Source organism: Rosa chinensis, chromosome 1 (assembly GCF_002994745.2).
Source record: "Rosa chinensis cultivar Old Blush chromosome 1, RchiOBHm-V2, whole genome shotgun sequence".
NCBI lineage: Eukaryota > Viridiplantae > Streptophyta > Magnoliopsida > Rosales > Rosaceae > Rosa > Rosa chinensis.
The window spans coordinates 41,827,866-41,890,726 of record NC_037088.1 but is presented as its reverse complement, the minus strand read 5'-3'; the positions used below and the strand labels follow the sequence as shown (position 1 = coordinate 41,890,726).

At 39.9% G+C, this 62,861-nt stretch overlaps 2 protein-coding genes and 2 long non-coding RNA genes across 18 annotated transcripts; all 4 read right to left on the bottom strand.

The window, feature by feature from the left end:
• Positions 1-6,276: 6,276 nt before the first annotated feature.
• LOC112187689 lies at positions 6,277-8,684 on the bottom strand. The gene is made up of 5 exons (XR_002931164.2): positions 8,442-8,684; positions 8,290-8,321; positions 8,169-8,219; positions 7,283-7,354; positions 6,277-6,593 (listed from the first exon to the last, which is right to left on the bottom strand). It is a non-coding gene; the product is annotated as an uncharacterized LOC112187689 (long non-coding RNA).
• A 15,361-nt stretch (positions 8,685-24,045) lies between these two features.
• Positions 24,046-25,119, bottom strand: LOC112177879 (cyclin-U2-1). Its single transcript, XM_024316120.2, has 2 exons — positions 24,540-25,119; positions 24,046-24,426 (listed from the first exon to the last, which is right to left on the bottom strand). Exons 1-2 carry the CDS (start codon positions 24,953-24,955, stop codon positions 24,159-24,161), a joined length of 684 nt encoding a protein of 227 aa, XP_024171888.1. The 5' UTR covers positions 24,956-25,119; the 3' UTR covers positions 24,046-24,158.
• Positions 25,120-32,559: 7,440 nt separating this feature from the next.
• On the bottom strand, positions 32,560-40,566 carry LOC112186539. 10 transcript variants are annotated; one of them, XR_005809143.1, is made up of 10 exons: positions 40,113-40,566; positions 39,862-39,992; positions 39,551-39,607; positions 39,280-39,434; positions 38,335-38,414; positions 38,015-38,123; positions 33,334-37,580; positions 33,178-33,219; positions 32,971-33,053; positions 32,560-32,802 (listed from the first exon to the last, which is right to left on the bottom strand). It is a non-coding gene; the product is annotated as an uncharacterized LOC112186539 (long non-coding RNA). The 10 variants fall into 10 exon arrangements; XR_005809154.1 differs by having other exon boundaries at positions 38,015-38,097; XR_005809127.1 differs by lacking the exon at positions 39,280-39,434.
• Positions 40,567-51,850: 11,284 nt separating this feature from the next.
• On the bottom strand, positions 51,851-55,679 carry LOC112180157 (probable polyribonucleotide nucleotidyltransferase 1, chloroplastic). Of its 6 annotated transcripts, XR_005806883.1 has the most exons (6): positions 55,442-55,679; positions 55,011-55,117; positions 54,875-54,917; positions 52,574-52,741; positions 52,279-52,345; positions 51,851-52,057 (listed from the first exon to the last, which is right to left on the bottom strand). XR_005806883.1 is itself a non-coding variant. In XM_024318684.2 (5 exons), exons 1-4 carry the CDS (start codon positions 55,544-55,546, stop codon positions 52,613-52,615), a joined length of 384 nt encoding a protein of 127 aa, XP_024174452.1. In that variant the 5' UTR covers positions 55,547-55,679; the 3' UTR covers positions 52,283-52,386; positions 52,574-52,612. The 6 variants fall into 6 exon arrangements, 3 of the variants coding, with proteins under 3 accessions (XP_024174434.1, XP_024174452.1, XP_024174447.1); XR_002928135.2 differs by lacking the exon at positions 51,851-52,057 and having other exon boundaries at positions 52,540-52,741; XM_024318684.2 differs by lacking the exon at positions 51,851-52,057 and having other exon boundaries at positions 52,283-52,386.
• Between the last annotated feature and the right edge of the window lie 7,182 nt (positions 55,680-62,861).

The following is a 62,861-nucleotide window of genomic DNA, read 5'->3' as shown; positions in this document are numbered from 1 at the left end:
TGGATATGAGTAATATGTGTGACAAGAGGGGTAACCAATCACGCCACTGAACTTGGAAAATAAGAAAAATTGTGTTAAGTGGAGAGTGGCAATAGAAGTCTCCAACTCTCCAAGAAAAAAAAAATTAGTAATCTATTGAATATTGTAGAAATGTTCTTCCATAATGAGATGCGAGTATATGATGCCATATATAAACTTAGGCCGAGTGTAAAACAAACCATTTTAAAGAGAAAATAAAGAAGCAAGATTACTTTGACTTAATTTGTTTTTACCATCACATCTTGAAGTACTTGACTTTTAGTCTAGCACAAGATACATACACAATTATATACTAACCTTCAACGGACAAGATCTCCAATTTCAGTTTTTCTTAGGTGAAAGCGAAGGGCATGAGTTCGTTAATGGGAGAGGATCCTCTCCTAACCTCCTTATCTGCCTAACTTTTAAATGACAAAAAGACATGTGTATGAAGGCTAATCTAACGGCTGATATTGATTTTCGTAAATATTTACTTATTTATCTTTTTTTAATCACTTTTGTTGAGGCAAAATACAAGTCACGGGCCTGCCCTCCCTCCCTCCCTCCCACTCCTATTTCTTCTTTGCCATTTTCCAGATCTTGTTTCTCATGGAATGCAATTTTTTATTGCTTGAAGTCTTCAATTCCATCAACCTTTGGTTTCCAAGATGGGTTCATGCTGATTGATTAAGAGGAGAAGAAATGAATGATATATAAGAGAGAGATAAGCAGAGGGCTAGTTAATCGGTGGAGGTTTTCAGAGCAAGGAAATAGCTAGAGAGAAAGCTCTCACTCTCAGATCTGCAACTGCTACCACTGAAGCTTTTGGTTGCGCTAAGCCCAGTCTGCTCTCTCTCTCTCTCTCTCTCTCTCTCTCTCTCTCTCTCTCTTTCTCTCTCTCTTTCTCTCTGGCTCTGTTAAATTCTCCTTCTCTCACTAAATTTCAGACCAATCTCTCTCTCTCTCTCTCTCTCTCTCTCTCTCTCTCTCTTTCTCTCTGGCTCTGTTAAATTCTCCTTCTCTCACTAAATTTCAGACCAATGGAGGCTATATTAAATTCTCGTTCAATCAAAATAAACAATGATTAAAAACATTAAATAATAAGAAGAAAGAAAAGCAAAGACAAGAATGACCATGATTTTAGATGAAGATGATTCATTTGTGTGGAGGGGTTAAAAAAGCTTGGGTTTTCAACTGGATGAAGAACACCAAGCAGGAATATATATTAATGTTTTAGTCTGATCGAACTCTGAAAACTCTGAAGCTTCAGTACTTGGTCGCGAATAGAGAAGTGGGAAAATTAATATCAGCCGTTAGATTTGCCTTTATACACGTGTTGCTTTGTCACTCAAAGCTTAGGCAGGTTAGGCAGATAAGGAGGTTAGGAGAGGATCCTCTCCCGTTCATTAATATTGACGTTAATGGTGGTTGTCCATTGTTGAGTGTTGAATATCAATTATAATTTGGTATATAAATACTTCATAGCTCGCTGAAATACTGTGATAATAATGTAAATTACCTCATTTTCACGACGCTAAGTTTTCTTAATAGGATAATCATATGATTGGATCTATCTTATTAAATGTATTAGATGGCACCCCCATTCCAGGGAAGGTAATATTTTCAACAAGATTCTAACATATTTTCCATCCCGGCATCACTCTAATGTGTTTTTACACTACGCGTCTACGCATCGTACATGTCCATGAACGACTGAGAATTGTTGACACCCTATATACGCAAACAGTTGAAGCTAACCATTTTTTTTTTCTGGGAATATAGAAAGCTTTTCATGATCTCTTTTAGTCTATATAAAACTAGTCGTACCAACTGAAAACGCAACCATTCCTCTTTGGAGCATAGTCTTTTTTTTGAATAATTCCTTTCCAAAGTTTGTCCAGTTGATCTGCAATTAGTCCTCAATTTTTGCTTGTTGAGGGAACCGTCACATGGTCAACATCATTATGTTGAGAGAAGGGGAGATGTACCTGCCTAATATATTGTAAATTTGTAACCGAGCAATATGCACATGGTTATCGATCACTTTCAGAGGGAGAAACTAAAAATGTAATGGTTCATGGTCAGAAGGAAAACCCACAAAGGATAAAAGTGCAGTTGGTGACACAGATACAAATTCTGGTAGGAATCTTGATTCTTTGACCAAATTCTGATAGCCAATGGCGGAACTAGAAAGTTATGTGTGTGTGTGTGTGTGTTGGGGGGGGGGGGAGGGGGGGCGAAAAATGATGAAGTATTTTTGACAAAAAAATCTATTATAAAAATTAATTTAACATATGATATATTTTATCAGTTGTAAATCAAGTTTTAATATTTTAAGTTACATATTAATGTTTTCTTTTACAGTATTCATTTAGGTCTTCTTTTTATTTTTTCACAAGCATTTATTAATAGATTAGATAAATAAATTGTGTGAAATATATTATTATTTCTTATTGCTTTCATCAGTTCATGCATAGCTGAGTAATTGAGGGGGCCAATCATGATGATTATGGTCTCAATCTCATTAAATCCACAACCAATTACAGATGCACACGTGTACATTTTTAGAAGTTTGAGGGGGCCAAATCCATCTCCCGCCCCCATATGTAGTTCCGCCTCTGCTGATAGCTAGTATTTGACAAATAGCAATGCGCTTAGAGCATTTTTAACAATGCTAGTTATTTTTTAGTCAAATTTTAGTCAAAGTAGATAAAAGTCATTTTTGCTAGCCACTTTAGAAATTTGTCTACATCTGTGTTCTCCATTTTAACTAGTTTTGAACTTACATTATTTTTAATGAAAATTAAATAGTGTAAATATATTTATAAATTACATAACAGAACTTAAAAATAATGTTTTAAATTATAGAGAGTCGCATCTCGCTCTCTATATTTACGAGTGAGATAGTTAAAAGTTATAATGGAGAGCCACTTAGGAGTCTGGTGCAGTTGCTAAAATAGATAAAAAGCTAAATGTGCTATCCAAAATAGCTAAGGAGCCAAAATAGAGAATTTGTTAAAAATGCTTTTATGATTTACGATTAACGTCAATAATGACCGATCAAGACGTCCTACAATTACAAAGCTTCATTATGTTGGAACAGACATTTGCGCCCTTGAACACGTTACTTGTTAGAAAATTTTTTGCTTTTTGTTCTGGGCCTTTTTAGAATTTTAGGCCTCCATTTAAACCAAAAAAACAGAAGAAGTCTTGAACGCGTTAGGAGCTGAAAGCCCTTTTGCTGGCTTTCTATTGGTCTTCTAACTTGGGTGGTTCTTAACCCAAAGGAATTGGGCTTTCTTAGTAAAGTTTGGAGTTTAATTGAATAAGACAAATCCAAGAACAGAGTCTGCCAACCAGTGGCGGATCCAACTGCAGCCCAACTCAATATTCTAATAGCCCACCAGGGAAGAATTACTTTTGTGTATATACATCTGTGCGTTGCATCTTGACTATAAAGTGACTTTATCTTTTAACGAATTTAAGTGAAAAGATAAAAAGAAAAAAAGAAATTTTGTCGTACTCAGTAGAAATCACTATTTCTTTCTCCCCTCAAGATAAACTAATTCCTCAATTTAACAGTCATTTTCAAATCCTAAATCAATCCCCTATTTTTCTCAATTAAAAGCCAATTATCGGAAGTTTTACTCGTCCAACTTATTTTACCACAGCTTTCATAAAAAGAAATGGCTTTCGGAAATAATTTACACATCAAGTTTAGCCATCCATACAACTGGCAATTCATACAACTCATTCACCACTCACACACCATGATGTTAGCAAGACCCAACAACACTAGACTGGCGAAAAATGATGAAGTATTTTTGACAAAAAAATCTATTATAAAAATTAATTTAACATATGATATATTTTATCAGTTGTAAATCAAGTTTTAATATTTTAAGTTACATATTAATGTTTTCTTTTACAGTATTCATTTAGGTCTTCTTTTTATTTTTTCACAAGCATTTATTAATAGATTAGATAAATAAATTGTGTGAAATATATTATTATTTCTTATTGCTTTCATCAGTTCATGCATAGCTGAGTAATTGAGGGGGCCAATCATGATGATTATGGTCTCAATCTCATTAAATCCACAACCAATTACAGATGCACACGTGTACATTTTTAGAAGTTTGAGGGGGCCAAATCCATCTCCCGCCCCCATATGTAGTTCCGCCTCTGCTGATAGCTAGTATTTGACAAATAGCAATGCGCTTAGAGCATTTTTAACAATGCTAGTTATTTTTTAGTCAAATTTTAGTCAAAGTAGATAAAAGTCATTTTTGCTAGCCACTTTAGAAATTTGTCTACATCTGTGTTCTCCATTTTAACTAGTTTTGAACTTACATTATTTTTAATGAAAATTAAATAGTGTAAATATATTTATAAATTACATAACAGAACTTAAAAATAATGTTTTAAATTATAGAGAGTCGCATCTCGCTCTCTATATTTACGAGTGAGATAGTTAAAAGTTATAATGGAGAGCCACTTAGGAGTCTGGTGCAGTTGCTAAAATAGATAAAAAGCTAAATGTGCTATCCAAAATAGCTAAGGAGCCAAAATAGAGAATTTGTTAAAAATGCTTTTATGATTTACGATTAACGTCAATAATGACCGATCAAGACGTCCTACAATTACAAAGCTTCATTATGTTGGAACAGACATTTGCGCCCTTGAACACGTTACTTGTTAGAAAATTTTTTGCTTTTTGTTCTGGGCCTTTTTAGAATTTTAGGCCTCCATTTAAACCAAAAAAACAGAAGAAGTCTTGAACGCGTTAGGAGCTGAAAGCCCTTTTGCTGGCTTTCTATTGGTCTTCTAACTTGGGTGGTTCTTAACCCAAAGGAATTGGGCTTTCTTAGTAAAGTTTGGAGTTTAATTGAATAAGACAAATCCAAGAACAGAGTCTGCCAACCAGTGGCGGATCCAACTGCAGCCCAACTCAATATTCTAATAGCCCACCAGGGAAGAATTACTTTTGTGTATATACATCTGTGCGTTGCATCTTGACTATAAAGTGACTTTATCTTTTAACGAATTTAAGTGAAAAGATAAAAAGAAAAAAAGAAATTTTGTCGTACTCAGTAGAAATCACTATTTCTTTCTCCCCTCAAGATAAACTAATTCCTCAATTTAACAGTCATTTTCAAATCCTAAATCAATCCCCTATTTTTCTCAATTAAAAGCCAATTATCGGAAGTTTTACTCGTCCAACTTATTTTACCACAGCTTTCATAAAAAGAAATGGCTTTCGGAAATAATTTACACATCAAGTTTAGCCATCCATACAACTGGCAATTCATACAACTCATTCACCACTCACACACCATGATGTTAGCAAGACCCAACAACACTAGACAAATGTTATTGCCAACATGCACAAGTGCTAGATAGTAATACAAAGAATTGATTGAATCTAAGCCTCACCAGTAGGCATGACTACAAAATGAGAAATTACTAGGGCTGCACACAGATTGTATTTGATTGGTTTTGACTCCAAACCATCTCTATGCTAAAGTGCGCGGTTTAGGTATTTTGGACAACCGGCCATCAAAAAAAAAAAATTAATCCAGTCCAATCCAATTAAACATGGTTTAGTTCAGTCGGTTAGGCGGTTTATTTAACCTATATAATATTAACATGCTATTTATGAAAAAATTCATAGTAATATTCAATCTCAATAATAAAAATTCTGTTAAATACACAATACCTAAATTTAAAATTCAATAATCAAAATTCAAAACCAATATTCAAAAATCGAAATCTAGACAAAGTTATTCACTTATTCGATGGCTTAGCCATCAGTACTATGACTATTATTTTAATATAGTACTATTAAAGGTTAGAGAATGAGAAATTGAGGGATGTGATATGAGACGATCAAAGGAATTGTAGCAATTATATACTAGGGTTCTATGTCTTTGGGCTTATAATTGGAGATTTGGAACTTCCTTATGAACAAACTGGACAAATGAATATATATTTATTATATATATGTTCAAGTATATCTGAATTATGTGTCTAGCCCAAACTCCAGTTGCTTGTTTGAGTAGTAATGGGGTTAGTCTTACAGATATCTTTGTAGATGTGGTGACTCGAAGGGGTATACCACAGCGCCGTAATATTAAGCCAATAGGAGCTCGATACGTAGCAGACGTACCGTAGACCTACCAACTTAATACTATAAGGCCTTTTGAAAATGCAAAATTTTAGAAAATAGGAGACTAAGAAAAACTTTTAAGGAAGGACTTTAAATCAACAACCCAACTTCAAATTAACAAGTCTGAAAATGCTTAAAAAATATAAAATAAAGTGGGCAAGTGCACTGTGACGCTTTAGGGCTTACATCATAACCGAAATGAAAGGAGTTCAACTATAACAATAATACAAAGGGGTGAGGCGCGCTCCCAGGTAGGCGGACCTCACAGAGTTCAACATTGAAAGAAAATTGAGTAAATCGATAGAATACCAAAAGGGAAGAACTTCAACCGACAGGGACAGCAACACAAGGACTCGGCCAATGACCCATTTCTAATCCAAATCTTCCGGAATGACCTCGTTGTAACCTGAAATGTAGGGGTGAGCATTTCGTCCTCGCTAGCCCAATAGGGGCCGACCCAACCTTAGTTAGGTTTAAAAACTAATAGGTAAAACATAGCTACTAGAATATAGATTGCGCGCATTTGTAAAATCGAGTAAAACAAATACAAACAAAAACAATCACAGTTGTTTCTTTTCAGGAAATCATATGCAACATGCTTCACACAACTTGGAGCTCTAAGATACTTACCTGCCGGCTAAACTAAAATAAATTGGTGACCAACCTGGTTTGTCATCCTTCGAGAACCAGCCAACTACTCTGTAGTCCTTGTGACTACAAGTAGCGAAAGTATCCATTTCCTGGCTCTGAGTCTCCTATGACTGGTTCACTGTTTGTACTCACCTTTCCTTGACAAACATAGGAGCACAGCCCCCTCCGGAGGTTTACGGTTATCGACACCGTGGGTCCCTAAGAATCAACGCGTCTAGGTCCCATTCACTTTCATGTCACAAGCACAAACATACAAAGGGTACAGTATCTCAACATGCAAGTCTAGCCTCGATTTTCGCAATCAACAATTATTAGTTTTGAAAACACAGGTATCACGAGGCATCGACTAATGAACAACCAAAAACGTACTTGTAGGCAACATAATATTATACTAGAGCATTCCACATATATTGAAAAGCCTTTAACAAGGAAGGGACAACTCACCCTACTTGGAAAATGCTGGCGTATTCCACACTCTGATGCTTTCCGCTTAAGCTTCCATAACAATCGTGTTTCCTGAACCATTACTTAGTTTGTGAGTAATTATCCAGGTAAACATCATGATCAACTTTAATAATCACGCACACTAAATCCTTTTTATTTCAATGAGACCATTAATTATTTCTTTCAACCGTTACCAATTTGGGAAACTACCTTCTTTCTTAAAAAGGAAAAACGTCCTTATCGCTCCGCTAAACTATCGCCAACCCGAGCGACTAAAGTCAAGTCGATCATCTCGTTTTATGATGTCGGTCAACCTTGGTCAACTCTCGGAGTTGACTTTTGACATTTGACTTTGACTTCTGACTTTTGACTAAATACTCCTTTATTTACCATTATTTCTTATTTATTAAACATAAATAAGTAAATAATTATAAATAAAGTTTTACTTTTACTTTTATCTATTTACTTCTCCTTTTTAACATTTTCACTTTTACTGTGATTTTTATCTCCACACTTTCACTTTTACCTTTTACCTCCTTTTTACTGAATTTACCTTTACTTTCACATTCTTCACCTTTTTACCACTTTACCATGGTAAAAACTCATTTAATCCAACTTTTACCATTTTCTTCATTTTCTTTCTCTTCCAAAATAAAACACCTTTCTTTTCTTTTTCTTTTGGCCAAAATTACACAACAAAATCACCAAAATCTTCAACACCAATTTCCATTCCTTTGAAAACTAAACCAATAAAATCCTACTAATTAAACCATCCTTAAATCTCTATTTTTCACAATTTTTCCAACAACAACAATAGCTCAACAAAATCAAAATCAACCAAATAAATTCTAAAAATTCTAGGGTTTGTCCAAAACCCATTCCTTACCCTTTCTTCTTCAAAACTCACGGCCTAATCCTTCTCCTTGGCCTTCTTCACCTACAAATCCGTCCAACATCAATATCACAACCAAAAACTAGAAAATAAGGTTGCATGGATAGATCCTTACCACAAATCCTTGCCAAACCTGTAGCCTAGCCTCTTGGTTTAGGGAAAATTGGGTTCATGCAAACAAAATCACAAATCAAAATCAAAAACTTGGATTTAGGAAGAAATAGGTGTAGATTGGATGAATAGAGGCTAGATTAGGATGAAGATTACCTTGATTTGAACTTGGGATGAAGAAATCACGAAAACCCCCAATTTTAGCTTCCGGTTCTAGGGTGTTTGGAGGATTAAATGGCTAAATTTCATGATTTTGGTTGGAGAAATGGAAAGAGGGGATGGAGAGAAGAAAATCTGGAAATTTTGGTGAAGGATGGGTTCCGGCGGCCGGCGACGATTTCTGGAGAGAATGAAGAGAGAGAAGGTCTCGGGTAGAGAGAGAGAGAGAGCTGAAGGAAAATGAGGCTAGGGTTTGGTTTGGGTGTGGTTTTGTTCCTTTATATACTCATAATGAGAAAAGACTAAATTAATCTTCCTTATGGGCTTTGGGCCTTAATCTGATCTCTCACCACAATCCCAGCCTACTTTTCCCAATGCACAAATATCTAACTTAACTTCCAACTCTCCTTTTAATTTCCCTAAAGCCCACTTCGAAAATACATCTTTAAACATCCTTATTTCTCCGACACTTCACTGAATCATTTCGGAAAAATTTTCCGGGCTTCACCTAAGCCTCGATACTTTAAAAATTATTTTTTAGACCCAAATTGGATTTTCTCTAAATTCTTAATCCTTTTATAATGGCCTCAAAGTCTTAAGCAAATACTTGTGTACCTTATGAATACGTAGTTTCATACGTTATACGACAAATGAAATAAATAAGAAAAAGTACGAGGGTCTACAGTAGATATCCAAATCATTATACGATTATGTTTCCTTTTAAGACTCTGATTCTATGCTTGTAATCCTCTATATAAAGAAGCCCCTGTTATCAATGAAAGACACAACTTATTCTCTCCCAATTTCGATTCCCTAAAACACGTTATCAGCACGAAGCCCTAACTCTGAAACCCTAAAATCGTAGCCTTCAAACCCTAGCCACCCCCGCCGCACACCACAAAGCTCTCAACCCTAGGATTCCAGAACTGGCAGCGAAACCACCAGAACTGGCCGGAAAACCCCCAAACCGGCTACCTGAAGTTTCTAAACAGGCTCCGTTAGCCTCGCCGCGCTCGCCTCGCTTGCGCATCCCTGTGCTTTCTTTTAGCCTCGCCATGCCCTTGTTAGCCTTGCTACCCCTCCGCCTCCGCTAGCCTCGCCTGCCGCGCACCCCTGTGCCTACAGGTTAGCCTCGCTATCGATAGTCCTCACACTCCCCTGTATCAGTTAGCCTCGCTTGCCCTAGCCCCTGCGCACCCCTGTGCCTAGGGTTAGCCTCGCCTCGCAATAGCCTCGCAGAAGCCCCTGCGCCCCAACGCATCAGTTAGACTCACCAGCGACAAGTTAGCCTCGCCAACAAGAGCCCTTCATGCACCCCTGTAACACCCTAGGCCCCTCTGCACTCACCACATCAGTAGAACCCACGCAGCCCCTGCCTGCGCGGTTAGCCTCGCTATCAGCCATGACTCAACCACCTCCGGCCACTGGCGACTAGACCTATTTCCAGCCACCTCCGGCAACCAAATTCCAACCAACTTTTTTGACGACCCATTTCAAGGTAATTTTTATTAAATGTTCTCGCTTTCAGTACTTTCAATTCTTTTTTTTTTTTCTCGGAGACTTGCAACCTCCCTTATTCTACCCCCTTTCTTCTTCATAGGGGAGACCTAAGCAGAACTATGGGGGTTTGTGCTATCTCCAAGTTTGGAGCTTGTTGAGACCTCAAAACTTAGAGTTTGTTGAGAAGATACGATCGACCACCAACAGGTCATTATTTCGATCTAATCCAATACCTCTTGGAATCGAATTTTTTGGGAGCGACAACGATCATAAATTCCTAATTTATTGGGAGAGACTACGCTCAGGAACTCCCAATTGGGAGCGACTACACTCAGAATTTTTTATTATTTTCGTGGTAGCCTTTTTTCTCTCCTTAACTAACCCTCTTTCTTGTTGTTTTTCAAGATGAGTAAACTGAACAAGTTGGACCTTGCTCCGCTGGAGACAACAGGCTCTGGTTATCACAAGTGGGTTCGTGATGTCTGCCAGCATCTTAAGGCTCAAGGAATCCTGGATACAATTTTTGAGCCCAGTCATAACGTGCCTACTCCTAGAGAAGCTGCTGCTTTGGAAGTAAATAGAGCTAATATGGAGGAAAGAAGGCAAAAGCCATTATTCTCATGACACGCCATATGAATGACTCACTCCAAAATGAGTACGTAAATGAAAAGGATCCCAAAAAGTTATGGGTTCAACTGGAAGAGCGATTTGGTAACGTTTGTGACTCCCTGGTTCCTGATTTAGAAGTGAGATGGAACAATCTCTGTTTCTGTGATTTCAAGTTTGTGCTTGACTACAACTCGGAAGCCCATCGCATCAAGTGCTTGATGAAATTCTGTGGAAAGAAAATCACGGATGCAATGATGATCAAGAGGACTCTCTCTACCTTCCCCATCTCTACAATGATGGTTGCCAAGAACTATCAGAGAAATGTCAATGCAAAACGCATCACAAGGTTTTATGAGCTAATTGGAGCCATGAATGTAGCTGAGAAGCACGACAACATTCTTGTGAAGAACTATAATTCTAGACCCCTTGGAACCAAGTTTATTCAGGAGTCAAATTATAGTTGTGTCCCTAATAAGGGCGCAAGGAGCGAAACCCTAAAGCTAGGGATAATTATGGACGTTCTGGTCTATATTCTCACCCCAAAGAGGAAGTTAACTGCAAAGATAGACGAGCACGAACCGTGGAGGTCAACGTGTGAAGAAAGAGGGAGGCAGAGCCTCCAACTATATATGGTGGTGATGCCACCAAGAACAATAGCTGTTCAAAACTCGGCCCAAAGGCTCCTCGATCAAGGGAGCCAGACCATAACGATGCTTGTCTTCGATGTGGAACGACCGTACATTGGGCAAAAGCTTGTAATGCATCCCAGAATGTTGCAAACATTTATAGAATGTATCGTGAAGCAAGAGAAGCAAATTACATGGAGCAAGAAGATCACAATAGCGATCTTGATCTGAGGTAGAAGACTTCAAAGGCCAAGATCAAGAGACTGGCTATTTTGTTTAAGTCTTTTAATTTTTTCCAAGAGATGTAATAGGCACTTGCCATATAATTTTTGTAGTAAATGCCAATGGTTTAGTTTCTCTTTAACTAGGCTCATCCAAAGTAAGTGTGATGTCTAGGAAGGTTTTGAGATTAGTGGTACTTAAGCGAGCCTTGCTCCACCAACATCTCTCTACTCACCTAGTCACATTTATTTTGGAGTTACGGAAAGAAGTTAAACGATTACCATTGTTTTACATTAGCTAGTACTTGGATTAGATTTTCTTTGGTTAAAGAGACAATAATGTAATTCCGTTGGCTTATGAATAAAATTTTGAGTTCTTTTTATTATGACTCTATTTTAATTCTGAGCTTTTTCTTTTAGGAATGGGTTCTGGAGAATTAAAAGGTCTTGTGGATAATGCGACTACGTACACCATTCTCCGACATAGGCAATTATTCTTGGAGATGTTGCCTACATATTACTCTGTAACTACGATGGCTGGGCCATTAGGATTGCTTCAAGGACATGGAATGGCCAATTTCCTCTTGCCAAATGGCACCTTGATTGCTGTTGCAGAAGCTCTCTACAGTCCTAAGGTAAATCGAACCTTATTGAGCTTTAAAGATATCAGAGCCAACAGATTCCATGCAGAAACGCATACAGAAAATGAAAAAAGTTCATTTGCATTACCTCTAATGATTACGGACGGAAGCGCATCTTAGAGAAGCTTATGTGTCAATCTAGTGGAACTTATGTCACTACAATTTGACCTATTGAATCCAATAATGTGATAAGAGAAGATCTCTTAGATTTTGACACATATTGGCTTTGACATGACTGACTAGGACATCCTGGTAGTGATATGATGATCCGTACACTAAAGACTTCACACGGACATCCATTCTTTCGAGCAAAACGAAGCAAGAATCAAAAATTGATATCTGGACTAAGTGTGACCGCCGCCACAGTCCACCGCTGGCCTAGGGCAGCCCTTGTCCACTCTAATGACACCATGGTTGGCATCTCCTATGGACATGACGTCATGGATGACATTTCCCATGATCATGACGCCATGGTAGGTGATGTAGTCACCAATTTTGCTTCTAATAGGGCTTCAGATGCTCAAGCCCAACTAAAATCCTCATTGGTTGCTTCTCAATCCCCTCGCTCATTTTGCAAAGCCTGTTTCTCAAGGAAATTAGGACCGAGACCGTCATACACAAAGGATCCAAAAATACTCATTCCTTTTCTGCAGAGAATCCAAGAGGATATTTGTGGACCAATTCAACCACCTTGCGGACCTTTCAAATACTTTATGGTGTTGGTTGATGCGTCGACACGCTGGTAACATGTTGCATTGTTGCCCACTAGAAATACTGCATATGCTAAACTCTTGTCCCAGATTATCTGTCTACGAGCTCACTACCCGGACTACCCTATTAAGTTGATTTGACTCGATAATGCAAGGGAGTTTACATTAAAAATGTTCAATGACTATTGCATGTCACTGAGGATTGATGTTCAGCATCCAGTTCCTTATGTACACACCCATAATAGTCTTGCGGAAGCCGCAATTAAGCTCCTAAAAATGATAGTTCGGATATTGGTTATGCGCACCAATCTCCCTATTTTTTCTTGGGAATATGCAATACTGCATGCAGCTACGCTAATTCGTCTACGACCTACTGCCCCTAACCTTATTCTGCGTTACAACTTGTAACTGGGTACGAGCCTGATATCTCTCAGTTACGCATCTTTGGGTGTGCCATTTATGTGCCTATTATGTTTCCATAGCATATTAACATGGGTCCACTAAGATGAATGAGCATATATGTTGGATATGAAGCTCCAACTATCGTCCGCTTCTTGGAACCTTTGACAGACAATCTCTTTACCGCTAGATTTGCGAATTGTCATTTTGATGAGATAGTCTTCCCATCGTTAGGAGAGACAAGAACACCAATGTCCAGCAGGATCGATAGGAATTGTCATGGTATGTCCCCACTATGTCTCATCTTGATCCCCTTACTGCACAGTCAGAACTTAAAGTGCGAAGAATTATCGAGCTTCAAAGTGTAGCAGATACTCTACCTGATGCATTTTCTGATATTGTCAAAGTGACGAGATCACATATACCTGCTGCAAATGTACCTGCAAGGATTGACACATCCCAAATACTGGACGTAACGTCATTCCTGAGGTACCAGAACATGACTCCACTGCCCAGACTAGTAGTGATGTTGCGTCTATGGCAGTAGGTCCCTCAAGAAAGCACGGTAGACCAATTGGTTTGCAGGATACTCGCCCTAGAAAGAGAGCAAATGAGGCACAAACAAATCCTTTGATCATCAATCCTCAAAATCCATTGCATGAGAATGTTCCAAATTATGGTTATGTCCAAGAGACATCGTTGGGGGACGCCTCAACGTTAAAACATATCCTTGAGAACGTAGAGATCTCTGTGAATTGCATGGGTCGTGGGAAAAAAAACGTCATCATCATCGATAATGTATTCACTTGTTCTGTAGCACATGAGATTATTGAGACCGATGACATTGAACCATGCTCGGTTGATGAGTGTCAGCATAGAACTGATTGGCCAAAATGCAAAGATGCGCTCCCGGCAGAACTTGATTCTCTAGTGAAAAGAAATGTATTTGGGCCAGTTGTGCCAATACCGCCTAACACCAAGCTAGTTGGTCATAAATGGGTATTCGTTAGAAAGCATAATGAGAGAAAGGAGATTGTAAAATACAAAGCTCCCCTTGTGGCACAAGGCTTCTCACAACGCCCTGGAATCGATTATAATAAGACATATTCTCCCGTAATGGACGTTATTATGTTTCACTACCTTGTTAGTTTGGTAGTTTTCTGAAAATATGAACATGCAGCTCATGGATGTGGTTACTGCGTATCTATATAGGGATCTAGATACAAAGGTATACATGAAGGTCCCAGATGGACTTCAAATACCCAAGTCAAGTGGTTCTAAACCACGGAGATCATTTGCAATAAGGCTGAAACGCTTACTATATGGATTGAAGCAATTCGGACGGATGTGGTACAACCCTCTAAGTAAATACTTGATTGGGAAGGGATATGTTAACAATGAACTATGTCCATGTGTTTTCATAAAGAGAATAAGTTCCGGATTCACTATAGTAGTGGTTTATGTTGATGACATGAACATAATTGACACCCTTAAAGAGTTAAAGGAAATTGTTGAGCACTTAAAATCTGAGTTTGAGATGAAAGACCTTGGGAGAACACAGTTTTGTCTCAATTTGGAACTTGAGCACCGTAAAGATGGTATCCTGATTCATCAATCAGCTTATACCCAAAAGATGCTTAGGCTTTTCAATACTGACAAAGTTAAGCCTTCAAGCACCTCAATGGTTGTCCGCAGTCTTGATCCAAAGAATGTTCCATTCTGTCCAAAGGATGATGACTAAGACTGCTAGAGGCAGAAGTGCCCTACTTAAGTGCAGTAGGTGCATTATTGTACTTAGCTTAATGCACAAGATTAGACATCTCACTTGCTGTGAACTTGTTAGCAGGGTATAGCTCTGCGCCAACACGACGTCATTGGACTGGTGTTAAAAATATCTTTCAATACCTAAGTGATACGATTGATATAGGTTTGTTCTATCCCTATAAAGAAATGATGGATTCGGATCCATCGAATGTCAAGGATGCCACCAACAGTGGTCTGCATTCCCTCTCCCCATCCCAAAACGACAATAGTGTTTTGGAAGGTTTTGCTGATGCTAGGTACCTCTCTAATCCACACAAAGGTCGTTCCCAAACTGGTTATGTGTTCACCATGGATAAGACCGCAATATCTTAGATGTCTACAAAACAGACCTTAGTCGCTACTTCTTCGAACCATGCAGAGATTATTGCTCTTCAAGAAGCGGTTTGTGAATGTATATGGCTTAGATCCATAATTACGCATGTTCGAAAGAATTGTGGTTTGAAGTCTACCACAGATGAGCTTACAAGCATTTATGAGGATAATGCTGCTTGTATCGAACAAATGAAACAAGACTACATCAAAGGCGACAACACTAAGCACATATAGCCTAAATTCTTCTACAATCAGCAATAACAGAAGTTCCTCAAGATCAAAGTGAACCAACTTCGATCTGAGGACAATGTGGCAAATTTGTTTCGAGAAACATGTTGCAAGCATCGGTTTACGGAAGTTATCCGAACTCCCATGATCGTAGTCATTAGGGGGAGATGCAGGTCTATCAGGGGGAGATGTCTATATCTTTGGTCTCGAAACGTGAAAGGTGTGTTGTACTCTTTTTCTCCTTCGATCGAGGTTATTTTTGTCGCACAAAGTTTTTGTTACTCGGCAAGATTTTTGACTAGGCAAATAGAGGAGCACCGCGTTTGGGCGACACAAGGGGGAGTGTTCAAGTATATCTGAATTATATTTCTGGCCCAAACTCTAGTTACTTGTTTGAGTTGTAATAGGGTTTGTCTTACAAATATCTTCGTAGATATCCAAATCATTGTACAATTATGTTTCCTTGTAAGACTCTGATTCTATGTGTGTAATACTCTGTATAAAGATGCCTCTGTTATCAATGAAAGACACAACTTATTCTCTTCCAATTTCAATTCCCTAAAATAATATATACATTTAAAAAAAATTTCTATTATATTTTCAAACATATAAGTTGGTTCGGATTCTACGTTTCATGTACAAGAGAAACCAAACCTATCCAGTTCATAAATGATTTGGTTCGGAATTGAACCGATTTTTCAATTTTTTAAGTTAAAGAAATCTTAAGCAAACTATATTTTTATCGATCGGTTTGACCGGCTTGTACCGTATTTTGCACACCCCTAGAAACTACACAACTTTAGTGTGACTTCTTCACATCACACCTGTGCACCCACCAAAAACTAGCTTGAGCGTTTGGGAAGGTTAAGTGACACTTAATTAACAACATATTAAGATTATCGAATAAATTGAAATATAGGTGAAGCAGTTTTCTTTATATCATTGGAACCTAAACTTGAGTTAGTATTACAATGCAAGATGATTTTTTTCTATGTTACTGGTCATATTTAGTCATTTCGAGAGAAAAAAGAAAACAAAAGAAAAACTAAATTAAATTAAAGTAGTTCTAGTAGGTAAGTGCTAATGGACTTGGGGACATAGACTAAATTAAGATCTGATTACTTGTCTGTTCAACCGAACACAATATGTCTATATGAACATAATCCTATCCCATACATGCGTCTCCCTAATCTTATACCTTCCAGGCATTGCGCTGGCCTCATCATTAAATTTAAAATCAACAAACTAGAAGAGATTCCCACATCTTTACCCAAAGTTTGTATATGATTTAATATGCATCCCACAAACCCGGACACATATGTACCCTATATATAGGATTGTATTCATAAATCTTACATCAAGTTTTGATCCAACAGATTGGTATATAAACTAAATAGATTAATAGAGCATCCAGTAAAAATAATACGTTCTAAGACAGATTTGCGAGTTCTGTATAAGTAACTGCACTATGGGAACAATATAACAACACTTTTTACATGACCTTTAGCTGCTCTTTTTACCTTTCGTGATTTAAGAATGAATCGACTTTTCTTTGAAATTCTAGGACCATGCTTTTCAAAAGTACAGAAAACATCACAGACAAATAGGAATTAGAAATTATTAATTTAATTAGCTAGTGACATGAACTAATGATTCGGTTTGGTACCAAGATGATTATATAAACCAAAGTAAAGCTCCCTCATAAGTGACAAAGCTGGGGATAAAGAAACTCTCATGCACTCTCACATCTCCAAGAACTTCCGAGGTTTTACATATTCTAGAGTGGATCTATAAACAATATCCAACTACTAAGCTGTGACTGGGCAGTTTCAAATTACAACAGGCTACACAATAAGACAAAGCAACCACAATAGGGTGTGTATTACTTTTTTCTATTCTCGGGGAGGTGGATCTATAACAATATCATATTTAAAATTACTGTTTAATAGCTTAGACAACTGGTTTTCTCATGTCACTATATAAATTTGATCTTAAGGAACCTAATTAATGTCAAAGCAGAAGTACCGGCAAAGATCCAAGAAAGTTAGAAACTACTAAATCAAGTGAGACGATGAATTAGGAATCAATACTAAAGAATAGAAGGTTGTTCATTTCATTGTATTTAAATGCACCATTACAATTCTCTTTCCTCTTCAATCTTAACAGAAGATGACTTACATTTTTCTTTTCCGAAGTCGAATTTCTATTAAACTTGCATCTCTTAGAAAGAAAAATAGATTATTGCAAGTCACTATGGATTAGTAAGCCTTGTAAATGTAAAATTAGATGAGTACAGGGGGGACAGTCTTTGTTAAATTAGGATAAATTAAATGTAGCGAGGATTTTAAAGTGTGTATTTTTAAAAGAAAACTGTAGTGAGTCTTTATTCACATTTCACAAAAGTGGTGGCAAAGAATGATGCAGCTGCCAAATTATAAACAGAATCCCACCAATTCTGACCCATAATTTATGTAACAACCAGCTTATGTAAGCTTCTTCCTTCTTTCCTCTTATCCTTCATTATATATTATTAGGGTTTCGATGTCATCAAACTAGCTAGCTGGACTTAATTTTATATAGTATGAGTTCGATCAGCTTCTGGGAAAGGGAATATATAAAAGGATCAACACCATGAGTCCATGACTACCCTCAGATTTTTGTAGCACTCACCAGCCAACATCGATCTCTATTCTTTTCTATCCTAAACGTCGCCGTACGTCAACAAAGTTTTGAGACAGGAATGGTCCTTTTAATTAGTACCAACCATATTTCGCTTCTTTAAGTTTTTATATATGGTATTCAATTAGAAAGTGGATCGATCATGCCTCCAAACCTACCAAGAGAAATTATGTTGTTTTTCCTTTCTTTTCCTTTTTGAGCAGTATTTATAAAGAGTAATAGTTGTGTGTGCTTTCCGTGTTAAGTTATGGAGTCAATATTATCTATTAATATTTGTGCAAGCTATAATGTAGACTTGTAAATAGATTAGATTTTAATCCGGATTCAGTCAAGATCGGTGATTATTGGACATGTTGAATTGAAAATTTGATCCGTTAATTTGGTAATGGTCCAGATCCGTTAATCTATTTATTTAATAAATCAAATACGGATTTAGGTTGATCCGATCCGTTAATGATCTGCTTCGTTTTTATAATTTTTTTATTTTTTTTATTTTTTATGAATACAATGTTTTTCTTACCTTAGTGTGGTATTCTAAAAAGTATTTTGGTTATTTAATTGAATATTCGGTGATATGTTTCAATGTTTTATTGAAGTTTTATGAAGTATCACAATAAAATATTTAAATTAGTGTTTAAAATTTAAGAATATTCATTAACGGATCATATTAGTAGATCGAGTATCAATTAATGCGCCGGATACGGATTTGGATTGAGATTTTAATGATCCGCTTGGTTAACGGATCGGATCGGATTGAATTTTGTTGTTATTAAACGAATTCGGATTTAGATCGATCCACTCTAGACCCTGTTAATTTCCATGTCTACTTGTATGACTAGCTAGGGCAGTAAGTACTTTAGAACTCCTATACATGATAACAACATCCAGAGGAAGTAAAAGGGTTTGCTAGAGAAAGATACTTTGTAGGGATCCGGAGCTGTTGTATATGTCTTGGAACTACTTAATTAACAAATCCATTACTTTAATCAATGACTACTAGAAAAATTCGTGTCCGGATGACGAGCAGAATGTCAGCAACTACTCATTTATTTGTCTTACGATATATATTATCTATTACTATTTTAACGGTTTGAATTCAAATCTGCACTTCAAAATATAACTTTATATAGTAGAGAACCTATTTATACTTTACTTTTTACACCTAGCTAGTACAAAATTTCCACCCCAAAATGCACAATTACTACATCAAAAGAATTTTGGTTCAAAAAATGTTAAATTTGATGGAGATGATGCAAACTGATAATTTTTGTCAATTAAGTACAGAGACTTTTCGCAATTGTAAGTATGAGGCATAAATCACAGTTTGTAATCAAGTTAATTTGACATTTAGAACTTTTTTTTTTTAATAGAAGTTGATTGTTATTCAATAACCAACAGCCAAATGGTCATAGCTTACAAAACTTACATAAGAATTCCGGCAAGAAAATCCGGTAAAACCTATCCAAGCTAAACCAAACTAATTAACATCATTGGGAAACTTACAATTAAGCAAGCCTATCCAAGCATGACAAAGCTTCGCCTCCTACCGAAAAAAATCATTCAACTAACCCTCACTTGCCAATCATGCAATTGTGGTACAAGCAAGAAACTAGAAACGTCATAGAAAGGCTCATAGAAACTTGATCACACTCACACAGGCTGAACACCCTCGCCAAAACACCTAATCAATATCATGAGAGGCGAACACCCCAAATGCAGGCCCTTCTAGCCCAGTCTCCACCCCAGCATCAGCTGCAACTTGCCCCACAAACCCCTCAACTTGATCCAACTCCATCCCAGACCCACTATCCTCTGACCCATTAGGGTTTCTCAGAAGAGAGTTTCCCGCCGAGATACACGGAGACAGTAGCGCAGCCCCTGCTGTAATCCTCGCCGCTGCTCCAACCATCACCCTGCTAAGCCCAGCATCCGGCAGCCCCGCCGGCGAATCCATCATAAACCAGGACCCACCCTTCTTCGCCATCGACGGACCATCTCCAGCCGCCGCCGCCAACCTTGACAACGCCGATGAACTCAACCCCGAGCGCACAAATGCCGCCCACAGAGGCAAGGCCGCCACCAATACCAGTTCGATCCCAGCAATGCCCGGCTCTAACTCCGACGCCTCTAGATTCTTATCGACCCACAATCCTCCATGAAGAGAAAAGATCGTTGTCTCCTGCTCCTGGGACTGGGAGACTTCCCCCTCCCCTTCACAGATCAGATCCTGCAATCTCCTCACACCATAGATCGCCGCAGATACCACCAGAAGCCTTGCAGGCCTCTCCAGCAACAGCCGGCCACATAGATAGAAGAAAGGGACTTCGATAATCTCTCCGCCCCCCATCAAGCTCGTCATGGCCTCAACCAACCATGAAGGAGTAGCTGCCTCTCCCTCCTCCACCATCGCAACATAATTCTCGATCAGATTCTCGGCTAGGGAGAAAACCCTAGTAGAGAGAAATGTCGACATAGGGTAGCTAGTTAGGCAGACCGATTCGCATATCTCTTGACATTTAGAACTTGTACTGATTTATTCTTGGCTTATTCCAACTTTCCCATGATTTTGTTCCTGTTATCTAAAACAAAAATTAGGCAAGTGCATCGTTATGGCTCAGGGTTTCAAAATGGAAGATATTTGACATTGAAGCCAAAAAAAACAATTTGAGAATCATCTTTCTGGGTTGGTGGTCTACCCCAATATAGTAAATGAGTGTAATGGGCACATGCACATTGTTTTCCGGAAAATTTATTAACTTCAGGGTTTCTTTAGAAGATTTTCAGAGGTCGCATCAAACTCAAGGTTGACAAGAGCCTTCAATTTGACTTGAGATGTAATTACAAATTACCAATTCCCCTTGATGGTGTCAAGGTTGATGAGGCAAATAATCAAGGGAAAAATGCACGAACAGTGTCTGGAGACTCTGAGGACTGTCAAAATGATACCTAAACTTTCAAACGTATCAATGTGATACCTGGACTTATATTTTCTTGTCAATGTAGTACCTACATCAACTTTCCGTCACGGCACCATTAAATTTACCACGTGTGAGGCACGTGACATACAAAATGGAGGTAAAAAGACTGATTTGCCCTATAACTGACATTTAAAATACACGAACAGTGTCTGGAGACTCTTCGAACTGTCAAAATGATACCTGAACTTTCAAACGTATCAATGTGATACCTGCACTTATATTTTCTTGTCAACGTAGTACCTACATCAAATTTCCGTCACGGCACCGTTAAATTTACCACGTGTAACTGTGTGAGGCACGTGAGGTACAAAATGAAGGTAAAAAGACTGATTTGCCCTATAACTGAAATTTTAAATATCTTTTTTGGTAAAAACATTTTAAATATTTTTTTTTTTGGTAAAAAGACTGATTTACCTTTAATTTTTTCACCCCTCCACCTCTCGTCTTCTTCCTCTCCCCTCGATCAACCACTCTCTAAAAAGAATGGTTGTCCTCGCCAATTCCTCCCGCAACAACACCTCAGTATTCCTCGATTTTTGGCACACAGCGCTGACGCTGTTGACCTCGATGAAAGGATCGGCGGTGCACTTCATCGCCGATTCAGATCTTTGACAAGCGAGGCTTCAAGAAGACTATGTCCTTCATTTTGGAGGACGAAATTGAAATTGAAATTGAGATTGAGATTGGGATTGGGATTGGGATTGGGATTGGGATTGGGATTTGGATTTGGATTTGGATTGGGTTCTCTGGAAACTTCGACGGTACTCAAAGCGGGACTTGAGATTGAGGAAGGAAGAGGGCGGAGAGATCATCCATATCATTACTTGCTGGTGTTTTTGTTGTAGTTAATAACTTGATATTAATGGATTTTGAGTTTGAGTTTTGGTGGAGGTATGGGTGTGGGTGGTGACAAAAATGAAATTCAGGGTTTCTGCAACATCTTCTTGGTTCTTCTTCTTCATTGCCCATTTCACAACAGGTTTGCATTGATTTTGTTGAGGCGATTTCAAAGGAGGAATGAAATTTTGTGTTAATTCGATCTGATACATCTGTGAATGTTTTGGTTATTTTGCAATCCAAGTCTTTGTGCTTTCTCTGTTGGACTCGGAGCTATTGAAGAGGCCATCGACCTCGCGGCGGAAGCTGATAAGGTAGCGGGTCTTCTCCTAGATCCAATGCTCGGCCCGCTTCTTCGGGGCGCGGACCTCGTGGTCCTCACCGCAGCTGCTGGTATTGCCACCAATTAAGGCAGACTTAGGAGTTGAATAGGGTTGAATGATTTTGTAGAAACAAGTTGGACTTGGTTTTGTGTTTTAGAAGTGAATCAAACAAGGGAGAAGCTTTGCTAAAAAAAATTATTTCTCATTCTTTTTTGTTCTTGGAGTTCCCAGATCTTTCATTTCTCTTTCAAAATGGGTTTGTCGGGTTTAAAAAGATGAACAAAAATGGGTTCAACAATATGAACAATTGAGATATTTTTTGTTTTTTTTTTTGCCTTTTTGCTGGGTTTGAGAAGATGAACATGAAGAAATGTTAGGTTCATACTTATCGGATTGGGATTTTTTTTTTTTTTTTTGAGAATATATTGGATTGATCTTGGTTAATAGAAAAAACAAAAAAATTAATCATCTTTTTTTTTCAATATAGTAAATTATTATGTTTTTATTTTCAATTTTAAATTTATTCATTTAGGATTTGATGGAGTGAAAAAGTCGTTTTTGCCCTCATTTTCGGCCTCACATGCATCAGACGTGACTCGAACTAACGGAGTCGTGACGGAAAGTTGATGTAGGTACTACGTTGACAAGAAAATATAAGTCTAGGTATCACATTTGTTAAACAGCGACAAGCGTGGCCCGTGGCCCACCATTGTACCGATACTGTCCCAACTTAACCACCCGTTAGGTGTTGGATTTTAATCACAAAAGGCCTCGGTACAATTGGGTGAGATCCACCCACTTATAAGTTATATTTTATTTGTCACTTTTCCAATGTGGGATCTTTCCTCTCCAACACGCCCCCTCACGTGCAACCTAGCTCTAGGTCTGCACGTGAAATTCATTCATCCAATTCCCATATTGGAAATTGGGACACAAGCCTCATATCAGAGACTTGGTCAATACAATCCAAGGCCCACATTCATTGGACACTTGGTAATTTCAATGGCAATACAGGGAACCCCAATTTGGGACCCGCTTTGATACCATGTTAAACAGCGACAAGCGTGGCCCGTGGCCCACCATTGTACCGATACTGTCCCAACTTAACCACCCGTTAGGTGTTGGATTTTAATCACAAAAGGCCTCGGTACAATTGGGTGAGATCCACCCACTTATAAGTTATATTTTATTTGTCACTTTTCCAATGTGGGATCTTTCCTCTCCAACAACATTGATACGTTTGAAAGTTCAGGTATCATTTTGACAGTCCTCAGAGTCTCTAGACACTGTTCGTGCATTTTTCCCTTTAGGATTTGATGGAGTGGAAAAGTCTTTTTTGCCCTCATTTTCGGCCTCACATGCATCATACGTGACTCGAACTGACGGAGCCGTAACGGAAAGTTGATGTAGGTACTACGTTGACAAGAAAATATAAGTCCAGGTATCACATTGATACGTTTGAAAGTTCAGGTATCATTTTGACAGTTCTCAGAGTCTCCCGACACTGTTCGTGCATTTTTCCCAATAATCAATCCTTGTTAATGTACACTAGTGAAGATGGAGCCCATTTCTAATAATAGTCACCCTCTACAAATTATTAATGTTTTTGCATACCTATCGAAAGAAAAAAATGTTCTTTGCTGCATAAATGAAATAACTGGAAGTATGTAACAGATTATGCCAATCTGGATATGTATATTTCTTACTTCTTCGATGCAACAACTTTATACATTTACACAAATTTACATCGACCTGTACAATTAAATTACTAGGCTAAAATCCAACCAAAAAATAAATAAAAAAAGAGAGAAAAGGACATGATTTGATCTACAACAAAACACCTGCAGCACACTGGTTATATCTTCTATCTTCATCTTGCCTTGTTTTGATTTCTTCTGCACATCTCAATGTGCTCTCAATTTGGTAGCCTCCTCCAATACTGACTTCTCTTTCTAAATGACAACAGTAGCTCTCAAACACACTCACATTCACATGTAACTTGAATCCCATCAAGAACAAAAACTCAAGCTCCAACTTGTTCAGCTCGTTTGTTGTTAATCCCCCGACTCTTGCAAAGTAAGAATTTCTGTAATTCCTGTTCAAGAAAGAAGGACTTCACATTAGGATTTCAGAGACAAACAGATTAAACAAAAAAAAAACAAAAAAACGAACAGAAAGAAACTGAGAAATATAAAGGGAGGAACTTACATGTCTTCTACATATTTCGAAGCCACCATTATAGTTGTGATGAGTAACCTGTGCACATTTGTGACATTGATTCGAAAACCAGGATTGTTCTGGCAAAACCGATCGATATATACATAAGCGACCACATAAACAGACGGCCCGGCTCTTGTGTACCTGAAAATTCTCTCCAAATAGGACTGAATCGTCATGTCCGGAGTCTCGTGGCACTCGAAAATCCGAGTCTTCTTCATGTCTTTGGACAAGTACCAAGGGCTGCAGTTCTTTGAAATCCTTTGGTTCCTGGCCATGTTTCTCTCAATAAGAGAAGCAAGAACATTAACCACCAAGGGGGTGTTTGAATCTGCTTGGTATGGATAGGAGTACAAATCTGATCTGAACTTTCTTGGAGAGATTACAAGGGATGTTGAGGAAACCATTTTTGGCTTTCTGTGTATATCTGTGAAAGAGATAAAGGCTTATTCTCTTGGGGTTGTGGTGAAAGAGGTTTTGGCTAGAGAGGGCATATATACAGAGAGGAAGTGAGAGACTTGGTTAGTGTCAGTGAATAGAAAAAGAGGGGAAACGAGTCAAATGACATTGGTTTTCAGACATTTGGAAGGTGGGTGGAAGCTAAATATGAAATCAAATTACAAGATATGTGCCTCCTCCTTGTAAAGGAAAAGTACAATAATACAGCTCAGCATTCAAATTCTATATAACACAAAATAAAAGAAATACAAAGCTCTGCCTCTCTCATATTATAATTGAAATTCAAAATAGATATTGACGAATCTCGGAAGTTTTCTACCTGGATCGATTGGATGAAAGAAGCCTGCATGCAATTTCGTTTTGCTTCCTCACTTTCGTATTGGCCGGCCTTTTTGATTTGTCGAACACTCTATTCGTATTTATCATAATATTTTAAACACTTGTTAATATTTTAGTAATTCTAAAGTACCAAAAAAAAAAAATTTCGAAAACCCTAATAGATAACCGATTATATATATACATCGATCATTTGGTGAAAAGATTCAATAATTCTAATAGATAATCGATTTTATATATAGGTCATTTGGTAGAAATTTTTTTTATAACTCTAATATTACGGTTATTATTAAAATGCACTCGCCGACAGTGGGTTGAAGGACAGAGAGGACAGGGGAAGGAGCCTGAAAGAAGGAGCATTCATAGCTGGTAGGTCTCAGGGTTGGTGTCCGGGGCCCGAAGAACCAGACGGCATTTAAAGATTGACTTGTTCCTCGAGATTTGTGTCATGAACAAAATCCAAAGTGGGACTTGTACGAGTGAGAAGTTACACGTGCAATCGGGGCTTGACTTATATTGATATCAGGATATCTTGGCTTTCGACTTCCGGTACGGGCAAGCTGCTTCAGGTTTCTTGCATGCAGAATTAGCATTGATTCCAGGTGAACTGGTTATAGAATATCTGAGGAGAAAGGGGTACTTAGTTGACTACAATATGGACAGTTTTACCTATGGGTGGATTCAACTATTTAAAGAAGATGAGCAGAGGCTACTGCTCTGTTTTTGCTCGATCACCTACAATTATCAAAATCTAAGATGTGCATACCTCCAAAGTTGGCATTTGGACCTCCTAACTTAATAGACCTCAAACTTACTTTTATAAATAACCAATTTGCTATCTAAACCTCCCTAATTTTCCCACAACCCCCATCGTCCAATAAGATCAATAAAAACTTCTCCTTTTTTAGGTTCTATTCATATACCTCCAAAATCGATAGTTGAATTTCATTCAATTTTTGAAGATTTCACAATCCTATTTTACCATTGATACAATTAAGCTGCACAAAAAAATAAAATAATAAATAAATAAATCTCCAGCTGGTCGTCAATACAGTTTTTTTTTCATTAAATCAATTGAATATAGAAACACATTAATATACTACTATCTAAGTTGTTTAGATATTACTCCCAATCTCAATTTTTTTTTTTTTCAATAAAGGGCTGGTGCGGCTACCCTCAAGCCTTGATTAATGAAACTGTCGAATACAAAGGGGGGACATTGAGCCTAAACCCCTGATTACAATAAGCATCTAGAGTATTTTCCAAAATAATATCAGAAATCTCTACAGAAGGCTTGTAATCTAACAAGCACCAACTAGCAAAGAGTGCACAAATAGCTACTCCATTTGCTTTAACATAGCAGTGACATAGCGGAAAGATACCTCGATATGTACCCCGAGTACAACATAGTATAAATACCTGCTTTAGCACAGCTTTCCTCCTATGTTGTCGTCGAAAAGTAAATCCGACGACACTTAGTCTCACCCTGCCACTAGGCGGTAGCGCCCATTTGACGAAGCAAATAAGTTGCCGCCGACCTAGAGCAGACAAGGCACACTGAGTGCGCATACCGGGACCAAGCCCACGTCGCCCTACCAAATAGTAGTAGGGACTTATTTCTGGCATAAAGCCACATTTTACTAAACATAAAAAATAAGAAAACAAAACAGTAAAATAAAGACAATATGGGCCTAGAGCCAAGGCCCAGACCCAAAAGTCACCCAGCCAATTTGAAGTGGAAGATGGCCGAGTCCACCACGCCTCCAGCCCGCCTGCAACTCCCTACCCGTCCCACCTGCAGCATCACCGTTGTCCCTGCGCCGGCTGATCGCAGTGCATCCCACAAATCCGCCATGAATCTCTACATGCCGGCTCACCAATCCCATCCCCATCCTCGGATCGGATCTCAGAAACCCAAACCCGATCGGAGACTTCCGATCAGATCTGAGCACCACCGATCCCAATCTCGCAGCCAAACGTACGTCACCGCCAGGCAGCCACCCATCTCGTAGCGACGCCACCAGTCCCTCCCACCTGCAATCGAACCACCGCTGCCTCTCCCCGACAGAGCTTCCAAGCGTTCTGGCCAGCGAAACCACCCCCACACCTCCATTACTTCGATCGGGCTTACTCCATAGCAAACTACCAATGGGCACAAGGCCCCCTCTAGCCCGTCCGACGACGACGCCACTAGGGCTTGCCATCGGACCAGGCATAAATTTTGACGGGAAGACAACTGCCGCCTAGGGTTTTAAGGGATCCTTTTTAATATATGAGAATGTGTTATATTGCTAGTTCGATTCTAAAGGACAAAAGACGAAATGGGAGGGTTGAGTAGGGTATCTCAATTTTTTTAATTTAACTGAGTTTTTGGATACAAAATTTTCATCACTTAATTATGGATTATGTATTGCAGGTACCCATACTGAAAGTGGTCCTGGTGTTCCAAAGCCGGTCCAACATAATGCTCCTTAGCTTGGAGAGAGACACATATTTACTGATTGCTTCGAGTTGGGTAAAAAGCGCAAGCAACAATATAATAGGCAATGCACAGCTTAGAATTTTGCGAATTGCCTCATCTAAACATATTGTTTGTAGAGATAAGAAGAGATTTTTTTGTTTTTTTTTTTGTCAGTGAGCTGTGGCCTGTTGGTTATCTAGGATAAACGATATCGTGGAAGTCACAGATTCAAACCTCACTGACATCATGGAAGGGTAAGGGTGGGGTAGGGTTAAAAAAAATATTTTCAGAAAAAATCTCTCTTTTTCCGCTTTTGTGTCTTTATTGGTAATTTGACATGAGTTGACGAAGGCAACCATAAATTGGAAAAAGAGATGTCCAAATACTAATTTTGGAGTTATGAATAGAAACTCCCAAAAAAAGATTGAAACAAAAAATAAATAAATCAATGCTATTATCATATATGAAAAAATGGAGAAAATAAGGAATGGTGTTATCAAAACATGTGAAGTGAAGGAGAGAATAAATCATAGGGTTTTAGTGAAATGACAAAGTTATAAAGCTCTTAAGTATATATCAAATTTGAATTTCAATCTCAATATTTTACAATAGGAAACAATTTTAAAAACAGTACATGACATATGGGCCCCTCCCAAGTTTGGTACATCAGGTTTCAAAGAATTAAGTTGCATGAAGTTGCAATCCTGACACACTTTTAACACATGATATCAATAATACCGTTAAACATATGAAATTGTTCAATTTTCAAAGGATAATTTTAGGTTTTCATCTCTCTCTTTCTCTGATTCGGACACCCAAATCTGGGTACCCCTCCTCCTCCTTCTTCTTACTCCCTCTCTCTCAGATATCAAGGTTTGATTTGGACACCCAGATCTGGGTATCCAAATATGATTTTCTTCTCCTCCTCCTTATTCTCCTTCCTTCTTCCTTCTTCCTCCTCCCTCCCTCCCTCCCCAATATCAAAGTTTGATTTGGACACCCAAATCTAATTTTCTCCTCCTTCTTCTTCTTCCTCCCTCTCTCCCCGATATCAAGGATTGATTTGGACACCCAAATATGATTTTCTTCTCCTTCTCCTTCTTCTTCTTCTTCTTCTTCTTCTGCAATTTTATTTTTATTTTTCCATCAATCCTTGAAGAGACAGTTTGCCCTTACAAATTTGACCAATCACACTGACTAACAGAGAATGTAACGATATGTACCAATTTTGGATCGGGATTGTAACTTCATGTATCGATATTAATTTTTTGAAACCTGATATACCGAACTTCAAAGGGGCCGATATGTCATGTACCATTCTTGAAATTTTTCCTTTACGATATAAAAACTAAACCTTACTGCTTCACTAAGGAGTATATATATATCTTTCACACATTCGGTAATACTTATACAGTACTTCGGCTCAAAGATTGAGCTTGTTTTACATGAAAAAGTGGTCTCACCTCAAATCCGATTTATACCTACTCAAGAGTTAAAATGATTTGTTGTACCCAAAATAAATAAAAAGAGAATCACAGTTGAGTAGAAGTAGAAGGATGTAACCCATATCGTATAATACATTTCATGTCCCTTTAAGAGGGACAAATGTTGCACGAATCCATGGAGCTATGTTATAGCTAACTGTAATTTACTATTCTGGAACCCCAAATACACTAGTAATAAAAATGTTCGCTGAAATTAGAACTTCAATTTCTTTTTTCTCATCAATAACGATTTCAAGCATGAATATGAGCGAAGCTTTGTTTTGGTACCTGAAAACAAAGCGATGGGTCCTCCTCAGCACAAAACAAATGGGTCTAACAAGATCATCCCAGATTTGAGCAACTTTAAATATCTTTTCGCAATAATTGATGATTTGTTTTTTTGTGATATATATGATGCATATAATTAGGTACCCAAAAGCTGTTTATCATTTAGGAACCGACACTAAATTCAACTCCATTGTTTTTTATCACTGGAAATAATGTTCTAAAAATAAAATCGAAGGCAGATCTCATTATAATGTAGCACTTAAATTGATTGTGCTAGTCTAAATAAAAACTAAAAAAAAACAAACACAAAACAAACAAATGAAAAGGAAAGGACCCCATGCTATAGTTCTGTAGGCTCAAGCAAACAATAGCAACACCGACACACAAAATTCTGCAATTTCTTTCTTAATTCTCTGGATCCAGGAATATTTGATTGTTATGGCCTGCTCGAGTAGATGGAATCCACATGGAACTTGCTCTTCTTTCAACTTTGGTTCCTTTTATTTCAATTTGTTTTTCTTCAATATCCACATGCAACTCCTCTTCTTCCTGTTCCACTCCTGACTTATTTGAAATGTTTGTAACGATAAGGTAAATAATTTAAATACTGTTTTTTTTTTTTTGAATAAATGGCTGGTGCGACTGCCCTCAAATTTTGAATGTCCTCTCTCCCTTTCGAGCCTAAACCTGTGATTACAATAAACATCTAGAAAACTGTCCTAAAATGATTTCAAGAGTTTCTACAAAATATATTTATTCTAACAAGCATCAATTAGCAAATAGTGCACTACCGACTACTTCATTTATTTTAACATAGCGGTGACATACCGGAAAGATAACTTGATTACAATGAAGTATAATTATTAAAATCATAGATTTCCTACTATGTTGCCACCGAAGAATAAATCCGATGACACTTAGTTTCATCCTACCACTTAGAGATTGCGACCATTTAACAATGGATCGTCCCCTTGCTAGGCCACACAAGGCATTTAGAGTGTACACATAGGCATTCAGCCTGACTAGCCATATAAGATACATGAAGGGACTTATTACATGCCAAAAACGAGACAACACTAACCAAATAAAATAAATAAAACTAAAAATAGAAAAAATAAACAAGCGAACCCACTAGTAGACCAAGGTCTGGGTTTGGACCTAGGACTTACGAAGCTTTTTGGGTTTAGGGTTTAGGCCTGAGTCTTACTTGGCCAATCACGCTGCTTTAGCCATATCCAACACCGATCCAGCAACCATGATCAGAACCTCAGACGCTGGTCGGAGCCGCAATCCTGACCTACAACAACTGAATCGCCACCCCCCATCGACCCCTTTCTCTCTCTTGCCACCTGTACCTGTCCCATCGATCTACATAGAAATCACCCATATCAAGGAAATCGTGTTCACCCGCCAACAAATCCTGTCCGACGATAGCGTCCATGAATGTGCAATCACACGGAGAATAACACTTTCTTGAAAAAAGTTTAGCGCGTGTAGGTCTATTCTTTTTCTTGTACGAGAATATAAAATTGATATTTTAATACTATCGTTTCAAAAGTATTTTCAGGAAATCGTACTGCATGCTTGGCTTTTTTATATAAAAGTAACATTGGGAAAGCATAAATTTCTTACTTGCAGTTTTTAAATGCCTTTCCCTGAGTTTTTTAGTTTTCCGTGCCTAGACTGCAGATTAGTTGAGGTCGAGCGTGCATAGGCGTTGAAGTATAGTGTCCACGATCAGCGATCTTCATCTTTATTGTAGGTTACATGTTTAATCTACTTGTACCATATTTTAGTATTTCATCTAGATTGCTCTGATTACCGACACTTCAGTTGTATCTAAAATTTGATACTCGAGATTCGTGTTTAAGATTCCTTGTATATCACTTATGGAAGTTGAATTGTTGAGGAAAGCTTGTAGGCTCATGGAGATGGAGATATTGTTGGTTATTAGAAGTGGTTTAGTTGTTTTTCACAAGGTTGGGTGGTCCATTTTTAGGGGTAATTATGCCAAATTTTTGGTATAGTTACTCCTTAGGTGAGCCTCACAGGGCCACTTCGGATTTCATGGTGGAATCCGAGGAATCCGAAATGGGTCCTGTCAGATTTCGTAATGATTGAACTCATTAAAGTCAAATCGGCTATTTGCAAAATTAAATTATTTATACACAAGTACACAACATCAAAGCTCAGTTTTTTCATGAAAATTCAAAATCTGAATTTAATTGAATCGGTTCAGTTTTGCATTATTTTAGATCCTAAAAACACTAAACAAGAAGTGTCAATTTCGATCTAGGTTCCACAAGTTTTGCTATTTAGATTTAACCTTCATATAGAAAATAAGATCTCACCTCACCTCCATCCTTTAGGATTCAAATAAATTTGGCAAGCCTAGGTGCTGCCATACTATCTTCTTGTGTGTGAGTGTGACAATGAGAAATACAAATACTCGAGAACGATGTTAGAATTTCTGATTATGGTTTCATTTTGGGTTGTACCAATTTCCCAATCAGTGTTGTATCCCCAAACTAGGGCGACGAAGTTGTGACATTGGTTAGAAGAGTTTTGATGTTCACCGTCCCTTTTTCATTTCAACTTTGGTACGCATAGATCCATCTGGTGCTAGATGGGGGCGAGGTTCTTGCTCTTTAGTTGTGTCTGGTTGTGGAGATTTTCTAGAGCCGTCACTACTACAGAAAATGCATTTAATGACATTTGAAAAACGTCATAAAAAACTTTAGAATACACGCAAAAAAAAGGTCATCTATCAAGGAGTCATAGTAAGTCATCTTTTAGGACGTTGGAAAAATGTCATTAAATGTCTATAAGGACACTGGAAAAGTGTCCTTGTTTCTATGAATAAACGTCCTCTAATGTTTATAAGGACACTGAAAAAGCGTCTTTGTTTCTATGAATAAACATCCTCTAATGTCTATGGGGACACTAGAAAAACGTCCTTATAACTTAGAAAAACGTTATCAAATATCTATAATGACACTAAAAAAACGTCCTTATATCTTTTCCATGAAACAAAAAAAAATTAAAATATGTAAATTTACACACAATTACCAACCAAAATTATATGTTAACATTCAAAATACAATATCAATGAGCACATTTATTTTCTCAAGTTCACTAAACTATAATTTACCATCTAATCTAACTACAACTTTTCAAGTTCAATCCACATCACATTCATCACGAGCATCCATGAGTTTTTCTTGAACTGCAATATCAATAAAAGAGTAGGAAATAATTATTACAAGTGCAAATATAAGCAAGCGATATAAGTGTGTTCCAATTTTTATCATAGAAATGAAGACAAAAGAACCAACTGATATTGACAATCATAAACAAGTGCCAATAGATACAGGAAATACTAGACAAAAGTTACCTCTTCTTCTTTTTGTGTCTTTAGATTTCTATCAAGCTATGGATCTTCCATTCCTTGTTCAAGATGCTGATCCCAGAAGCAATCTAAAAAAACAAAACCGATTATCAGCCTTTTTATTGAGGTCTCAACGAAAAACAAGCATAAGTAAACACTCTCAAACAGAACTAGAAAAGAAAAGAAAAATTGAATAATAGTGAACTTAAGTACCTTTCCTATGATTTCACTTCATCATTGGAAGCAACAGCTGATCTATATCAAAATCACATGCCAACACAAAAAAATTAATTAATATTAAGCATTAACATCTAAAATGGACTAACCAACCATCAACAAAAGACTACAAGGACCAAAGTCCCAACTTACAAGCATTTCAGTTTCTCTTGTTTCATCCACTGCTGATAAAGGCATAGGTAGCTGGCCTGGTGCAGCTACGGGTGCGGAATGAGGCTCATCTCTTGGAACTGTCAAGGACTCGGGTCATCTTTGACAGCAAAGGCACTTCGACGGTTATGGCGTAAGTATGACCCTGAGATTATCTTCCTTATGGAAACTCACCAGAAGGAGCAGATAGTCTCTTCTTGGAAAACTCAGCTTCAGTTTGACAACTACGTTGTAGTTGACCCTGTAAATACTAGCTCTGGGGGCTTAGCCATTTTGTGGAATTCCTCTGTTCAAGTGTCTATTTTGCATAATACCCCTAATGTCATTGACACTATGGTGTACTTTGTTAATGAGGATTTCCGTTGTAACATATCTTGGGTGTATGGCAACCCTAATGAAAATAAAAAGAAGTTGTTTTGGTCTTACATGTGTAGATACTTTTCAGCTCGATCTCTACCTTGGCTTTGTTTGGGGGATTTTAATGATATTCTTTGGTCTGATGAAAAATGGGGAGGTTGTCCCCCTCAACAATGGAGAATGGCTCTTTTTCGTACTTTCCTAAATCACACTGGTCTCCGTGATTTACACTTTTAGGGCCCTTGTTATACATGGTTTCGTTTTCAGCATAACCAACTGGTTCTGAAGGAAAGATTGGATCGATGTTTAGGTAATGCTGAGTGGTGCGCTGCTTTGCCTCAGTCTCAGGTTTTCCATTTACCGATTTTCAGCTCTGATCACCGCCCGCTATTGTTTGATTCTCATCCCAAGGAAACTCACACCCCTAAACTTTTTCGTTTTGAACATATTTGGACCTCAGCAGTCTCTTGTGAACAGATCATTGCTGCTGCCTGGGTATCTTCTCCAACTAACCTTGCAATGTCTATCTGGGTCGCCAATCTTAAGGCTTGTCAGAAATCCTTATCCAGTTGGTGCTTGAAGACTTTCCCCAACTCTCACAAACAGGTCGATACTCTGTTCATCCAACTCAATCATTTACATAATAGCTCAGTCCCTGATGCAGGCTCTCAAATTCGGGATGTTACACAACATATTCAAGATTTATGGGTGCTGGAAGAAAAATTTTGGCATCAACGTTCAAGAATTTCTTGGTTAAAACTTGGTGATAACAATACCAAGTTTTTTCATCAATCTGCTACTCAACGGAGACAGCGTAACCGGATTCTTCGTCTTCGTAATGCCAATGGTTTGTGGCTAGACTTTGACATGTCTATAGCTGATACTTTTCTTCAATACTACAAGCAACTGTTCTCTACCTCAGGACCAAGAAATTTGACTGACATTCTTTTGCTTGTTGACCCGGTTGTTACCCCTGCAATGAATGATAATCTGTTGGCTCCTGTAACATTGGACGAAGTCAAACAAGCCATTTTTGGATTGGGGGCTCTTAAGGCTCCTGGACCAGATGGCTTTCCTGGCATCTTCTACCAAACTTATTGGAGTATTGTGAACTCGGTGATTCATCAAGCTACCACTTCTTTCTTTCAAACAGGGAATCTTTTATCAGAGTTAAACAAGACTTATCTGGTGCTGATTCCGAAGGTTCCTCATCCAGAGCATGCTTTTCAGTTTAGACCAATTGGGTTGTGCAACTACTCCTACAAAATTTTGTCTAAGGTAATGGCCAATCGCTTGAAGCCCTTTATGCAGGATTTAGTTTTGGAAAACCAAGCTGCCTTTGTCTCCGGTCGACAGATTCAAGATAATGTGGTCATTGCACATGAAATGTTTCATCATCTGAAGCTTCTTCGAAATTCTGGATTGGGAGCTCTTAGATTGAAATTGGACATTACAAAGGCTTATGACTCTGTGGAATGGGATTTTCTTCGTGCTGTGCTTCTCAAGTTGGGTTTCCATGTTCATTGGGTTATGCTTATTATGAACTGTGTTCGTTCAGTTACGTTCTCTGTTTTGGTCAATGGAAAACCGTCTGCTTTCTTCACTCCTTCTCGTGGGTTACGACAGGGGGATCCCTTATCCCCGTATCTATTCCTGTTTGTCAGTGATGTGTTATCTACTTTGGTTCAAAAAGCTTGTGATATTCAATGGCTTATCCCTTTGCAAATCTCACCCTCTGCACCGAAGATCAGTCACCTGTTATTTGCAGATGATTCTTTGTTCTTTTTTGAAGCAACTTCTGCTACTGCCTCTCATCTTCTGTTTCTCCTACAAACTTATGGCAATGCATCAGGACAGCAAATTAACTACTCGAAGTCTTCTTTGTTTTTTAGTCCAAACACAGATGCTTCTCTGATCAATACTATTTCGGCTGCTTTGGGAGTTACTTCTGTTACAAACCCTGGGCAGTACCTTGGTCTCCCAACTATTTGGGGGAGATCGAAAGTCTCTGCTTTGGCCTATGTCAGAGATGCCATTAATCGTAAACTTCAGAACTGGAAGTGTGGATGCTTAACTCAAGCTAGCAAGGAGATTTTAATCAAATCCATAACTATGGCAGTTCCAGCTTACCCTATGATGTGCTTTCAATTTCCCAAAACTCTGTGTCATCAGATTAATTCTATGGTTGCTCGATTCTGGTGGGGCAACAGAGGCGACTCTGGTATTCATTGGCTGAATTGGTCTAGGCTAGGCCTTCCTAAATCTAAAGGAGGCATGGGATTTCGTGATCTTCAAGACTTTAATCAAGCTCTCCTAGCCAAGCAAGGATGGCGTATTCTTACTAATCCTACAGCTCTATGGGTTCGTGTTCTTAAGGCACGGTATTTTCCTATGGATACTTTCTTCACTGCTAGAAAAGGATCCTCTCCTTCTTGGCTTTGGTCCAGTATGCTTCATGGAAGAGATCTTCTTAAGCCTAATGTGGTGTGGCAGATAGGAAATGGCATTAATATTCCAGTTTGAGACTCGAACTGGATTCCTCAGCTTCCTGGTATGCATCTTACAACATCATCTCCCTTTGATCACATGTTGCAAGTATCATCTTTGATTAACTGGACATCACACTCTTGGAATCTCTCAGCTATTGTGGGGGCTACTACATTCACTCAAAGGAAAGCAATTCTGTCCATTCCTTTAACATCTCCAAATAGTCAAAATAGATTGATCTGGCCTATGGAAAAGACAGGGATTTATACGGTCCGCTCGGGTTATCATTTAGCTCACTCAACACATCTAGTCCTCGCTACTTCTCATCCTTCTTCATCTTCTACTATCAACCCCCTTCTTTGGAAGCTCGTTTGGTCCCTTAAATCTCTGCCAAAAATTAAGCATTTCATTTGGAGAGCGGTTTCTAACTTTGTAGCCACTAAGGCCAATCTGTTTCGTAGGAAATTATCAAAAGATCCTCTGTGTCCTCTCTGTCATCTCTTTCCCGAAACAATTGAGCATCTCCTTTTATCTTGCCCTTGGACTCTTAAAACATGGTTCCTTCATCCTCTAGGTTATCGCCCTCCCCTTCATCAGCTCACTACTTTAGCTAAATGGTTTCTCCACTTATCTTTCCCTTCTTCTATTTCACTTACAACCAGGTGTAGTACTTTTACACATATCAGTTTCTTGCTTTGGAATATTTGGAAACATAGATGCCATTGTGTGTTTAATGACGCCCAACCTAACTCTGCATTGGTAGCCTCTCTATCTTTTGCTGCATCTTCTGAGTTCTTGGGTCTTGTTTCTGCTAGTTCCATTCCAAATGCCAATTTGCATCGACCTGTGCGTCCTCCCCCTAAACCGATATGGTTTCCTCCCCTTCCTACTCAGATTAAGATAAATATTGACGCTTCTTGGACAAAGGAGGGTTCTGGTTTAGCTGTTGTGGCTAGAAATTCCTTTGGTTGTCTTGTTTCTGGGCTGGCTATGTTCACTTTTGCTGCTTCACCACTAGTTGCAGAGGCTTTGGCAATGCGATTGGGTGTACTCTTGGCCCTTTCATTGCGAGCTTCTCATTTTCTGTTTGAAGTTGATTCTCTCCAACTTGTCAATCTCCTTTCCCATTCCACTACATCTACAGATTGGGCTGTGTTGCCTCTTGTGGATCATATTAGAGATTTGACAGTTGATCTTGTTTCTCACAGCTGGGTTTGGACCAGCAAAATGGCTAATCAGGCAGCAGACCACATTGCTTGGTTAGTTCGCAGGAGGCAGTGTCCAGCTGAATGGGTTCAGTTTCCACCTTCCTCCTTCTCTCACATTCTCTTGTATGATGCCGGACATGCTCCGACTTAGTTTTTTGGTTGTCTTGCTTCTCTTCCCTGCTTGTTTTGGGAGGGGTTAGTTTCTTTCTTTTCAGTTTGTTTGTTGTATTCTGTACTTTGGTTTCTTTAATGAATTTTCTTGCGTTCAAAAAAAAAAAAAGTTGCACGAGAAGAAACAAGAAAATTGGGGAAATAAGAAACTAATAATAGAAAGAATTAGACTACACTAATGCAACAAACTAACAATTCAGCCCCTAAACTTAATGCAATATTGAGAGATGAGATTGGTTACAACTGTCCTCAAATTGAATGACAAAGATCCTTACTCTATTTAAATTAAAGTCGAACTCCAAATGAGTTGCATAAATGACAATGAATTTACTAATTTCAATTCTAAGAACCTTGTGCTCAAAAACAATATTCATAAAATGATCAATGAAGACCTATAATTTGAATAAGGTGATTGAGACATAATAGGGCTCATTGTGTACCTTTCCACAAAGAAGAAACAAGCGTCATGGAGCTGCTATTGGTTCACCAAGCTTGTATTGGTTCACCAAGCTTGTCTTTCTTCCTATAAGCAGAAAAAATGTTTAGAACCTGTACATATTTCCATCAAGTTAGCTAGGGCCTAAAATATATTATTAAGAGAAAATCCGGGAAAGTGAACCCGAGTTTCATTTGAAAATTACAAGAGAAACTAATAATTAGTAACTAGCTACCTTAGAGTGAATTTTCTAATTATACTGCAAAACTATAACAGTGCAGAGAAATGCGTGAATGAGACTTCCATCACTTACTGCCTTCTTACCTTGAATTATATTCATTTGATCCCTCTGTTGCCAAGGCTGAACCCATCTCTCCACCATGTACTACTTCTGTTGATTATTTCTGCGACCCTCCATTGAACATATAATAAGTTAAAATTGAACAACTTAAAATTAAAACCACCAAGTATCACAGGGGGAAACATAAAATAAACCAAACATAATAGTAAGGAAGCGTATGCAATGACACACTTTGTATTATATATATATATATATATATATATATATATATTGCCTACTATCTGCAAGGGAACTGAAAAGAAACCAGCTTAGCAGAATAGTAGGTATAGGCTTCTCAATTCATTCATATCACCGGCCATGAACTTTTTCTCAACTCAAAACCTTAATCTCCAATTCACTATCTGCAAACTCAACTAAATAATATCTAATATTTCTGAAGCACCATAGGTCTCAATTTGGTTGGTTTCCAGATTAGTTTCTCTTAAAGATTCCCATGCCGGTTCAAACCACTCTCAGATTACTACTTTCATACAGGTTGCACAGAAGGAGGTTGATTCAAAATAAAGTAATAAAAAGTCATACCCTCGTATTTGTGTGTAAATCAACTAAGAAACCGTATGACTTCATATTACTAAGGTTATGCAGTAAGGGACATCAAGTAAACACACCTTATTCAAGTTGCTTCTAGGTATACATGGCAGACATAAACAATTACATAAATTAAAGTCTAAGACTTGCTGGGAAGAACAGAGAAGACAAACCAATTTTGACAAAATCTAATCTTTAACATGATTACTCTAATTCAGAAGCGAAGCACAGAGACCCATTTCAAAATTGAGCTCAAGAAATATACAATAAATATGAATTTAAAATACCCACTTCAGAATCATCAATATCAATGCCAAAAATAACCCCACTACAAACAAACATGAAGAAATTATTTGAGAAAAAAATAGCGAAGTTGGTACCTTTAGAGTAGAGATATATAAGCATAATCGAATAAGAACCAGCTTGATTCTATAGTAGCTATAGCCAGATTGAAGGTGTTGACTACAATCTAATACTCATAAACATATCATGTCTTTCTAATACTCATGAAGCTAAAATTGATGTGAATAAGCACCTACATTACAATAGTTTCAGAAAATTCAGTCTTCAATCACAAGATCTATAGCAGAAAATCAATAATATTGCTATATTACATCATATCAATTAGGAGAGGAGAAAGATATGTTTTACCTCTCAATTTGACTAAGAAAGGACCGCATACTACTGCATTTTCTTTATGTCATCAAGCTGTAAGGGGTAGACGAAATCAAAAGCATGCAAGTAAATGATATATCATCGAGCTCTATAAATGAACTTGAATCACACACAGTTGGAGACAAGTATAACGAATAACTTAAAAGCATGCAAGTAAAATTGAAACATTGCAAATACAGACAAATTACAGTAAGAAGGCTAACCCACTTTTGAGATAAGATGGTCACTCTTATAAAATCGTACAAGAAATTCATGACTAATAGAATAAATTGAAAAGAATGAATTACCAGTTCCATGGAGACCACAGGTGGAAGTGAATGAAAGTGGCCGAAATAGGCCGATACCGTAAAAATGCTTCCCTATGTTCTTACTTTCATTCTTTATGAATTGAATTTTCACTTCCCAATCTACTGCCTGTCTGCCCAAAAGAAAATAAGAAGAATATATCACAAATTTTTCCCCAGAGATTAATGAAGAGATGACCCAAATAGCCATCTCCAAGGACAAAAATAAAACAACGATTCGGAGAGCGACTTACCTATTTTTGGACAGAAACTTACCCATTTATATCCTTCGGCTTTGAAACGAATTCTCAATTTGCTACAGCGAATAGGGCGAGTTTTGGGATTAGGGTTTCTAGGCATATGTTGAAGAAAAGTTGGAGCGGGTAATTGAAGCTGTGAGACAAAAGGAGTAGTAAGGAGAGATCTGCTATAGATGAGGATTTCCGATTTGAGTGTTCGATCGGTGTGCTTTGGGTCTAGGTTTTTGAGAGAGAGAGAGAGAGAGAGCGAGCTATGGCTAACTGAGATACCAAGGTGAGAGAGCTGCTAGAGATCGTGGTGCAATAGAGATGGAGAGATCTGAGCTGCTAGAGATCGTGGTGCAATAGAGATGGAGAGATCTGAGATTGGAACTGAGTGAGGAGAGAGAAGGGGTCGGGAGGAAAAGAAAGAGAGAGAGTTTTTCTCTTTGCTATTTGACGAAAAACGCACAATGACTTTTAAGTATTCACCTGGATTTTAACAGTTGACGTCATTAATGGCTTACAATGACAGTGAAATAAAAAATCATCCTTGTTTCTTCCAGCCAGGTGTCTTTAAACCCTGATTCTGTAGTAGTGCGTATTCATAGCAGAAAAGAAGTGCTAAAGAAAACATGGTAGAATAAATCAGATTTGGTTGTTTGCGGTGGTGCCGAAAGCATGAGGTGCTCCTATATATATTAATGTTGTTGAAAATACATACATCTTACATGAAAAAAATGGGACATTGCCTGTGGGTTTATAAGGTTTTGGGCCACTCCATTCATTGTCAACTGGTTTTGGATATGAAACCCAGATTACTTTATCAGTTGTTAGGAATCACCACTACAATAATAGTGGCATCACACAACATGCTTCAAACAATTGCAAAATTTTTAACTGTTGTCTGATACTTTGGGACAACAGCAAAAATTATTCTGTTGTCTGAATTTTCGAATCAGACAACAGTTGTTACATTGCTATTGTGCCATTATAAATCAGATAATGATTGTTTTTCTGATGTCGTCTGAATCATAAATTCAGACAACAGTTATTTCATTGATGTTGTCTAAGGTTGATTAACACAATAGTTGAGAAAAAATGTTGTCTGATTGTTTTTAATCACACAATAGTTATTACTTCTCTATTGTGCAATTATTATTCAGACAATGGTGGCATTTTGATGTTGTCTGACTGTATCTTCAGACAATAGTTTTTTTGTATCTGTTGTGCTATTATTATTCAGATATGTTAGTATTTGATGTTATCTGACTATATCTTTAGACAACCATTTTTTTATGTCTGTTGTGCAACTCTCCTTCAAACAATGGCTATGTATCTCTGTTGTCTAAGTTCTTAAACACTGTTGCCCTATTTGAATTCCCACACTTGGCCAAAATTCAATTTTTGGACTCCCTCCATTTGGATGAATGACACCGTGTCATTTTGACAAGTCACCCTAAGGATCCACTACATTTTGGTAGAGGGAGTCGCTCTCTCTCACATTCTTCTTCGCAATCTCAGTCAATAATCCCATGGATTTCTACTGCGGCATGCCCCGAGAGGACTCCGATGTTAAGAAGCTCCGATCTCAATACCAGCCAAAGCTTCCTCCTTACCTCTAGGTTTATCTCCGCTCTTTCTCTTTTTTTCAATCTTGTTTTCGTCGGTCTGTTTTTTAATTTTATCTTGCTCAGTTATCATTGTCCTCGTTTATTCTCTAATCGGTTATTCATATCCTTTCTCAGGTCGTTGAGAATTGAAGCTTTGATTTTGATCTGGGCAAGAAAGACTCGTCAAGGCTTTTCCTGTTGACGAAAGGGGATATGTTTTTAGGGAAAAGCCTAAGAAGCTTATCTTGATTTCTTCTATATGTGTGTGTGTGTATTTTTCTGGGTCTGCATCTCGTTTTGCTTTGATTTTGTTGATGTATATGTAATTTGGCTAATGGGATGTGGGTATGTTTCCTAGTTCTTGTTTTGGGAATGTTTTCTGGAATTTGATGTTTTTGGTTTGCACTTTGTACTTACAAGAGCATTTGCCAAGCATAATTAGTTATAATGAGCCACACTCCTGTTACCGCCAGCGGTACCAACTCCCACCAACGAAGTGACCTACGGAAACACAGCCAAGCAGGCTACCGCTTGAGCCCAGGTTCACCTCTAGATCATGTCTGACGCGTCGCACCAAGATAGCATCAAAAGCTCCAGAAGCTGGGAACCGAAGCATATCAGTCCCACATCGAAAACATAGAAGAGGTCAGCCTCTTCCCCACCTATAAAAGGTTCTTTCCTCTCTCCTCATTAAATACGCATCTACTACTTGCCTACTATTATTATGTCAACGCAAATACATTGACTAACTTAGGCGTCAGAGAAGAGAAGACCGCCCAAAGAGGTCTCCCTCTGACGCCCTTTGTATTTTGCTTGACAGGTAGCGGAAGCTCTGAGAATATCACAAGCAGCGGTCCGCCTACCGGACTAGCGTTAATCGATACTTGGGCCACTGCTCAATCTTAGACATTAACATTGGCGCCGTCTGTGGGAATCCTTGAACAAAAGGCCATCCCACCACAACAATAACCATGACTAACGGTAGCGGGGGAAATGCTGAGGGCCAAGCAGATAAGTCTACCAACCCACATCCCACCAACCCTAAGACTAACGTTAACCCAGTGGTTAACGTTAACCGAGCATTATTCAACACTCCGGTCAACCCCAGAGCGGAACCCCAGGGCTCATCCCCGGTCCCGCTGACTCAAACTGCAGCGGAGGCCCGACCAGGTAGCAGTCGCCCACCAGGCCAGGATCTCGCCTTTATGTATGAGCTGGCATTGGCGGACCTCCACAAGGCGAACAGGGAGTGCGAGCAAGAGTGCAGAGAAAAAGCCGAGGCCCAAAAGTAGGTAGCCACGCTGATGTCAAACGCTAACCTAGCGCAGAGCGAGCAATCGAGGAGCACCAGACGTAGTCGACCCAATACCGGCGGATTGATACCCGCACCAATCATGCAGATGTAGGTACCACTGAACCCACCGGAACTATTAGGAATGAGCCCACCTCCCCTGCCCCGACTAATGTTGGAGCAGGAGGCGGAGTCACAGTCGCACACCAACCGCTCGGCAGCTAGGGTTAGAACTGAAGGAAATCCACCTGTCCCCAGGCAGGAGCTGATCCAGCAGAATCTCCAGGAGGGGTCCGCTGGTGACGCAACCTCCTTAATCTTAGAAAGGATGCAACATTTAGAACAAAGGCTAATCCGGGCGGAGGCGGGCGCCCCAGCGCCAATTCCAAATCCACTTTGCATCCAGGCGAGGGTCATTCACTGCCAGGATCCTGCAAGTCGTCAGACCAGCACATGCAAAGACACCAAAAATGCCACATTATGGCGGCATGACTGATCCCTTCTTCCATATAGACACCTTCAAAAAAGCCACTAACAACAAGGGATTTGATGATGCCACACTCTGCCACTTGTTCAGCGAAACAATAGATAGTGAGGTAATGAGCTGGTTCTTTAAATGCCTACCAGGATCCATCGACTCATTCCATGCACTATCAAACGCTTTCCTTTCTCGGTTCATCCTACTGGCTGCCAGACATCACAACACAACTCAATTGTTCAACGTCAAGCAGGGAGCAGAGGAAACATTGAAGGCATTTGTCACCAGGTGGTAAGCGGTGGCATCTCAGTGCCGCGATCTTGATAAAACAATGGCATTGGCAGCCTTCAAGCAAGGACTCCTCAAGGGACCATTTCTCTATCATCTCAATTACAATCATCCAAATGCGGCATAGACCATGTCATGAGCGAAGCTGTCATCCATGCACAGGCAGAATTCATCACATATGGAGAAACCCCACCATCACCCCCAACACCGGCAAAGTCCACTTAGCCCTCCTCCAGCCATCAGGAGACCGCTAACAAAACCTCTGCTACGCCGCCAATTGATAAGAAGAGAGAGTGGCAACAGGGAAACTACCATAGCAAGCAGCAAAAGGACCAGCATTACCACAAGGGCAACCGCTCATCCCACGGGGATAACAGTAACAAACAGACAGAGTCCTCCCAGCGGTACGCAGTGTTTACAGTCCTCACAGTCTCGTATGAAGAGATATACGACCAATGCAAGGACCAGATACCACCGCCACCCCCAAGAAAGTACCCAAGAGTGGGAAAACCAAGAAACACTGGCAAGTGGTGTAAGTACCACTAGGACAGTTGTCAGAGCACCAACAATTGCAACTCGATCAAAACGGCTATTGAGACTTTGTACCGCAATGGTAAGATGGAACAATTCAAGGTGCGCCAACAGCCACCTGTGGTCACTAACATCGAACCCATGCGCCGCATCAACACTATCGACGACGGTGCTCCGATCACCAACATGTCTCTTAGGGCAAGAAAGCGATATGCCCGCGCTAACCACCCCAAAGAAATTTGCAACATCCGCTATGAAAGATCCGCTAAACTCCCAAAGTCTGGTTAGGAACCCATTACCTTCTCGGAGGAAGAGGAGCGCAGAGTGCATCTACCCCACGACAATCCATTCTTGATCGACGCCATGCTTGATAAATGGTCAGTGGGAAGGGTCCTTGTTAACAGCGGATCCGCTGTCAATGTCATATTCAATGGTTGCTATAACCAACTCCAGCGGAATAGGAAATTACTCCAGGATTACGAGCCCTTGCTCAGTTTCTCTAGTGACGTCACACAATGACTAGGCTTTGATTACATGCACCTAGTCATCGGCGCTAGCCCATGCATGGCGGAGATACATACAAAATTCATCGTCGTCGACTGCTTCAGTTCATATAATGCCATCATCGGTCAACCGACGCTCAACAAACTCAAATGCATCATAGCCGGATACATGCTTCTCATGAAATTCCCTACACCCAACGGGACAGGCTGTGTGAAAGGTAGTCAACAACTAGCACGAGAATGTTATTTAACAACTGTGGCACGGTCGACATGCCGCCATGAGATCCTAAAGGTTGGAAACCACGTATTGGCGGCCAATATTTTTGAGGATCCTCGGGATGATGAGCAGAAATATGTGAAAAGGAGTCTGTCAACCTAGAAACATCCTTGAAGGTTATCAGCATCTTCGACGAGCACTCTGAGCGGACGGTCCTCATCGGCGCTCAGCTAGCCCCAGAGATAGCGGCTGAACTTACTCAGTTTCTACGTGACAACGCCGCCGTCTTTGTATGGTCTTACGATGATATGCCGGGCATCTCCCCTGAGATCATCACACACAAGTTGAGCATCAAACCATCCTTCTATCTGGTCAAGCAACGGCGAAGGGCCTTCGATGAAGAGAGATATCGTACAATAGGGGAAGAGGTTGCCAAGCTTCAGGGCATTGGGTTCACCCGCCAAGTCAATTACCCGCAGTGGATTTCCAACTTGGTCATGGTCAAGAAACCTAGCGGAAAGTGGCGAATGTGTGTAGACTTCAAAGGTCTTAACAAGGCATGCCCCAAGGATAGTTTCCCACTACCTCGCATTGACCAACTGGCTGACGCTACAGTGGGACATGAGTTGCTCATCATGATAGATGCCTTCTCAGGATACAATCAAATCAAGATGCACCTCGGCGACCAGGAGTGCACCACCTACACAACCGACAAGGGCCTATACTGTTACAATGTCATGCCCTTCAGATTGAAGAACGCTGGGGCTACATACCAGCTGTTGATGAACGCCATGTTCGCGGAGCACCTTGGCAAAATAATAGAGGTCTACGTGGACAACATGTTGGTCAAGAGCATCAAGGCCAGCGAACACGTAGCAAACCTCCGAATGATATTCGTCATTCTCTTGGCCTATGGTATGCTCTTCAACCCAGAAAAATGTTTCTTTGGCATCACCACTAGTAAATTTCTGGGTTACATAGTCAGCGAGGGGCATAGAGGCTAACCCTGACAAGGTGCAAGCCATCCTCAACATGAAATTCCCAAAATGGAAGGTGCACGTACAGAGCCTCCAAGGCAAACTAACCGCCCTTTCTTGGTTCATCTCCAGACTCACCGACAGATGTCTCCCATTTTTCAAAGTGCTGAAGAGGACCCACAAGAAAGTAATTGACTGGACCCTAGATTGTGAGGCGGCATTCCATAGCTTGAAGGAATACTTGGCGGCAGTCCCACTTCTTTCCATTCCTATACAAAGTGAGGTTCTGTACATCTATCTGGTGGTATCCCCATTAGAGGTAAGCTGCACCATTGTACTACTAGAAGGCCAGGAAGAGCTCTTAGTATTCTACTCTAGCAGAGGCATGAATGGAGCGGAGACAAGATATACGCCCTGGAGCAGCTCGCCCTCGCACTCATTGTTACCGCTGGACGCCTCCGCCAATATTTTCAGGCCCACACAATTCATGTCTTAACAAATCAGCCGCTGAGGCAGGTAATGTAGAACCCTGAGCACTCCGGGAGCCTCAAAAAGTGGGCCATCGAACTCAGCGAGTTCGATATCGACTATAAGCCAAGGACCGCCATGAAAGGCCAGGCGGTGGCAGATTTCATCACTGAACTCACCGAGCGTCAGGATGAACCCAACCTGAGGGTAAAAGCCAACATAGAAATGGTAACAGCTGATGAACCAGCCCCCCAGCAGCAGTCTAACTGGAACCTCCATATAGACGGCTCCGCCTGCACTAAGGCCTGCGGTGTCGGAATTATCTTAACAGGACCAGGGGAACTGAACGTGGAATACACTTTAAGGTTCAATTTCACAGCCTCAAACAACATGGCGGAGTATGAAGCGCTCATTGCAGGCTTACTCCTTGCCATTGACTCAAGGGATGACAGCGTCAACAGATTTAGCGACTCCCAGTTAGTCGTTAACCAGGTCAACGACAGTTTCCAAGCCAAGGACCAACAATTAGCGGCATACTTGGGATACATCAAGACGCTTCTCAAAAAATTCAAATTTCACACCATCACACAGATCCCCAGGGAAAGAAACGTCAAGGCTGATTTGCTGGCAAGATTGGCAACCGCTCAGCCACACCAAAGTCCAGCGAACACAAGGGTCGAATGCCTTGACAAGCCAAGCATCACCAAAACCCTAGTGGAGTTTTTTAATATTGAGGTTAATCCCAGTTGGATGGATGAAATCATCGAGTACAAGCTCAACGGAACGTTGCCAGAAGACAAGGTCGAAGCACGGCAACTTAAGCGGAGAGCAACCCGCTATAATATCCAAAATGGCAAGCTCTACCGCCAAGGATTCACCCACCCCAACTTCCAGAGTCTGACCCAGGAGGAGGGAAGGGTCGTGCTGGCAACGATACACGCTGGGGAATGAGGAAACCACTCGGGCGCCAGGTTTCTGGCCAATCGCACAATGCGACATGGCTACTTCTGGCCCACGCTCGGCGATGATGCCAAAGGGGTATCAAGGTCCTGCCAAAAATGTCAACAATACGCTGAACTTCCCCATGCCCTGGCAGAACCCCTGTCAATCATCATTGGCCCATGGATACACTCCACGTGGGGCCTGGACTTACTTAGAAAACTCCCAATTGCCAAGAGCCAGTTCAAGTACATCATTGTCACCATTGACTACAACAGTAAATGGATAGAGGCGGAACCACTAATGTCAATCACTACTGCCAAGGTAACTCACTTCCTTTGGAAGAACATCTACTGCCGCTACGGCGTCCCCCACAGAATCATCACAGACAACGACACACAGTTCAACAACAAGGAGCTCATATCTTTCACTGCTAACCTGGGCACCAAGATGAGCTTTGCATCTGTCGCTCACCCCAAAACCAATGGCCAAGTTGAAGCAGTAAATAAGATAATCAAGAGGCTGCTAAAAAACAAACTTGACGATGCCAAGGGTTTATGGGCGGAGAGGCTCCCGGAAGTTCTGTGGGCCATCAGGACTACCCCAACTTCCACCACCAGTGAAACACCATTTTGTATGATGTTCGGAGCTGAGGTTGTCCTACCTATTGAGGTCACCCAACCTACCTCTAGGGTCGAGAGCTACTGCTCTAAGACCAACTGCGAAGGCGTCAACCTCGACAAAGACCTCCTAGTGGAGAAACACCACAAGGCCCACTTGCACAACTTGCAAAACAAACAGCGGGTGTCACGTTTCTACAACGCCAGAGTCAAAGCCTGGAACCTCTAACTAGGAGACTGGGTCATGAAGGAGGTCATCCCTCCGCCAACAGCACTCCGCCCAATTTGGGAAGGACCATACAAATTTTTGTTCAATGTTCAGCTAGGGAAGCTACCCAACGGGTACAACCTCGCTTTTATAAACGCTGATCTGTCAGCTATCAATGAAACGAGGAATTATTCAAACCATTGTCACCAAGTCCAGCACAAGTTAACTGGCAACGCCAACAACAGTCAACGGACAACGTCCGCTACATCGTGCACTTGGAACAATTTTAATTCCATTTAATGTTTCATTGATTAACCAAAAAGCCCAAGTCAAAACTTTAGCGGTATATTAACATTTAAAAAAACACAATCCCACACTTGGCAAAAATTTAAGAAGACAAATAACAATACTTTATATATCTAGGGTCGGGACTGCCCGCCCAAAAATACATTGTCAAGTTACAAAAAAAAAAAAAAAAAAAAAAACAAAGCAAAGCCCCAGCGGCATTACAAACAGGTTATGAGACTGACATTCTTCACGGATTTAAGGGAGCGACAACAACATTTTCTTCACCCACCAACGGCTGTGGATTAACCAGGCAACTTGTCTGATCCGAACCACGAGCGATAGGGCTCGGTGTCACAATGCTGCCATCCTCCCGAGTGTTAGCTGCCATGAACTCAGCACGGGACACTTCAGACTGAGTAGGTCGCGGAGTCCGCTGGGAATCATCCGCCAGACCATGGTCACTCTCACCACTGCCAGAGAGCACACCTCCGGTCTGATTACCGACAGACCCACCCACCGGCACAAGCGGCTGGCTCAACGTACTGGCAGATTGAGACGCCTTGACCCAGTCAATGGCGCCCTTCTTGTTCAACAGGTCCAAGTTAGCAGCGGCGCCAGCCTTCACCGCCTCAGTCAGAGCTTGCTTATACTTCGGGGATTGTTTGAACAACTCCATGTTGGCAGCCTCTGCGCGGCTCCTCTCAGTTTCCAGCCAGCCAACCTTGCCCTCCAATCTCTTCACCTCCGCAGAAAGAGCAGCAGACTCCCGCTAGAGGATATCCGCCCACTTAACCTTGGCCGCTAGCTTCTCCTGTATCAGAGCTATGTCTTGCTCAAGCTTGGATACGTGGTCGTTTAGCTTAAAGTCCCGCTCAATGGCGACGTTCAGCTTGCCGCGGGCATCCAGCATGTAGCATTCTGCCTTGGTCAGCCGCCGCTTGACCTCCGCCAGATTGTCCTTGGCCTCTACAAACTCCCACTAGAGACCTTTGATCTCCTTCCTCAGCTGCCGCCAGGAACAGCTCTTGCAGCCCGAAGGACAGATGCCCGAAGGCCGAACTGAACGGTGACTGCTGAATAGCCGTTGAGTGAACAGTCCCATCCAGCCCGCCTAACTCGAGCCGCTCACAGAGGTGGAACAAGAACTCCCACTCGGGATCAGTCAAAAATTCAGCATAGGTAGAGAATGAGTCCAGTCCACCTTGCGGCACCCCCCAGCGACAACCACGATCACCGGCTGCGAAGCCTGCTTAGTCTTCTTCTGTTGGCAGGCCCCAATGGTCTCTACATCGTCTGCCTCATCTACCTTATCGGTGTCGTTCTGCAGCTGCTTCATTTGAAGAACCGCCCGTGTACCACCAGCGGCGACAGGCCTCGAGGTCGCCTGCGGCTCCAACCCCGCAATTGTCACGGTTTCTCTCCTCGTCACTACCTTCTCCTTCTAGGGCCCACGCCGATTGGCAAGCACTCTCTCCTTCGGCTTCATAGAAGCAGCGGGGGCTTTGCTCCCTCCAGCAGCCCTTTGCTCATCGCCACCCTCGACCGACGCCATGGTCTGGCCAGCGGGAGAGAGATGTGAGTGGTGCGGCATTGGCAACACTACTGGGGTCGCCGACTCACTCATCGCCAGTGTTTGCGGATCGACGACGGTTTGTTGAGCCGCCACCCCAGCCGCATACATACCCTCCAGGAAGTCCTGAATTTCAGCGTGGTCCATGGCCTTATCAAATGCCTCGCGACTTGCTTTGTTACTCGGCGGTGTATCTAAACAAGCACAACACTGGTTAGCATGCGACAAATAGGGACAAGACACAGGTGGGCGGGAGATACTTACCAACGGTGCGTGTCAACTGTGGGTCGACCAACAACTCCCAACTGGTGAGCAGGCGAAGGTCAAGCAAGTTGCGATTCCGCCAACAGCCTTTAATCCTTGCTACTCGACACTGCTCCTCGCGTGTCAAGTTAAAACGCAAGCCCGCTGCACAAAAAATGAAGCAATGATTAGAACAAAATGCAGAGGCATATCAACAAACAAATCCGACAACTCCGAGCAGCAGAGGCTAGCGACAACGTCGGATTGGTTGGAAATCCGACTTAATCCTAAACGTCGGCGCTCCTTCGTTTACTCCATCGTCGTACTCCCACCTCGTTGTCGCAACGCAGAACGTTGCCCGCTAAGGAGACATGGAATCTTTCAGGTTCTCAATCAACTTGGGCACCCCCTGGCGACGGGAAAGATTCACTTGTCCGCTGCACCCTTGTCGCTTCACATAAACAAGTTCATAGAAATGAAGTACCTCTGCCACGGTCGGTCCTTCACAGACAGACATATACTAAAGCGAGTTCAGCGCCATCAGCAACCAACACATGTTGGGGTAAATCTGCCCAAACACGAGGTCGAACTCGCAAACCAAAATTTGGAGATTCGATAGTAGAGGAAACGTCACTCCCTGGCTGAAGGTGGCCTCATGCACGACGACATGTCCCGCTGGCAAAATCGACGCTCTCTCATTTCCCGTCGGCGAACGCAGTTTCACTATTCCAGGGAGGTGGAATACACTCTTCAGACGATTTACCGCCAACGCAGTCATGGGACCGCCCGCCTCGTCAATCGACACACCATCAGGAAGGACCCAGGTTGACTCTATCTCTACTCTGCCAGCCTTACCCCTGTCAGCGGAACCACTAGCGGTATTATTGCTCGCTAGCCTCTCCTCACGCCGAGTGCGGGTGGCAGCATCCTCCCTTGCCCTAGAACTCTCTAGCCGACCAGCACGAGCCATCACTATGTCCCATGGTATGGCTTGTAAGGGTTGGATGTTTAGTGGTTCCTATAGTGAGGTTCCTGCAGGGGCAAACGAATGCAACGAATCAATAAAAACCCTATCGCACTACAACAAAATTGGGTATTAATGACCACTACATTGGTCACTAAAACTAGCAAATTTGGTCACTAAATATGGTTAGTGACCAAATTTGGGTGGTCACTATAGGTCCGTCACTAATTCTATTTAGTGACCAACTTACGACTGTTGGTCACTAATTCAAAAAGTCTTTAGTGACCACGGTTTTATGGTCACAAATAATAATAGCATTAGTGACTTACATGTTCATCACTAAAGGTGTTATCAATGGTCACTAAATTGCAAAATCTGGTCATTAAAAACCATTCACTTGCATGGTTTTAGTGACCATATTGCTAGGTCATTAAAAACCATTCACTAACAAATCAAAATATTTTCAATACATAGACATTGTCCAATTTTTCATGCAATAACCTACTCAAAGTAGCATTCTATATTCCAACACAACAAAATGAAATGTACTCTGAAACCAATTATCTATATTAAACCGATCCAATCCAATAAGACATGAAGTCCATCATGAAATACTAACTTCGCAAATCCAAAATATACAATTGTCAATATCCATCCTTCATAGCAAAACTAAAATAAACAGAAATACATATAAATCTTTCTAGAAGTTCAATAAGCCTTCAATGATAGTTTGCAACATGTACTTTTTTCAAGCTTGACCATCTGCAATATAACAAAACATATAGCAAGTTATAATCTTTATGCTATTGTAAGTAAGAGTTGCATCTAAGAAAGGTCTAGTATTCACTATATGCACTATAATTATGTTTTATGATAATATAATTGCAACAACAAAAGTGAATCATGTATGCATAGCTTCAGTTTTGGGAGGAAAATTGCACCATCAGTTTAAGTAAAAATGTGTCAGTATGATTTTGTCTTGCCTTTAGTGCCTCTAGCTCTTCATTTTGTTGAGCGGCTCTAGCCTTCACTGCCTCAACTCTTGTTGACCTGCACCAGCTTTGACTGTCTCTTAACTCCTCATTTTGAATCTGTTCTTAACACTGAAATTTAATACAAGCTAGACATAAACTCAATCAAATCTACTGACATGGATGTAAATAAATGCAGGTAAGAAGTTTAACTATGGTTAAGGGGAGTAACCAAAGAGTAATTTATATCACAAATCGCAGTCAAACAAATACCCTGTTACACCATGAAGCACAAATTGATGCTTACAACTTCCATTAGTATTTGTAGATCTCGGTCAGGAATCTGCTAGTCGAGTTCTTGTATTCCATTTCGAAGCTGATCCAGGGATACCTTGCCTTTGTTGTCAGTATCCATCAATTGAAATGCCTCCTTTATGCCAGCTAATTCCTCAACTGACAAATGCTCGACTACGACCTGCATATAAGATACTCAAAAAGTTCAAACATCAAATGACAAAAATTTTGAAGCATATAAGAAGAAAGGCCAACTTCCACACAATATACAAGTGACACAACATAAATTCCTTCCATATTATGGGGGACATCAATAATATTTAAAAGGATAATAAAAAAATAAAAAAAACTTAACCCAGGAGCTCTTTTTTTCAGTTTATTCATTACAGAAAATTGTTTCAGCCTTGCTCTCACAGTCTCACCAAGTGGAACATTTGGGGCCTTCTTTTGTGGTAATGCAATCACATAATAACTTATAGCAAAAACAATCATTTTGAACATCAAAAGATAATATTTTTCCAGACCAAAGACTCTGGTTACTTATCCATTTTCTTCTATAACTAATGTGAGATTTCAACTCTTTGAACCAGTCCCAAACAATAAAGTTTTGTCAGCCCAAGCTGCACAAAAGTTTCATCTTTACTTTAGTCTCTAGACCTCTATGAACTACTTACCAGTACTATACTGCTCAAAAGTTTTAATACAATTAGGTTACCTAGTTATAGGAACTTCATTGAAGCACCATAGTAGTTCATGCTTTATTATATCTTATTATAGCGTAGTTATATGATCAAACATTCAATCATGAAAAGATATAACAACCTCAGAAATCACTGAAAAGACAATGTGAGTAGCATGTGAAACTTAATCAAGTGAAAAAATTGCAGAGCAACGATATTGACATAGAATTCTGAGAAGTAAAAAAAAAAATTAAGAATGAAATTAACACTCTATGGAGGATATACAACTAGTAAAAACAACATTGTCTCTGATCTATTTGATTGCTCAAGCTACCCATTAGGAGAAACATAAGCAAAAAAGGTAAGAAAGAACAAATGACCATATCTAACAATTTCTTTTGTGGTAATGCAATCACATAATAACTGATAAATTCATCACTCACTAGAATATATAATGCAATCTTTTTGTCATGGAAAATAAACTCATAACCTCACCCTCCACTCATATTTATGGAGAGAATTGCTAATTGGCCACTACATTTATAGCGGCTGAGAAAGGAGTGAAGACTAAAACTCTAAATAAAAGATTCAAACCCAAAGACATTTCTTTTTCATAATATCTTATAGTAAGAATCAAACATTGATACTTTTAAGATCCCTAATTCCTGTTACCTAGCTTTTACACACATACAATACAATTTAAGAAGGCAAACTGTTGCACACTTTCATTTCTCACGTCAAAAAGAAAAAAAATTAGTAAACATACCAGGGTTAGAAAACTTGGTCAAAAAAATCCCAATATTTGTAAGTATGCAGATTTACTGTTGAGTGTAGTACGTTTACTATTGATTTCTCCTTTATTTGTTGCAGTTTCAGTTTTAATTATGTAGTATAACGTATCTTCTTCCTTACTTGTTGTAGAAGTGGTTTAGTTTAAGTGGATGTTATATATGTAGGTAACCAACTACAGAGTAATTACTGTTCGTAATATTGGATAAGCATGTACTCTCAAACTTGACTACTCAATGATCGATCAATATCTGTCTCAGTTGCTTTTGCAGCTTTTACTTTCATTACCAACCATGGAATTGGAAATATACATGTTCAGGATAAATCTGGATATATATGATCCAATGAAACAGTGAAATATCATGCATATATGCCATGTTTTACATATGAGTTAATTGATTTTCTTGATGTGGGTGCATCATCATGTCTATCAACTAGACAACTACAGAAAGTGATGATCCTTGGCTTGGCTTTTTCTGCAGCCATAGCAGCAACGGCAAGTACTTATAGCGATCGATGTTAATCAATTACTCTAAGATGGAATCATACACTGCCCATGTAGGTGGAGTACTAAGCAGTACGTAATTGAAGACTCTAGACCAGGTAATTGAATTAAAGTACATATTATAAGCATTTAGGCACTTGTACGCACTTCTACACTCACTAAATACCTGTTTTATAGTTTTATTTTATTTGTTAACTTTATTTTAGCGCTAACGTATCTGTCCTAGATATCTCATGAAATAAAAATTTGAAAATGATTGTCTGATATATCATGACAGCTTCATCTAAAACTAAAAAAAACCCGGAGATGGGTTCTTAATACCAAAAAATTGTGCATGTACCTCGTGATCTTTTGCCCTTCCTTCTCGTTTGAAAAAACCTCCACTATAATAGTGACAGATACAAGCAATTGAAATAATTCAAAAAACAAGTAAACATTAAAGCAATCAAAATAAGGGGAAAAGTTCCAAGACATACCTAGTCCAACCTGCTGCCGAAAAACACTCCTGATAATGAACGGAAAGAAGGAAAAAATCTGACGGTTCACTTGGAGCATCAGCCAAACAAACAGATGTGTAAACAATCTACAAAAAGAAACATAAATGTGATAAATCTTCACTAGGAGAAACCCAGAGTTCAACCATAAGATATAAGTCTATAACAGTGATCATACATCTCCTTTTTGTTGTGTAGTCATGGTGATTAATTTGGTGATTGGAAAATTAATAGTAGATTGGAGAGCAAAAAAAACATATTCACTCCCAATCTGAGTGTACAGCAATAAAGGAGGTATCCCAAAAAAAAAAAACAAAAAACTGAAGCAATGATAGAAACGAAAACTAGTGTAAGTGAAGATAAAAGAGTACAAGGGTAGGAGGAGGATGAGGTAGTGAGTATATATAACTTACAGTTTCTCCATCTATGACGGTAAGATAACCACTGGCTTGTCTCCCAATATGACCTGTCTCAATCAAAATCTGTAAAGATGCCAAATAAATCAACCATGGTTCCATAAATACACAACTCGATACAACTGCACTGGTAAACTAACTATACTAAATTACTAATTCATGAAACAATCTATAATTCAACATACATTTGTGGAAACAAGAAATCTAGAAATGAACAGAAGCAGAATTGGGACAAAAGAAATCACGTGCCTATCACCAACGAGGATTTTGACGGAATAAGGCTGAGTAACATCAACCGCCGCAGCAGCCCCGGCGTCGGTCAAAGCTCTGATGCCAAATGCCTTGCGATTCTTTCTGGGAACGAGGAGGGACAAACTGCAAAACTTGGACAGAATGTTAAACAAAAAGATAAATCCCTAGAAATCCTTTTCTGATGAAGTCTCAATTCAGAAAATTTCCTGAACCTACAACAAAGTGTACCCACAAAATCAAATCTCCAAGCTTGCTTACCAAAAACAAACCTATAATCCAGGATAACGAAACGGAATCGTAATTTGCTCGGCTCGAAGCCCATAACATGGCGGCTAACTCTGGGATCTCTGTCCAGCAAATTGAGGTCGAGTGACACGGTCATCGGCTCGTATGGGCTGTCCAAGGTGGTCGGAATTCAGGGCTCGACCCACCATGACTTGCGAACAGAACAGAGGAGTGAGGGAGAAGGACGATGAAGATAAGAGGGTCTGAGAAGTGTGAACTAGGGGTTTTAATTTTTTTGGGTCTATACTTAAAAATAGCACTTTAGCATGCCGCGCTTGGAAAAGACTTTGATTTTTGAATTTTGAGAAGCGTGTTTAAGAACCCGCCTGAGAAAAAATCCCTCCAACTGAAAAGTTTTGGTCACTAAACGAAAACCATGCATTATGAAGTTCAGAAATATCAGTGACCCAACATGAATGGTCACTAATATTAAAATTTTTGGTCATTAAAGTTTGAACAATAGGCGGGTAAATGAATTTAGTTAGTCCAAAAAGTATTAGTGACCAACTGGTAATATTGGTCATTAATTCAATAGTATTTGTGACCAATATTAAAGTGGTCACTAACATTTGGTCACTAATACCCGATTTTGTTGTAGTGTCGGAACCGCTAAGTGACACGTCAAACCCAGAATCCTCACTGCTCGAGATCTCTATGACGCTAGCCATCGGAAAAACCCTAAAACCCAAGTTAGTCAGTTCCAACAAGATCTACACTAACCATATATCAAATTTTAGCTAAGAACGTCAAGAACACCCATACCCAGAAAACCCATAAAAGTACCAAAGCAAGAACACAATGCATATACATTCAAAACCCAGATTTGACCATCTAGCAAACCTATAAACCTCAACTTTCTGCCATAAACACCTAACCCCATCCCCAAAATCATTCTAGACCCTCATATACACCGGGGAATGGTAGAAATCACTTCAAAATAGCAAAACCAGAAACTGAAAAAAAGCAATGAAACAGAGAAACTTGGATCACCAACCTGTAAATATGAGAGATCTGGTGCGCTTGGAATATATGTCTTCACTTCCAAGGATCTCTTTCCCTCGCCAAACGACGCTCTCACTTGATTTGCAAAAGACACTCCTCGACTATCAGAGAACAAAGCTTGAAAACGACGACGATATCACTTCAAAGTACAGAAAGTGTTGAACCACTCGGTTTCCCTTTCTTTTATGTCAACATCAAACAAATCTAAACCATTCGCTGAAAAATGACATCACATGACAACCATACACGTTCCCCACCATCGCACTTACTCTCCAGATTCTCGGTTACAAAATCCATAATTACTCGCATTAATGGCGAAGATACGGGCATGCTGAGGAAATGTTATCCCACATTCTAACCCAATACATGATGGCCACGTGTCGGGCGCCATCAGACGAAGCATCTATCCAAAGTAACTATCAAAGAGCAAGTTCACCAATCGTCGAGACAATCTCCGCTAAGCGCAACACTGCTAGAGGGACTTCTCCCCTTGCACATTGCAAGCGAGACAGGCTCCGCTAAGCGCAACACCTCTAGCGGGACTTCTCCCCTTGAACCTTGCAAGCGACAGTCTCTGCTCAGCGCAGCACCTCTAGCGGGACTTCTCCCCTTGCACTTTGCAAGCGAGCTAGTCTCCGCTAGCGGGACTTCTCCCCTTACACCTTGCAAGCGAGACAGGCTTAGCTAAGAGCAACACCGCTAGCGGGACTTCTCCCCCTTCACCTTACAAAGCGAGATAGTCTCTGCTAAGCACAACACCGCTAGCGGAACTTCTCCCCCTTCACTTTACAAAGCGAGACAGTCTCGGCTAAGCGCAACACTGCTAGCAGAACTTCTCTCTTTCATCATTGCAAGCGAGACATTCTCTGCTGAGCACAATACCGCTCGCGGAGCTGCAACCAAGCAGGTCCCCGCGACACTTCTTGCCGCTTAATATCAGTGGAGGGACTTCCGCCAAAGGCGATTCCCGAGCCAACGCCTCTTTCTGACGACGATGGCCACACGGCGGTGTAGTCAAGCTACGTCCCTCCGGGACAAGGGGACACGTCAACAGTCTACGACGGCCCTGATCAGGCACGTTGACCCCCACCATTCGGTTATCAAAGATGTGGCTCGCTACCCAACACCCTCTGCTCAGCGCAGCTCCCCTCAACAAACAATACATCGACCAAACGGAGGTCTATCTTAGCCGGGGAGTAGGGGACTCTCTGGGGTGCCCAGCAAGAGCCCACCCAAAAGGGTATAAAGCGTTTGCTCAGTAAGTCCATGGTTGACAACGCACTGACGCTAATTATGCTTTTTGCAAGTCTAGCGGAAGTAACGCTTCAAACTGCTTGGCAACTCCCCAACCAAGATTGCCCTCCTTGACTGGGGACTTGGGGGACTTGTACTTACAGGAGCATTTTCCAAGTATAATTAGCTATAAAGCGCAACACCGCTAGCGGAACTTCTCCCCCTTCACTTTACAAAGCGAGACAGTCTCGGCTAAGCGCAACACTGCTAGCAGAACTTCTCTCTTTCATCATTGCAAGCGAGACATTCTCTGCTGAGCACAATACCGCTCGCGGAGCTGCAACCAAGCAGGTCCCCGCGACACTTCTTGCCGCTTAATATCAGTGGAGGGACTTCCGCCAAAGGCGATTCCCGAGCCAACGCCTCTTTCTGACGACGATGGCCACACGGCGGTGTAGTCAAGCTACGTCCCTCCGGGACAAGGGGACACGTCAACAGTCTACGACGGCCCTGATCAGGCACGTTGACCCCCACCATTCGGTTATCAAAGATGTGGCTCGCTACCCAACACCCTCTGCTCAGCGCAGCTCCCCTCAACAAACAATACATCGACCAAACGGAGGTCTATCTTAGCCGGGGAGTAGGGGACTCTCTGGGGTGCCCAGCAAGAGCCCACCCAAAAGGGTATAAAGCGTTTGCTCAGTAAGTCCATGGTTGACAACGCACTGACGCTAATTATGCTTTTTGCAAGTCTAGCGGAAGTAACGCTTCAAACTGCTTGGCAACTCCCCAACCAAGATTGCCCTCCTTGACTGGGGACTTGGGGACTTGTACTTACAGGAGCATTTTCCAAGTATAATTAGCTATAATAAGCCACGCTCATGTTACCGCCAGCGGTACCAACTCCCACCAATGGAGTGACATATAGAAACACAACCAAGCAGGCTACCACTTGAGCCCCAGTTCACCCTTATATCACCCCTAGATCACCGCTGAAGCGCCGCCACGCACCGCCCCAAGATAGCATCAGAAGCTCCAGAAGCTGGGAACAGAAGCATATCAGTCCCATATCGAAAACATAGAAGAGGTTAGCCTCTTCCCCACCTATAAAAGGTTCTTTCCTCTCTCCTCATTAAATACGCATCTGCTACTTACCTGTTGTTATTATGTCAACGCAAATACATTGACTAACTTAGGCATCAGAGAAGAGAAGACCGCCTAACGCGGTTTCCCTCTAACGCCCTTTATATTTTGCTTGACAGGTAGCGGAAGCTCTGAGAATATCACAAGCAGCAGTCTGCCTACTGGACCAGTGTTAACCGAGACTTGGGCCACCGCTCAATCTTAGACATTACCACACTTTGTGTAGACAGAGCTGAAGGAGAAGCTAGCAAGTAGCAAGAATGCTTGTCTCACCACGACCATCTATTTACCACTCACTGATAGGAGCATTTTTATGCGATGTTTTAATAGTTATTTCCTCATATTTTACTTAGTTATTTCCTTAAATAAATAAATTTTAATTTAGTTTTTATTTTCTAGGTACATTGGAATAAATGGAGAAGAAATGAGGTGAAATGAAAACACATGGCAAAAAGAGAGGAGTCCTGATGGCACTAGGAAACCACATGGCTTGAAAATGACGTTGGAGATATTATTGGGGAATTAAATCTGATTTTGCCATGGGAAATTATGGAGTTAATGTCAAAAATCAAGAGAGGATCAAGGATAATGATGCCATGGAGAGATTTAAGGGAGAAAAGGTCCAAAACAAGTCCAGATTCATTCCTATTTTCACTCAAGATTATTTTGGCCGAAAATTAAGAGAAAAATAAGATAAAACCTTGGGAAATCAGCAATAATATATTTTGGAAAGATTATGGAATTATTTTGGAGCTTTTTGATTGGTTGGATGACATAACAGAGCTGACGTGGCGCTACGTGATTGGTTGAAGCTGTGTGGTGCAACCAGAAAATTCTTTGGAAATTAAATTCATGAAGTCTTGCCTTCCCCTATATATAGCCTCCTCTCTAGACATTTTACACCATCACAACACCACAACACACCATCACAACACCACCACATCATCACACCAACCAAATAACACCAACACACCACAACACCTCTCTCCCTCAGTAAATAAACATCTGAAAAATTCCCTCCATTCTCTAGTCTTTAGAAGCTCTGCGTCTCAACCAAGGAGGAGAAGAAGTCATGCAATACATCAAGATTCTATCCGCCATCCACCCTTGTGTCGTCCCTAGAAGATTGTTTGCTTTCAAGGATCTTCGAGTTCTTCGTCTCAAGGCTTGTCATTCATCCTTCACGGTGTATTTCATCTTTTTCTTTTGTTTCCTTTGTTTGATTTCGTAGAGTTATGAATTCTAGTTAACATGACGTTAATGGCAAAGTTTAAAGCCCATTTATATGTTTTGAAATAAAATTGTGATTTTATATGTTGATTTATATGTTGCTTATGTGAGATTGCTTGATTGATTTTGGATTACAGAAAACTTTTATATGTATGTGTTCTTTGGTGGCCAACTTAGGATATATGCATGTAATTGGAGCTAGAATTAAGTAGTAAAGGCTTTGGACAAAAGTCGAAATCAATTAGGGAGGATTGCAAATAGGTGAACTTATTCATAACTAGGTTGTGCACTTTGGTTGACATCCTTTCTTTGTTCTTAATGCGTTGAATGTGTTCTTGATTAGCTAGCTTTCTAGACTACGATTGCATGTTCAATAGGATTGATTTAGGTGCTTTCACTTAGATTAATTATTCAAGGAAAGTAAAAAATGGGAAATCGTTTGCTTTCTAACGTTTCACATGGTCAACTTCTTTCTCATGACATAGAAGATCAACTATAGGAATTGTGATTGGATTTCATTCATATGATTGTGGATTCGATCTTTGTTCCTTGCGTTCCACCCTTGTATATATGTTTTTATGTTTTCTTTATTTTATTTATTTTAACTTTTGATTTTATAATTCTTAAATCCCCCTTTTATTTAGTTATTTGTATCTATTCTATTTGTAAATTTATGCTCTATACTTTTTTTAATTCTTTATTTGTTTTACAATGACAGGTGTACCCTCAATCCCTGGAATAGAACGATCCCTACTTATTCTATGCTAACGATGACATTTTCAGGGTTAAATTATGCGCTTACTTTTAGCTGCCTCAATTTTTGGCGCCGTTGCCGAGAATTGAAAAATGACTTGTTTTTGTTTATAATTATTGTATATAAACTGTTTGAAACTTAGTTTAAATTAACTAGGTTGTTTTTTATATTGTTGAAATACGAATTTTAATTGTAAGTTGTAAATTGAATGGAATAAGTGAAGTCGCGTTTGTTAATATTGGCCTAAACCCCTTATTGGTACCTAGTTCAGGTCCCTTAAGGTTGAGGGTGGCCTTTATTAACACTTGTTGAACTGTCTTCACACTTATGACCTTTTTCATCTTAGTAAGTATAGCCCATGTGGAATGGTGTCTAGGAATGGGACAACGTTCATGATGGGTTTTTGAATCCAGAAATGCTTGCAAATGGGCCTAAACCACTATGTGGGAGTAGCTCATGCCAAAATGGATTTTTCCTCTCGTGTTCGTCCTCCCTTACCTGGCCATTTTAGTAAGGTTGCCCAAAGGATGTAAGAGGGACTTTGTGTCTAGGCAATTATACTTGGGCCGCACGTCCACTTGATTTACCGCTTGGAATTAGATTCGATATCAACAATATTTGTAACAAAAGAAAATGTTGTGATATACTAAAAAAAAAAAAAACAAAAAAAAAAACACTTGTAAAATACTTTTCATGTTTTATACTTACTTGTGTACTTAACTTGTGTCTTATGTACAATGTACTTGTTAATTATACCTGTAGTTTGTAATTCATAGTTACTTGTTTATATTTTTTGTATTTCTTTGTTAATTATAGTCACTAACTTTATTTAATGGAAGTACTGTCTGGCTGAAAGATGTTAAACTCAAGCGCTGCTTGGGAGGCAACCCAATTCAGAAGCAGCTGTGAAAGAGTCTTCAAATACAGATTTGCTTTCTCTTTCTCTATTTCTTTTTTTTTTTTATAATTTTTCTTCTTTGTTTTTGTTTTAGGATTTGTTTTCATAAATGCCTTCTATCTATGCTTATTTGTGTTCATTGCATGCTTATGATTGATTACATTGAGGACAATGCAATATTTAAGTGTGGGGGAAGAGATTTATATTTTTGTCTTTTATTTTGAGTCATATATATTGAAAAATACAAAAAAAAAAATTGAAAATGTCAAAAAAATACAAAAAAAATGGAAAAATGTCAAAAAAAAAAAAAATTTGTTGCTTTTATTTATTGAGTCTTAGTCCTTTGTTTTTATTTTTGAGTCATAGGATGCCTTTCAACTGTCTAGGATGAGCTTATATCTCTGAAATTATGGCTAAGAGAGGATCGCAATATTGAGATGATTTCAAATGGTATTCTTTGGTTAATTGAGATATATGAAAGATGTATGTACGTGTAGTGGATATGGGTTTCGTGACCTTGGTACAGAATATGAGCATGTTAAGATGAGTTTTGATTCATAAAAGCCCATGTGAGATATTTGAGCCCATGTCCCTTTTCTTGGAGTGATAAATGAAAAATA

Bases quoted from the DNA above. Each gene is read 5' to 3' on its own strand.
- LOC112180157 (XM_024318666.2), bottom strand. From the start codon at position 55,546: ATGGAACCATGGTTGATTTATTTGGCATCTTTACAGATTTTGATTGAG. The intron at 55,118-55,441 runs GTAAGTTATATA...TTCTTTTTGTAG, and splicing joins CCGTCATAGATGGAGAAACT to ATTGTTTACACATCTGTTTG. The intron at 52,742-54,874 runs GTACATGCACAA...TCTTATATGCAG, and splicing joins GAAGGGCAAAAGATCACGAG to GTCGTAGTCGAGCATTTGTC.
- LOC112177879 (XM_024316120.2), bottom strand. From the start codon at position 24,955: ATGGTTTCCTCAACATCCCTTGTAATCTCTCCAAGAAAGTTCAGATCA. The intron at 24,427-24,539 runs GTAAGTTCCTCC...TTTCTTGAACAG, and splicing joins TCGAAATATGTAGAAGACAT to GAATTACAGAAATTCTTACT.